Source organism: Psammomys obesus, unplaced genomic scaffold, assembly GCF_907164565.1.
Source record: "Psammomys obesus unplaced genomic scaffold, mPsaObe1.curated_primary_1811, whole genome shotgun sequence".
NCBI lineage: Eukaryota > Metazoa > Chordata > Mammalia > Rodentia > Muridae > Psammomys > Psammomys obesus.
The window spans coordinates 4,420,591-4,492,679 of NW_026591597.1; positions in this window are offsets into that span (position 1 = coordinate 4,420,591).

Sequence of the window (72,089 nt, forward strand, 5' to 3'; positions counted from 1 at the left end):
CAGGGCCAAGGATCTCAGACCTCAGGCACAGACTGAGACAAAGCCTAAATGTTCCCATCCTTGAGAGATGCACGGACGCTACAATGCTCAAGAATCCCTGTCCCCAGGACTTGAGGCTAGATCAGGACTGCAATACTGAGCAAAAGAATGGGAGTTCCATCCCATCCACCTGTCCACTGCTTGCGCTCACTACTGTTAACCGCCGGCAAAAACACAACATCCTGAAGAGGAGCATTTGAGGAACGTCAGACCTACCCATGTTTTCTGCGCAGGTACAGGAAAGGAGCCCTCAGTTAGCTCACCAATGACTGGAGGACACGATGTGATTGTTCTGAGATGAAGAGTTTCAGTCTATCCAGCATTATTCTATAGCTCCCTCAAAGGAAAGGAGGGCAGTGTGTGTACAGGAGTAATGAACACATCACTGTCTCTTTGGTTGTACCTGTCCACTTGCCCATCTGGTCTTGGCTCTGTTTGCTCCTCTCAGGAGGAACTTACACATCACTTAACTTCCTATGGAACTATCCTTTTCTATCATAACCATAACTGTGTCTATTGACTTGATTTTCATTTTCTTGCAATATGAACTAAACATTTGTTTCTTGGGAACTTCTTCCCTATGACTTCCTATGTCATAATATGCATGTTATCTTCAGAGGACATACATACATATATATATATATATATGTGTGTGTGTCCTCAAAGGACTTATATATTCCTCTTGTGAGATAGACAAGTCTAAGTCAAAACTTCTTTTTGTGTTTAGGAAGATTAGATTTATAGATATAGATGTGTGTGTGTGTGTGTGTGTGTGTGTGTGTGTGTGTGTGTGTGTGATGTTGTCATACAGGCAATTCAACTGGCCTGCCTTCAGGGGCCTTTAGGGTTCTGACAACATTTATGTTACCACCTGTGCCAGGTGCTCAGTATATAACCCATCTGCCACCCTGTCATCTTCCTCTTTCTCTCTTCTTCTCTCTCTCCTCCTCTTTTCTCTGCCTGTTCCTCTGTCTGTCCTTCTGGTTCTCAGTGGGTTTCCCTCCCTACTCTGTATTCTCCCCTCTCACCTAAGTCTTCCACTGTCTCAGTTTTGCCTTTCCCACAATAAACCACTTTGTAACCACAACCTGTTGCACAACGTATAATTTATATCATAACAATATATATTTTCCTATAAACTGTATATAAGGATATATGTATAATATGTACATACCTTTAAAAATTATACATATATATGTACATAAATTTCTAAAAACAAGTTTTGACCTAGACTTGCCTATCTCACTACAAGGTAAACTGAAGAAAATCATATAGGTCACCACTGCATGTTTAGGATATAACTGAATAATTGTTATGTAATATGAGTATTTGTCAAGTGAATTAAATAATGATAAGGAAGTACTTGATGTTCAGAGAATAATATTTATAATGTATAAACAAAGGCTCAGTTTACTAAAGACAAAGCTAGGGTTTGCAAACTGATTTTCTGTATCTAAATCTGCTTTTATTTTTATTTTTTTCTTTCACTGATCTTCAAAGGTCAAGTTTGGATAGGCCATTGGGATGAGGGTACTGGAGGGTCCTTACAGAAAGATTTTTTAACTCTTTCTGTGTGTGTTTGGGGGGGGAGAGGTAGAGAGAGGGAGACATGGAGAGGAGAGTTTGAATGGCTTTACCAGAGCCCACCATTTTCTGAGGGCAGAGATCTTAGGGTGTGTAAGCGAATTGCAGAGCCACTTCTGTGAACTCAAAAAAGAAAGAGAGACTATTGTAAATGCTGCCAAGAGAGCTTTCAAAGTTTCAAGACAAAAGTGTTTGCTTCCTGGCATCTATTGTCCCTCCACGTTTATTTTCAGGCCACGGGGACAGACAAGTCACATTGTTTTTATAATGAGTCACCCTTTCTAAAAACAGAACCCTATTTGCATGAACAATAGTTACAGGCCCAGCTTGATAGTCAACAAGGCTGAAAACTAGCCTCAAGTGAAAGAATGCCTCTCTTCTGTCCCCACTGGAGCACCTGAAAAGAGAGAATGTTTTACTCTAAGCCAGTCCATTGAAAAGCGCTGCTCCCTAAATATAGATGTATATTCATCAGAAATAAAAAGACAAACAAAAACTAAACGAGCAGAAACAATACACATCATCTGAAGGTCTACTTCCCAAACACCCTCACAGTGAATATTTACCCAAATATTCTTCTGAAGGCAGATATCGCTTAGTACCTGTATCTTCACAAATTGGCCATTTTCGAATGAAAAGTCCAAGGTAAAATTGTAAGGCTGGGGAAAAGACTTCTGAGTTTGAGTAGTTAACAATGCTATCCATCAGCTTGACCTTGGCCAGTTCTTTAACTCTGGACTTTCTCCATTTGAAACTGTGTCAATATGTGCTTTTCAACAGTTACAAAAAAAAAAAAAAAAATTCTAAATTAGATAAAAACTGTGAAATGACAGATACTATGCCAGAAACCCTCAAGCATTTATGAAATGTGAACACAGTGGGATAGAGAGTTATTACCTGTGAGAGCTCGTTGGCACACACAACAGATAGGAAAGAGATCTTCTTAAGAAGAGCCCTGCAGAGAGAATTCTCAAGGGCCAAGACCTCAGCTGCCTTTTGATCACTGCTGATGGTACTGATGCTAAGTTGGTTTTTAGACAACTCTGACTGTTGAGCTTTCTGAAAGTATCTGAAAGTAACTCTTCAATGATAATAATAATAATAATAATAATAATAATAATGTACAAGAGTTACATCTCTGGTATAATGTATTAGGTAGGTGTAATGGCAGGTCTCCTGTGCTATATGAAATCCTCTGAACCATAGCAGAAACGAGACAGCATCAGTAGCTACATTTTACAGATGGAGATGGAGGAAATTAAAATTTTGTTTACCTGGCCTGTGCAAGGATCTCCGTGTTCTCAGGTATCAGATAGGATTCTTGATCCGATGATTCAACTTCGAAACCCTCATTCATCAGGTTGCACATTTTCATGAGGCATCTGGATCATCCGGGATAAAAATACTTTACTTGTATATGCGTGTGTGTCTGTGTGCATCTCTTTTTGTGTGTATCTCTGTGTACATCTGTGTGTATTTATATGAGCGTGTGTATCTGTGTATGTTTATCCCTGTGTGTTTATTTGTGTGTGTGTATCTGTGTGTGTCTTCAGTATTTCTGTTTGTCTGTCTGTCTGTCTGTCTGCCTATGCCTGTTGCTGTTTGCGTAAGTACATGGGAGGGATGCAAATGCCAGGCAATATCATCAATTATTATTTTTCAGGAACACCATTTTCCTTGTGTTTTGAGACGAGGTCTAACACATGCCTGGTACTCAGAGAGGTTAGATGGGCAAACCTGCAGTCTATATGTACAGGGATCTGCCTGTATCTGCTCCCACACCACAGCTGACTCTATAAGCAGCTGCCACCATGACTGACTTCTTTATCTTCTAGTGTAGATTCTGAGATTGAAACTTACGTCCTCCCACAGTCATCCGAGTACTTTACCAGTTGAGATAGCTCTTTGGCCTTGCATTTGCTTTTATTCTTGTAAAAAGTAGAGAACTGTGATAACGATAACAATTAAAAATACGTTGCGATGCCTGTTTGATAGGCAGGGAGCTTGTGATTTAGTGATCCGGAAGGATGTAACCTGTTTGCAGTCAGATGAAACACATCTCGGTCTGTTTGATGCTTTGAAGATAACTTCAGAGACACTAAAATGAGTCAGTGTCACAACAAGCAAACAAAGCACTTCCTCTTGCGTTGGTTTTACCAGAAACAAACATAATTTTAAATGCCCTGCTGTTTGTTACCATGTCTTACATCTGTTTGCACTTTCTGGTTTCTGGCTTGTCTATTCTATATCTACCCATACCTACCTGTTTTCTGATTGTCTGGGTCCCTAACAAAGGGCTTTTTCTCTGAATTTATTGAACAGCACAGAAAGCATTAAATAAAGAGTGACAGATGATGCTTTATAGAAATCTTTTTTGTTTGTCTGCTTTAGTTTTGGTTATATTTTGTTAAATTTTGTATATTTTTTAGTTTAGTAATTTAATCACTTTACAGTCTGTTCCAGCATCCTCCACCTCTCTTCCCAGCATCACCCTCATGCCCCTTCCTCTCATTACCTTCTTCTCAGAGAAGAGGAGGCTCCCGAGGGGTACCAACCCTTCCTGGGGTACCAACCCTTCCTGGGGTACCAACCCTTCCTGGGGTACCAACCCTTCCTGGCACTTCAAGTCACAGCAGAACTAAGCACATCCTCTCCCACTGGGGCTTAACAAGGAACCCCAGCCAGGGGAAAGTGGTCCAGTGGTAGGCCAACAGGCTGACAGACATCACCCACTCCCATTGTTAGCAGCCCACATGATGACCAAGCTGCACATCCGCTACATACGTGTATGGGGTCTAGATCCAGCCCATGCACACTCTGGTTGGTTGACTACAAGTGATCCAAATAACTAACAGTACCGCAAGCATACCATTTATCTAACAATAGCTGTATGACGTTTCTAGCATGTATGGTAGATAGTTACTGTACAAAGTCTATTTTGACTTGTTTTCTGTTTTTTTGAAAATCATTATTGTATCATACACTCAGACGAATTACTCTGGGTGAGGGTAATGAGATAGGACAAAACATAAAATCACAGATACACATTAGCTTCAGTAGTAAAAGCTGGTTACACAGGGAATCCAGGGCAAGCAAGGTTGGTTGTTATATTCTATTCTTAAAGGCAGATTAAAACAAACAAGCAAAGACAAACAAACAAACAAACAAACAAAAACCAGGCTGAGTGTAAAGAAGGTTCTTGTTCTGTATATTAGACCAAGCCTTAATTGACCTCCAAGTATATTATTAGCTTGGCCATGAGGTCCAGTAAAAACTGTCACCTCTAAAAATGTAAGAGATTTTTACATAACAACACATCACCTGAGTCAGATGATAAAGCTCTGAATGATTTAGTGCTTTTAAGTTGCTGCAAATAAAACTGATTTAAGAACTATTGCCAAGAAAAATCCTGACAGTTAACACCATGCACCTAAACAGCACATTCTTTTGAAGATCACATGATTTTTGTAGTGTTTCAAATCTGAAAGCAGACATGCCACTTTTACCTATTGAAAAATTAATTTAAAATCACAGAATCAAATGACACAGAAAAAATAATCAAGTACTCACTTAACAGTATCCATTTTTCTCTTTTCTGACAATAAGTATTTTTTTAAATCTTTCTCCTCCATTCTCATACTCCAATTCAATAATTTGAAGAATATGTATGTGTGTGTATATATATACATATATATATATATATATATATATCTTGTATTTATACTTTATCCATGTTAAACCCCTAGTTTTGAACACTAATATATGTACCTCAAAAAAGCTTTTCCTTAGAGTTAGAGCTTAAGATCTTGAGTGAGACCTGTGACAGCCTGTCTCCAACACATCTACTTCCTTGCTGAGTAAAAAGCTTCTCCTGCTCATTTTGAAAGCCCTGTACTTGAGATCCTTGGAGACTATTCTTGTGAGAAATTAAAATGACTGCCTTCACCACAATGAATGATTTTTGACTTAAGAAAAAAAAAAGTAATTAAGAGATTCACAGTACAATCACTCTAAATTAATCAAAGAAAGACAGACATTAATTCAGAAGGGGAAAAATCTATCAAAAGCAAACCAAGTTAAACACAGTAGAATCATTAATATCCATTTCACAAGACTGAATGCCATTAGCTCCAGTCAGTTAACAGCGCGGTACAATCATTTTGTCTTCCCTCTGCCACTGGTCCGTGGAAAAACACTGCTGACGGAGTGTGTTTTCAAGCAACTTCATCTGCCTCTTATTAAAGGGGATTGATGCCTAAAAGAAACGAGTTTATTAAAATCAAATTTGTATTGAAAAGTATTTAAGCTTAAAACAGACTGATTTCATGGACAGAATTTATTAATGGCTTGTTTTGTTTTCCTAATACCTGCATGCTTGTGGTAAGCTACTAAAAAAGTGTTTAAAGATATGCTAAGAGTGACCTACACCAGTCACCCAACAACTATGATTTAAAGAGAAGGTGTAAGATGAAATGCAAATCCTGTCATCACTTACTTGTGATTCAAGCACAGATGACTTTGCCCCTTTCCTGCCTCTCAGTCTGGGCTTTTTTTTTTTTTTTTTTTGAGTGAATATCTGCCGTACCAGAACCAGGCTTTAGAGAGGTATGTATCTGTGTGTGTGTGTCAGTCTGTCTGTATGTAATAAACTCTAAAGCTCTAAAGTAATTCTAATGTATTTATGTAGTTCTGAGGCCTAACAGTCAAAGATGCTAATGCAGGCTGCTACAATAGCATAGCTCTGTGGCACTGAGTCAAGTATGCACGTCTTCAAAATTAGGAAGTGATTGCTAAAACACTAGATTCCATACTTATGTTTTTACTACTACTTCATACCTTTAAATATTTTTAATTTTTAAAATTTTAATTATTATTATTTATTACAATTTTTTCACTCTGTATTCGAGCTGTGGCTCCCTTCCTCATCTCCTCCCAGTGCCACACTCTGTCTCTCTTCTCCCTTTAGTCCACTGATAGTGGAGGTCCTTCTCTCCTTCTATCTGACCTGGCCAATCAGGTCTCATCAGGATCTGTTGCATTGTCTTCCTCTGTGGCCTGGCAAAGCTGCACCCTGCCCTGCCAGGGGTTGGTGATCAGAGAGTGTGCCACTGAGTTCATGCCAGACACAGCCCCTGTACCCCTTACTAGGGTAGCCACTTGGAGACTGAGTCTATGGGCTACATCTGAGCAGGGGTTTTATGCCCTCTCCATGCATGGTCTTTGGTTGGGGTATCAGTCTGTGCAAGGCTCCCAAGGCCCGGTTTCTTGGGCTTTATTGATTTCCGTTTAAAGCTCCTGTCCCCTCCAGGTCTTTCTATCTCCCCCTTCTTTCATAAAATTTTATGTATTCTGCCCAAAGTTTGGCTGAATCTCAGCCTCTGCTTCGATACCTCGATTAGTAGAGCCTTTCAAAGGCCTTCTGTGGAAGGCTCTTGTCCTGTTCCCTGTCTTCTCCTGCTCCTGATGTCTTTCGTGTTTGCCCTTCTGAATTAGGATTAAGCATCTTCCATAGGGTATGTTATTTAGCTTCTTTAGGAGTATAGATTTTAAAATGTTTATCCTATATTATATGTCTAAAAACTATTTATGAATGAGTAAATATATGTGTTTCTTTATGTGTCTGGATTAACATTTAATTACTTTTATGGAGAAGTTATAGTGGGAAGAAAAAATAATATTATTCATAATCTTTGATGCATGTAGAGAGAAAAATGTACGCTTACATATGCATATATATGAATATTCATTATCCACATGCATATTAAATTTAAGAGATTATACATATATGGCATTTTAATTTAAATGTCTTACAAAACAGCAACATTTCACAAATAAAACTATGCTGATTGTGGCAGAGAAGTTGTGTGCAAATATATGGACGATATCTGATTTTTACAGAACTGATGGAAGTCTTATTTAAAGATATCTTTGATGCAATTTTAATTTTAATTCTGACAATTTTATTGTGAGGAAAGGCCCAAAGTTTTCTGTCTCCCACCCCATTTTAGCCATGCATTTGCCTTGGTAACTAGGAAAAAGACAAAGGCAGTCTCTCTGCTAAGGCCTGTCAGCATGTGTCAGAATTTCTACAGCCACTCCTACGAAGTCCTTCTGATTTATTTCTGTGGCTGCCTTGGATTGTGAGGAGGTTTTTGTTGGTTTGTTTGTTGTTTGTTTGTTTGTTTGTTTGTTTGTTTTCCCTGTGACTGTTGTCTTCAGTGAATTCAGTTCCTCTGCAGGACACTTTTGCTCTCCTAGCTGCTTGAACAGGTGTTCTTTCTGCTTGAGACATCCTATCTCCAGTTACTGGTTAGCCTGACTCTCCATCAGCAGCTCAGACAATATTTTTTCCTCTTTAAAGTCTCTAGGCCTACGCTTAAGAAGAGCTTTAGTCTTCTTTTCCTCCCTTTATGTCATGAGTTAATGCATTATAGGGGCCTCTTCACCCAACAAAAACAGGATATTGTTTTGTCTTTGATTTAATGGCCCTAGGATCAGTGGCTTTTAAGTAACAAGCACTTAACAAATAAATATGTTTGTTTCTCTTTTTTTGTAATTTTAAATTTTTTATTTTATTTTTATTTTTTTAATTTAACTTTATTTGTTATTATTAGTTACATTTTATTAACTCTATATCCCAGCTGTATCCCGCTCCCTCATTCCCTCCCAAACCTTCCCTCCCTCCCTCATCTCCTCCTTGCCCCTTTCCAAGTCCACCGATTGGGGAGGACCTCTTCCCTTTTCATCTGACCCTGTTTTATCAGGTATCTTCAGGACTGACTGCAAAGTCCTCCTCTGTGGCCTAGCAGGACTGCTCCTCCCTTGGGGGCTGGGGAGGTCAAAGAGCCTGCCCTTGAGTTCCTGTCAGAAATAGTCCCTGTTCCCCTTACTATGGGAAACCAATTGGTTACTGAGCTACCATGGGCTATATCCGAGCAGAGGTTCTATGTTATATCCATACATGGTCCTTGGTGGAGTATCAGTCTCAGAAAAGACCCCTGTGCCCAGATATATTTGGTCCTTGTGGAGCTCCTATTTCCATATCGTACTAACTCCTCTTCTTTCATATGATTCCCTGCACTCTGCCGAAGGTTTGGTTATGAGTCTTAGTATCTGCTTTGAAACACTGCTAGGTAGAGTCTTTCAGATGCCTTCTGCGGTAGGCTCCTGTCATACATCCAATGCACATCCCATTTGTCTTTCTAAGTGAGGATTGATCATCTTACCCCGTGTCTGCTTTCTTGTTTATCTTCTTTAGGTATATAGATTTCATTATGTTTATCATACCTTGTAGGTCTATATAAGCGACTATATACCATATTTGTCTTTCTCCTTCTGGGATACTTCACTCAGAATGATCTTTTCTAGATCCCACCATTTGCCTGCAAATTTCATGATTTCCTCATTTTTGATTGCTGAGTAGTATTCCATTGTGTAAAAATACCACAATTTCTGTATCCATTCCTCCGTTGATGGACATCTGGGTTGTTTCCAGGTTCTGGCTATTACAAACAAAGCTGCTATAAACATGGTTGAGCAAATATCCCTTTTGTGTACTTGAGCAAACTTTGGGTATATACCTAGCAGTGGTATAGCTGGGTCTTGAGGAAGCACTATTCCTAATTGTCTGAGAAAGCACCTGATTGACTTCCAAACTGGTTGTACCAGTTTACATTTCCACCAGCAATGGAGGAGGGTTCCTCTTTCTCCACAACCTCTCCAGCATGTGCTGTCACTTGAGTTTTTTATGTTGGCCATTCTGATGGGCATAAGGTGAAATCAGGTTGAGCATTCCTTTTTTTTTTCTTTATGCATTACACTTTATTCATTTTGTATCCCTTTTGAGGTGACCTCCTTCCTCCCATCCCAATCCCTCCCTTCCTTCACCCTCTGCATGCACATCTCTCCCAAAGACCACTGATGGGGAGGTCTTCTTTTCCTTCCTTCTGATCCTAGTCAGTTAGGTCTCATCAGGAGTGGTTGCATTGTCTTCTTCTGTGGCCTGGTAATGCTGCTTTCCCCTCAGGGGGAGGTAATTAAAGAGCAAGCTAATCAGCTCATGTCAGAGACAATTCCTGTTCCTTTTACAATGGAACCCACTTGGATACTGAACTGTCATGGGCTACATTTGTGCAAGGGTCTTAGGTTATCTCCATGCATAGTCCTTGGTTGGAGTATCAGTCTCAGGAAAGACCCCTGTGCTCAGATTTTTTTGTTCTGTTGCTCTCCTTGTGGAGTTCCTGTCCTCTCCAGATCTTAGTGTTTCCCACTTCTTTCCTAAGATTCCCTGCACTCTGCCCAAAGGTTGCTCATAAGTCTCAGCATCTGCATTGATAGTCTGCAGGGCAGAGCCTTTCAGAGGTCCTCTGTGTCAAGCTCCTGACTTGTTTCCTGTTTTCTCCTTCTTCTGATGTCCATCCTCTTTGCCTTTCTGGATAGGAATTGAGCATTTTAGCAAGAGTCCTTCCTCTCGATTAGTTTCTTTAGGTCCACAGATTTTAGTAGGTTTATTCTATATTATATGTTTATATGAGTGAGTATATACTGTGTGCATCTTTCTGCTTCTGGGATAGCTCACTCAAGATGATCTTTTCCAGATCCCACAGTTTACCTGCAAATTTCATGATTTCCTTGTTTTTTATTGCTGAGTAATATTCCATTGTGTAGATATACCACAATTTGTGCATCCATTCCTCCACTGAGGGGCATCTGGGCTGTTTCCAGTTTCTGGCTATTACAAATAAAGCTGCTTCAAACATGGCTGAGCAAATGTCCTTAGTGTGTACTTGAGACTCTTTTGGGTATATACCTAGGAGTAATATAGCTGGATCTTGAGGAAGCGCTATTCCTAGTTGTCTGAGAAAGCACCAGATTGAATTCCAGAGTGGTTGTACAAGTTTATATTCCCACCAGCAATTGAGGATGATTCCCCTTTCTCCACAACCTCTCAAGCATGTGTTGTCTCTGAGCATTTCTTTAAGTGTTTCTCTGCCATTTGATATTCCTCTATCGAGAATTCTCTGTTTAGCTCTGTTCCCCATTTTTTAATTGGATTACTTGGTTTGTTGCTTTTCAGCTTCTTTAGTTCTTTATATATACTGGATGTGAGTCCTCTGTCAGATATAGGGTTGGTGAAGATTCTTTCCCAATCCTTAGGCATTTGTTTTGTTTTGATGATGTTGTCCTTTGCTTTACAGCAGCTTTTCAGTTTCATGAGGTCCCATTTATTGATTGTTGCTCTTAGAGCCTGTGCTGTTGGTGTTCTATTCAGGAAGTTGTCTCCTGTGCCAATGAGTTCTAGGCTGTTCTGCAATTTTATTTCTAACCGATTTAGAGTATCTGGTTTTATGTTGAAGTCTTTGATCCACTTGGACTTTAGTTTTGTGTAGAGTGATAAATATGGATCTATTTGCATTTTTCTGCATGTAGACATCCAGTTGGACCAGCACCATTTGTTGAAGATGCTGTCTTTTTTCCATTGAATGGTTTTGGCTTCTTTGTCAAAGATCAAGTATTCATAAGTGTATGGGTTTATTTCTGGGTCTTCTGTTCAGTTCCATTGATCCTCCTTTCTGTTTCTATGCCAATACCATGCAGTTTTTATTACTATTGCTCTGTAGTACAGCTTGAGATCAGGGGTGGAGATATCTCCAGATGATCTGTTGTTGTACAGGATCGTTTTGGAGATTCTGGGTTTTTTGTTTGTCCATATGAAGCTGAGAATTTTTTTTTCAAGATCTGTAAAGAACTGTATTTTGATGGGAATTGCATTGAATCTGTAGATTGTTTTTGGCAGGATGGCCATTTTCATAATGCTAATCCTACCAATCCATGAGCACGGGAGATCTTTCCGTCTTCTGAGATCTTCTTCAATTTCTTTCTTCAGAGACTTGAAGTTTTTCTCAAACAGGTCTTTCACTTGCTTGGTTAGTATCACCCCAAGGTAATTTAAGTTATTAGTGGCTATTGTGAAAGGTGTTGCTTCCCTGATTTCTTTCTTGGCCCATTTGTCTTTGGTATACAGGTGGACTTCTGATTTTTTTTATTTGATTTTGTATTCTGCCACTTTGCTGAAGGTGTTTATCAGCTGGAGGAGTTCTCTGGTTGAATTTTTAGGGTCGCTCATGTATACTATCATATCATCTGTGAACAATGACACTTTGACCTCTTCCTTTCTGATTTGTATCCCCTTGATCTCCTTTAGTTGTCTTATTGCTCTGGCTAGGACTTCAAGTACTATATTGAAGAGATATGTAGAGAGTGGGCAGCCTTGTTTTGTCCCTGATTTCAGTGGGATTGATTTAAGTTTCTCTCCATTGAGTTTGGTGTTGTAGTAAAGGCTATATATTGCCTTTACTATGTTTAGGTATGTGCCTTGTATCCCTGATCTCTCCAAGACTTTAAACATGAATGGGAGTTGGACTTTTTCAAATGCTTTTTTGATATCTAAGGAGATGATCATGTGATTTTTCTCCTTCAGTTTTTTTATGTGGTGGATTACATTGATGGATTTCTGTATGTTGAACCACCTTGGCATGCCTGAGATGAAGCCTACTTGGTCATGGTGGATGATATCTTTGATGTGCTCTTGGATTTGGTTTGCAAGTATTTTATTGAGTATTTTTGCATCAATGTTCATAAGAAAGATAGGTCTGAATTTCTCTTTATTTGTTGGGTCTTTGTGTGGTTTAGGTATCAAGGTGACGGTGGCTTCATAGAATGAGTTTGGTAATGTTTCTTCTGTTTCTATTTTGTGGAATAGTTTGGAGAGAATTGAAGTTAGCACTTCTTTGAAGGTCTGGTAGAATTTTGCACTGAATCCATCTGGCCCAGGGCTTTTTTTTGAAGGGAGATTGTTGAAGACTTCTATTTCCTTAGGGGATATAGGACTATTCAATCTTTCTACCTTATCTTGACTTAATTTTGGTAGATGAAATCTGTCAAAAAATTGTCCATTTCTTTTAGATTTTCAAATTTTTTGCATATAGGCTTTTGTAGCACGACCTAATGATTGTTTGGATTTCCTTGGTGTCTGTAGTCATGTCCCCCTTTCATTTCTGATTTTGCTGATTTAGATAGTTTCTCTCTGCCTTTTAGTTAGTTTGGCTAAAGATTTGTCTGTCTTGTTGATTTTCTCAAAGAATCAGCTCTTGGTTTCTTTGATTCTTTGAATAGTTTTATTTTTTTCTAATTGATTTTTTCAGCCCTGAGTTTGATTATTTCCAGCCATCTGCTCCTCTTGGGTGCATTTGCTTCTTTTTTTTCTGTAGGGCTTTCAGTTGGGCCATTAAGTTGCTTGTATGAGATGCCACAAATTTCTTCTTGAAGTCACATAGTACTATGATTTTTTTTTCTTAGTACTGCTTTCATTGTGTTCCATAAATTAAGGTATGTTGTACCTTCATTTTTATTGAACTCTAGGAAGTCTTTAATTTCTTTCTTTATTTTTTCCTTAACCCATCTATCATTGAGCAGCAAGTTGTTCAGTTTCCATGTGTTTGTAGGCATTTTTCTAATTCCATTGTTGTTGAAGTCCAGCTTTAGTCCACGGTGGTCAGATAGAATACAAGGGATTATTTCAATCTTCTTGTATTTGTTGAGGCTTGCTTTGTGACCACCTATATGGTCTATTTTGGAGAAGGTTCCATGAGGTGCTGAAAAGAGGGTATACTCTTTTGAGTTTGGGTGGAAAGTTCTGTAGACATCTCTTAGGTCCATTTGATTTAGGACCTCTGTACGTGCCTTTATTTCCTTAATAGGCTTCTGTCTAGATGATCTGTCCCTTGGTAAAAGTGGGGTGTTGAAGTCTCCCACTATCAAGGTGTTGGGATCGATGTTTGATTTACGTTTTAGTAATGTTTCATTTATGAATATAGGCGCTCTTGTATTTGGGGCATAGATGTTCAGAATAGTGATGTCCTCCTGGTAGATTTTTCCTTTGATGAAAATGTAGTGTTCCTCCTCATCTTTTTGGATTAATTTTGCTTGAAAGTCTATTTTATTAAATATTAGGATAGCTACCACAGCTTGTTTTCTGGGTCTGTTTGCTTGAAAGACATTTTTTCAGCCCTTTACTCTGAAGTAGGGTTTATCTTTGTTGCAGAAGTGTATTTCTTGGATGTAGCAGAATGTTGGATCCTGTTTCCGCACCCATTTTGTTAGTTTATGTCTTTTTATTGGAGAGTTGAGTCCATTGATGTTGATAGATAATAGTGACCAATGAATGTTAGTTCCTTTTATATTTGAGTCAGTGGTCTTACTGTGTTGCATTGCTTGTTTACTTTTAATTTTTGTTGGTATATTATCTGTATGGTATGTTTTCTTGGGTGAAGTTGTTTTCATTGGATTGGAGTTTTCCTTCTAGTATCTTCTGTAGGGCTGGTTTGCTGTGTAGATATTGCATAAATTTAGTTTTGTCATGGAATATTTTGTTTTCTCCATCTATGTTTATTGAAAGCTTTGCAGGGTATAGTAGCCTGGGTTGACATTTGTGGTCTCTTAGAGTTTGCATGACACCTGCCGAGGCCCTTCTGGCTTTCACAGTTTTTGATGAGAAGTCCAGTGTGATTCTGATAGGTCTACCTTCATATGTTACTTGCCCTTTTTCCCTTGCTGCTTTTAATATTTTATTTTTATTAATTACAGTTTATTTACATTTTATCCCAGCTGTAGCTTCCTTCCCAAGCCCCTCCCAATTCCACCTTCCCTCCCTCTTCTTCTCCTATGCCCCTCCCCCAGTCCAATGATAGGGCAGGTCCTCCTTCCCTTCCATCTGACCCTAGCCTATCAAGTCATGACTGGCTTCATTGTCTTCTTCTGTGGTCTGGTAAGGCTGCTCCTCCCTCAGGTGGAGGTGATCAAAGAGCCAGACCATGAATTCATGTCAGAGACAGTCCCTGTTCTTATTACTGGGGAACCTGCTTCGACACTGAACTACCATGGGCAACATCTGTGTAGGAGTTCTAGGTTATCTCCATGCATGGTCCTTGTTTGAAGTATCAGTCTCAGAAAAGACCCCTGTGCCCAGAATTTTTGGTTCTGTTGCTCTCCTTGTGGAGCTCCTATCCTCTCTAGTTTTTCTATTCCCCCCTTCATTTGTAGGATTCCAGGAAATCTGCCCAAAGTTTGGCTGAGTCTCACCATATGTTTTGATACCCTGCTAGGTAAAGTCTTTCAAAGGCCCTCTGTGTTAAGCTCCTGTCCTGTTCCCTGTTTTCTCCCTCTTCTGATGCCCATCCCATTTGCCTTTCTGAATGAGGATTGAGCATTTTACCTAGGCTCCTCCTTCTTGAATAGCTTCCTTAGGTGTACGTATTTTAGTATGATTATCCTATATTATATGTCTAATATCCACTTGTAAGTGTGTTTATTTCTTTAAATGTCCATTGTCTTAATCTCTTAATACATTTGGGGAGCGGAGGTTAAAAAAGCAATGTGTGCTGAAGCATAACAAGTAATATTACTGATCATTTTTACTTTGGCAAGCATGAAAATACTATGAACCCCATTTTTTTATAAATGGTAAACAGAAGCCTGAAGTTGCAAGATGTGATGAGTGTAACTCCAGACACCTCTGTAGGGAAGGGCCAGGATTCACTCTTCTGTTTGCAAACTCGCATATTAGGTGAAGTGAGAACTGACACAGGGTTATGTACTCAACTTTCAGAATACTCAGAAAAGGGCATCAAGGAGGTAGTTCAGATCCACAAAAGCTTTGTGACATGGGAGAAAATAAAATGGGATTGAACAGGACTCCCCACATTGCTGCTCGTAGGAAATTTGCTTAACCTATCAATGAAATTGTAAATAAATTTGCTCTGTTTGATAGGGTCGAAGGAGTCTGGGTCATAGTAACAAAGCTGCTAAATTTTTTTTTTCAGAAAAGATCTAAAATAGAATTTTCAACTGAAACCACAGCTAAAATGATGCAAAGAGAATAATTATTTTTGTTAAATGTCACTAGTAATTAATGAGGACATTTTCAACTTTTGCTAACCATAGGGATAATGTGACTAATATCTAAGTGACAAAGACACTTACTCACCACTTGACTGATGACTTTTAATCCACAGATGTGTGTCTTTTATGATTATTTTAAGAAGGAGCATGTACTTAAAAATAAGACAACACTTTTCATGAACAACAATGAAAGAACCAAATAGCTGGGTGAGACTATTCTAGAGTGGGTAGAAGAACAAGCTCTCTAAGATCATTAAAGGTAGAAATGGGACCACTCCCCTTTTCTTTTTGCTTCTCCTCTTCTTCCCACACAAGGAGAGTGATATGTCAAGTCATTCTCAGAAGCTGTGCTTGGCAATCTCAGTCACCTGCAAGCATTAAAAGGTTGTTCACTACTTTGAAACACTGTAGAAAAAGCAATAGCCTGTGCTTATGAGAAGTTCTTTAAATGAGGTCAGTATCTACTCATATGGACAAATGCCCTTTGGAATACATATATGTATATATCAATTATACATATGTCTATTTTATATATATATATATGTATCAGTTAGCGTTCTAGAATTCTTAATTAGTCCACCATAATTTTATAATATTACTTCAACTGAGCTCTTCAGGAGGATCAGTCTTGTTATTTAGAGCTCTGGCTATATGCTTATAAATCTAGATGCTCATGACTTCAAAGATACAGACATAAATTTGACATCTAGGTTCACATTAAAAGAATATGGAAATAATACAGATCATCTGCCTACCAGGAAATTTATTATAAGAAATGTAAATCTTGAAAATAAGCAGAAACAATAGAAAAGCAATAGCATTAGTTGATCAAGGTTAATAAATGTTGAAAGGGAGAACAGAGTAAATGGTTGACCCAGACGAGACCAATACATATTGTAAAGCTGTAGCCAAAAGGGGAAAAATAGATTGAGAACAAGAGGCTTCCATTTAACTTTCTCTGAAACTAGCAAATTAGGACCTTATTTTCTATATACTAACTAGATTTTGATTTTGCTGTCTACATTAAGGAAAATATTTCTGGAAGAGATGCACAGAAGAAGGAATGTGCAACTTTGGAAGCATAGAGTCTGGAAATGTGTGGTTTCTCAGAATTTGCATTTCCAGTCAACAAGGTAAGAAGTAAGATGGTTTTGAGTAATGAAGATGCAGTAAAATTCAGTACCTCAGAGAACAGATCAGAAGAGGAACTGTGCCTGCTCATGGAAACACAATAATTTCACAGAGCACTGAGAGAGGCCACTAAAGCCCAGACACAAACAGGGAAAGAATTATCATTAGGAATACTCTCTTTCCGTGCTTATCATATAAGTTTGATAGATTTAATCGTGTCAGACTCCACTGAATTATTGATGGGATTATAAAGAAAACCATATGGCTGGAACTGTTTGGTGCATAAACATTCTTTATCATAAACCCTCCTACATCCATTCTGTTACTGGAGGCAAGCCACGTAAAATTTCCATGGAAGAATCACTTTCTGATTTCATTTATTACTCTGCTTGTGAATGGAAAAGAATATTTTGTTTACTTGGGTACCACCTTGCTGTGACATAATAAAATATATTGGAATGGAACATTGATTTTTGTTTTTGTCTAATTGGTGATTATACCTCAAGCTATTGCATTCATAGTACAAGGAAAATGTGGGACATCACCACCCAGGATTGGAATAGAATTGGGGATGTCGTCCTTGTGAAGAGTCAGTGTATCTTAGATGTGTAAGAAATTCATTGCTGAGCATAATGGGTGGGGATTATGACAGAACAACTCATTTTGGACACACAGAGCCCAAGTTATTATGAATTTTGTCAGCTGAGACATATCCTGGATTTCCAGAAGACAAAATGTGGACGTAAACTATTTGTCACATTTTTCACATGCTCATGACAAATTCTTTCTGTGTCACTGCCTCCTGCCATTAGGCCTGCTACTTCTGCACCGAAAAAACCAATGTAAAATGAAAGTCAAAGGCTGCAGATATCTAGGATTCTGAAGTAAATGTTGGGAATTAAAAAATTGGGATGTATGCCGGCCTTATATTAACAATAAGTATGCTTCCACTGTGTCATGCTGATAGGATCTCAGAGTTTACAAACTGTTTGCCAGATCAATTCAAAAGACTGTATAACACAACGTTTGAACAATAACTGATTCTCACAATATTTGATCTGGAGATGAAAGTAATTTCAACTCGGCATTGCTAGTCATGCCTTTGCTTTCCTGAGTTTCATATCTCATTTGAAGATTAAACAGATCTGTAACACAAAGAAGCTATGTAGGTAGCAAGGTGTATGGACATTTATGGGCATTTCTATTGGGGAGAGGAATGTTCTTTACAATTGTTGTGTAACATCTTATATGATCAAAACCAGACCAATGCCAAGGTAGGTGTAGTATGTAAGCTAGAGCAATATCGGAGTACACATATGAATTAGGCCATACCTCTCAAAATAAACGTGATTTTTTTAGTGAGGAAGGAGAATATATACATTATTGTGAATTTTCACCAGAAATGGGGAATTCCCAGGACTGTAGGTTTACAGTCTTTCAGTCACAGAGGGAGAGCTCAGCTGCCTTGCAGAAGAGGGTTACTAAGAGGTAGAATAAGCTACTTGTGAAGTTTTGAACTTTCATATCCCTTGGGGACTGAACTGTATTTACATGTCTCTTCTTCCATTCTCATTGATTAATCTCGAACATGGCTTTATGTCACCACCTTACAAACAAATGCACATGCTTGTCCTGTGAGAGTGCAGGACAGCATTATTGTCTAACTGACTTAAATCACTTAATGTTCTGTTTGCCAGATCAATTCAAGAGACTGTGTCACACAACGTTTGAACAATAACTGTTTCTCACAATATTTGATCTGGAGATGAATACACTTTTAAAGTGTGTTTGAGATGGTTCATTCTGAGCTTCAATCTTACATATTCTAAAACAGATCTTATTGCAACTATATAATAGCAGGCAATGGAGCTCTAATATTCCTCTTCAATTGCCCTATCTTTATTTAACAAACTTCTGTTCATATTAAATAAGACTACTTGCATAGTGATATGGAAAGAGCAGAAATTGGGAATTCAACATAAGAGGAAGCAAGAAAGAAGCAAGAAGCCATATCATGAGCTTGACATCATCTTGAGATAAAAACAGTGCCCATGACTCTAGTGGAACTACAAAAAGCAAAGATACCCAATTAAAATTTGTTTTAATTGTCCTAGAAAAAATAAAAAAAACACATAAACTGTTTATTTATGAAGTCATCGTAATGTAGAAGTTATAAACTTGTAGATATAGGACATGGAATTCAAAGCAAAATAGACAAAAAATACAACTTCTAGCTGCTTCTATCATCTAACTTTCTATCATCTATGCAACTATCTATCATCTATGTATTCATTTATTATATTTATCTGTTATCTGTCTATCATCTATATCTATCTGTAGCTATCAATCCATTAGCTATCATCATCTCTATCCATCATCTACCACCTAACTATCAATATCTCTCTATTATCCATCTATCTATCTTCTTTCTATCTAACCTATCATCTTTCTATCATTCATCATCTATCTTCCTTATCTACCTATCAAGAGCTACTTATGAAGCTCTCTCTCTCTCTTTCTCTCTCTCTCTTCCTTCTCTCCTCCAGCTTCTATCTTCTCTACTTCTCCATCCTACTCTTTCTTCTCCTCTATTTATGTTTCTCTTATCTACATCCATTTCTTTTGTATCTTTAAACTATCAGGAAAAAATAGATACCCGAGTTACAGACAAGGAGAGAACACACGTAGGAGGCTCCGAGGAACCATTGAGGGTGTCAGAAGGCCAGACCGTCTCCATCTGGTGCAGCCGCTCTCTGTTCTCATCAGAAGTACTGTCTGATGACACCTGCATTAGTAGAGCTATTCTGAACCAACTACAACTGATAAACTGTACAAAGAATAACACGGAAACAATGTTGTTCACAGTCTAAAAGTCAAAATTAACATATAGCTTAATGATGGCAAACATTAATGTAATTCACTGGAAAGTTTTAAAGCAAATCTAGTAAAACTCCCTTAAGTTGGATATAGGAACCTGGTAGACAGCATAGTGATAAATACACATGAAAAACCTTAATGTACACAGAAGATAAGGTTGGGAATGACAGACTAGATAGGTGGACCTGAGGTGACACAGAGGAGCAAACCAAAAATCAATCCCACGTTTGAATTGAAACTATGAATTCTTACACAAAAGCAGAAATTGGAAAGAAAAAAAATACAATTTGTATTTTGAAACCTATTTATTGTGGTGCTGAAAAGGCCCACAAAGCCTTATCGGTCAACAGATGACTGTTAATCTGTATAAATCTTATTTGACAAAATCTTTTAAAGTCCATTCAGATACCAGGAGGAAATGCAGTAGTCATTTTTATTCAGTTTGAGTGTAGATATGAATCATTACAAAATAAAAGGTATCTCAGCATGAGATTAACATGAGGTCATGTCAAGGGAAAAATATTATTTTTATGCATGTAAAGGAAGTATCAGGTAAAATTTAACACTACTGAACAAAACAATTCTAAAGAAGAATGAAGAGTTTCTTTTAAATTGTAATATAGAGGCAGGAAAAGTCTTAAGTCTCTTACCAGTTAGCTCTGATCCACACTGTGACATAAGCACCAACATCACAACATTTTGATAAGCTCTTATAACTGCACCCTCCTGGAGAGAAGATAAAACCAGGCCTAGGATGGTGAATCAGTGGATAAAGCCCTTTCTGTACACACTAGTCAGTGTGTGTACCCTGCGATCCCAGGGTACACAGAAGGCAGCAATCAGAGTTTCTTAGTGGAAAATGGCTGCCTGGGACAGCTGTTTCTGGGGGCTCTGGGTTCAGTGAGAACACGAGTCAGTAAATAAAATGGAGATAACTGAGGTAAGTACTCACCATCCCTGCATTCCACATGCATGTGTATATACATGCCTCCACCTGCGTGAACCCACACATTGAACAGAGACACGTGCAAGTGTGAAATACACACGCACATGCTGCACAGTAAACTTAAAAAGCAAGATGCCAATAAACATCTCATATGGCTTTTCTTCCATAGTTCCCTGGTACTACTGATATGCAACCAGAATTTGTAAACGGCGTTTATTTCCTTGTATTCTATTAGAGTTCACATTTACTCTAAATTTAAAGTCAATGTTGAAACAGAATAATAATACTTATTTTTTTGAGGTGAGAGAAATTCCTAATTATGATCAACAAAATCAATAGGAGGAAAGGCAATTTTGTCTGTCAAGCACATCTTTTTATATGTAATTTTACTGTGTAGTTTATGTTGAAATATTAAAACTTTTACCTTATTCAAACTGTTTTTATTTCAGTTTTATTGATAGATAGAAAGTTAGAGCCCAACAGAGGATATACAAGTATTTATCAAACAAAACATTTTTGTAATCAAAGACATACATGGCAACAGAGCATCTCATTTATCTGTGGCTCTTAAGAGGTCTCTCATTCCTATCATGACTAGGATAAAATAAAGGGCTGAACCTTACCCAACCTTTAAAAACCTGACTTTGTCAATCTTATGTAGCCAGCACATACCTTGCCTAAAGAAACCCACTAAGATTAGCACATTGATGTAACTTGTATATACATATATTCACAATATACAAAGTCTGTGAAATTTCAGTTCTAGTAATTTGGGCATAGAAAATAGAAACAAAATTTGAAATACAATGAAAATTTTGTCAAAATTTAATATTTTTTTTACACTTTTTATCTATTTTTTTTAATCTTTGCATAGTTCAAAACCCAAAACTATATTGAATCATTTCTGTTCATTAGGTTTCCTTTCTTTTGGAGTCAGGTAATATGACATTTTATGACATTTATCTAAAGCAGAGTCGGGTATTTCAGATATTCACCCCCAATATTCTGAAAAATGTCATTTTCGGGTGCTTTTTTAAGACAGATATTCTCTGTGTCATCCTAGCTGTCCTAGACTCACTTTGTAGATCAGGCTGGCCTTGAACTCATAGAGATCCACCTGCCTCAGCCTCTTCAGTGCTGGGATTAAAGGCCTGAGCCACCGTGCCTAACATCCCATTTTTTTTTCTTAGCTGCTTTCAGTCTGATTGTGTGGGGCAGGGGAACCCAAGTCATATTACTCCCCACTAAGAATTTCTTCCCAGAATGTTGGTTTTTTGACACGAAATTTAAAAACTAATAATTATTTTCTAAGTATGTGATAACACATGGTTCTTACATAATGCACACAAAGTAAAACATATATGAGCCCAATCATTATCATTTGGGAAGGAAGAGTTGGACAAACACAATTTTGAAAAGAAATAGAATTATAGATAAATGTATTTGTCAAATCTTATTATTGTGAAAATCCTAAGTAATGGTAACACTGTAGATTTTTAAAGGATATATAAATGACAGGTGGATGGATAGATAGATGATATAGGTGATAGCTAGCTAGCTAGATCCCAAAATTAATTGTAATCACCACATCTCTATCAGTGGATACAGAGAAAAATATTCTGCAAAGAGCCTTTTTTTGTGCTAATAAATTTGACTAGAGTCAGATTTCTGTATCTGAAAGATATGTTCATCACACTCTACATTACATTTTGAATCAAATATCATGCTAGATTTGGTGAAAGCTAAAATTGCCTTGATTAAATACAAGACCAATAGCCAAGTAGCTATTGAGATGGTTTTTTAATATCTTTCATATCTTGAAAGTAAGTGAATTAAGACAATAATTGCATGTGGATTTATGAATACATAAATACCATTTTATGTGCTTCTTTTATTTTATGACTTCCATTCATTATATTCTACTCCAATAAAATATTAAATGTTCTTATACTTCTTATTCTTTCTAAGTACAGGTTACCATTCTGACTCGCATATCTGAATCAACAAAAGCAAGTGTGAGTGTCGTAGGACAGATGAGAATATGAAGAGATGAGGTATGCTTATAAAAATCTGAGAGGCCTGTGACAGTTTAGTATTTTCTTTTTTCTATAATAGAAATTCTGCCATCCAAGAACAACTTCAACTTATCAACATGTTGTCATGGAACTCAGGAAGAAATATATACAATTGACTTTTACATATAACAAGGAGAAAAGTTTTTATTTTTTATTTTATTTTATTTTTATTTTTTGGAGAAAAGTTTTTTAAACTGTTAAATTGAAATGTCATTTTCTAACAAACTGTTTTTAAAATTGGGGAAAACCAAAGGTGTGCGCATGTATATTTAAATATAAGTGGACAAATTAAAGTTATATATTAAATTATTAATGGTAAGTATTGGAAATCAAAGGTTAAAAAGGGACCATGAGATTGGAAAATGAGATTTTAAGGATGTGAAGACAAAGCGGTAGAACGCATATGAAATAAAAGTAGGAAGAGGGTGATAGAGGCGGGAGGGTAACGGTGGTAGGGGCAGGAGGATACGGAAAAGTGTGGAGGAGGAGGAACCTGGAAGCATGCATTCCTCCGTGGTTTCTGCTTCATGCTTCTGCATGAGTTCCTGTCTTGACTTCTCTCAATGATTATCTGGGACATTGACATGTAAGTAAAATAAACCTTTTCTTCCCCTTGGGAAAAAAAAAAAGTCACAGTAAAATCTTGTGCTGTGTATGCTAACTAATAACCAACAAACCAAAGAAATGAAGGCAATAATAATAGTAGTTATTGTTCAATGTGGGGTGATAAATGGTTTTCATTGTCTCTGAGTTCCACAGTTATTAAGTAGGATAAATATACTTATTACACAAAATTGTTATGAGAATTATAAAACAAGTTCTGACAAAGGAATGTAATCAATAAACAGTTAACTGAGCTGATGTTAAAACTTGAACATAGTAGATTCTGAGCTCTCTAACATTAAGCAAGACAGCTTTTCTGTAAGCTCTGTAGGAAAATGAGAAACATTTTCTCCCAGGAGACTTGAAGTTTCTGAAACTTGGTGTACAGTTAATAAATTTCATTTGTTAACTCACTAGTATTCTTTGCCATGTCTCCTGGCTTATAAATATTGCATTATGACTAAATTATAGATAAATTATATGACAAAATTTTGTACATGACAAAAGTTATAGATACAGTTTTTCAGGAATAGGATTGCCCATCCTGCTACTCTTTAGACAAAGGCATGACCTTGTCCTTCAAGTTGAAGGAAGAATAGTTACAACATGCCTCCTTGGAGAACAGGCATCCGTATAGGAAAAGGAATAGCTTTTTTTTTGACATGGGGAGGATACATTTATGACAAAGTACATTTGCAAATAAAACAAGAATACCACATAATAATCATTATCATAGTTTACATCTGAATTTGAAATGGTGCTCTTCTGTCAGTAATGATGAATAAGCTATCAACAGCAAGAAAAACCAATTCAGTTTTTAAGATGGTCTTTTACAAGTTACTTTTCACAATAAAGAGATCATTTAGAAAGGCATTGGATAATCCTATTAAACTGCTTTGTGGAATTATTAGGAGTTTTAATATATTAATGTGTCATTTGTACCTCCAAGTCTATCCTAGGGTATGGTGCATCAATCAACTTTATTTGACAGCTGAGTTTTCCTTTCTCCCTGCTCCCTACACCAGAAGAGACAAATAAAAATTATTGTTCTGAGGACTTAGAATTATCAAGGATGTATTATTAAATTGAATGGTGAACAACACCTATTGGCATAATACTGACATTAACTTTAGTAATGTAACTGGTAATTAAGTAGGTGATTGGGATACTCAAACTCCTGAAATTATATCAAAATATATGCTATTGAAACAAGAAGCAAAGAAGAGATCTGCTAAACTATAATAGTGGAAGAGTAAGGTCCAAGGTAGAGTGATGTTTCCAGGGTTTTTGTCAAGAGGCACATATCCATGATACCAAGGTTCCTGCTACAATGAAGGGAGCTTTTTCTGAGATTCTTCCCCCTTGTGTACAAGTCTGTTAGCCACACTCCCAAATGCATAGTTTTGGAAATACAAAGCTTTACCTACCATAATTCTTCAAAGCCCCTGCCTATACCACTGCATTGTCAGCACAAACCCACAAACCATAGGATACTTTAAAAAGAAAGTGAAAGTTATGTCTTTTATGCAGAACAGGTGTAGAAGAAAAGAAATCTCTCTCTCTGCCCCTCCCTTACACACAAACACACACTTCTCCCACACACCTACTACATTTTGGATACATTGACAGGTATTTGAAAACCAAACTTTAATTAGAGATTTAGGAAGTTGATGCTAGCTCTGAGTAGCAGCTGGATAATTAAAGTACGTATCAAACAAATTGATAATTAAAGTGTAAAAAATCAATAGTATTTATTTGCAAGCAAAAAATAAATAAATAAAATAAAAACAGATCTCCAATTAATCTGAGATAGCTCACTTTACCCCTTCCTTGTTACCAAAAACTGTACTTGCAAGGAAGAAAAATACAACTTGCCAGAAAATGGGACTCTAGAGTCTTTAGATAGACCACCTAAGACAGAGAAAAGAATACAGTGACTTCCCGAATTTAAGAATATACTGAAGTCAAACAAAGGACTCAATAACAGAAAGATTGCTGTTTCCAAACTCAAAAAGAATCTCATATCCAGCAAGTGATGTTATGGTGTTTATTCGGATGTGCACACTGTGGATGGACAGTTTTGAATACTTTAGTTCGACACCAACCTCAGTGAAGTCAAGGCAGATATAGCTTTTCTAAATCGTATGTCAAGACTGAAAATAGTTTACCAGCACAGCTAAGTGTGATAAAAAGAAAGAAAACCCCACTCATGACTGACATGAATGGGCGCAGTACAACTAACCTCTGACGTTATCCATTGTGATTGCAGGGACAATATAGAAGCCAGGTCAGATAAGCGCAATAATGTCCCTGACAGTCACTATTTATTGTTAATTTGTTTGCCTACACTTCACCGTATCCATTCTTGTCCCTCGTCCACAATCTCTCCTTTCTCTGCTGTATCCCATCACAAAGCAAGCTTGTAGCGTGCCATAAGCATTATCTTCAAGACATCTTTCTGTGGATGTCTACCTTAGACTACATTTTACTCTTGAAAAATATGTAGGGGTATCTCCTGTCTTCTGTTATAAATGTGCTGTGTTAACTTGTATCATTCTTTGGAAGGTATAGTCTTTCTCTCTTTGTTTGTATCAGCCCCATGCTAACTTCCACTCTGTAGCATTGAAAAATGCACATATGTATATATAATTATGGATGGGCATTTAAATATAATCACATCCATGTATAATTTATATAACATAAAATTTTGGTTCATTCAGCTTTGTTTTCTATATTAAAGTGTTTCTTTTTATTTTTTTTAATTATTTCTTTTCCTTTTTCAGATTACAATTTAGTTGTCTCATTAGACTGGTCTCTCCATGCCAAACATAAAGATTATATTGACAAAGAAGCTCCAAGATTTCTTTGTTCACAGTATGAGAATTTTATAGAAATGTGAATCACTTTCTTTTATAAAAGATAATTAGATTAGTGAAATAAGAGCTTTCATTGGTGTAGTAAAGATTATGAGAGAACTATACATAAAGATGAATTAGGACAGACTTTGAGAGTTAGAAAAGAACTCCCCCAATATTAATAAATTAAGAATTGCAATAGGAACTTGAATTCCTTGGGTTTTGTGTTAGTCAGCTTTCTGTCTTGGTAACAAATCACCTGAATCAAGAAACTTACAAGGAGGAACTTTTATTCTGGCTCAGTTTTAGGAGTGTCAGCTCATGGAGGCTTAGTCTCATTGCTTTGTGCCTGTGATCCAATGGACTTCACTTGGACCATGTGGTACAGTAGGCCTGATGCTTCTCCTGGCAATCAGGAAGCTTTCTGACTGGAGTTCAGGGATCACAGTGACCTCAAGTTTCTCATGCCACAAGTGCCTCACCTTCTAAAGATTCCTTTACTTTCCAGTACTACAAGGCTTTCAACACATAAGTCTTTGTGAGACATTCAAGAGCCACACTCTAATGAGTGATTTATTTAGACTCCTATACTCACAGTTGCTAATTCAATTACTTATTGCTCTAGTATTACTCTAGACAGTTCCATTTCAAATAAACTGAGAATTTGAAAGAAAAAAAATATAAGTTATTATAAGATGTCATGTATTTAGCTCAGTGATTTTAACTCTCATATTTGTGATTTTGAAAGGTTTTCCTCCCTTTGTACTTAACTTTATTTCTTATATTCTACATCCAAACATATAGATTTAGCAGTCATTTTCTTTCATTAACATATATATATATATATTTAACCTCTCATATCCTGAATTCAGAATGATAAGATTTCTGAAAACAACTACTTTTATATCATAATGTAATTACAATAAATATTCTGTGTTCATAGAAAAGGATGCCCTTGTTTGATATCACCTTTGTCCTTGAATTGTCATTTTGATGATGAAGTTTCACACTGAGCTTTTCTGTGCTTGGGCTATTGGCATTTAAGAGATTTATCAGTGGCCTCAAAAGAGGCAGTGGCCAGAGGCACAGACAAAGGTGAATCACAAACTGGAAGGAGACAGAAATGTCCCATTAGCTGTGTGTGAATAACAGTCAAATATTGAATGGGCATTTGAAGATTCTCCTGTCAGCATCATTCCCCTTACAGAAGAAATACCTGTCCCCTGAGTTCATTTTATATCCCATCTTTCTTACAGAACATAGCCAGGAGGACTCACACTGAGGGTGTTATTTTATTACATTGGGAGAAAGAAGTAAACTTACATTATTAAAGAGAGAAGTACGTGGCAGGATAAAAGAGAAAAACTCATTTTTAACACTACTAAATCCTTTTGTTTTCTCTCTTCTGAGACAATTATAATGGACAACAGTCAATGTTTACGCTGGCTTCAATTCTGGGACACACAAGAATCAACAGAAGATCAGCTCCCAGATATGTCTGTGTCCTCATTTCCAGAACTGTGAAGATGGTAGATTACTTTGCAAAGAGAAACATTTCAAATGGAAATAAGATTCCTAATCATTCAAAGTAAAATAGAGAGATCACTGGAAAACATGGATGGGTTGAAAATCATCCTGGGTGCCTCAAATTAGCACCATATTCTGGCCAGGTTATCTCACTATCTAGATTAATTAAAGTCTTTGAAATAGGAAGAGCGTGTTGCACACACCATACACACATGCACACACACAAACACACCACACCACAGTGAAAGGGATGAAGAGCAATTATGAAAACAGAGTTAAAAAGGCATGTGCTTAAGAAATTCTTGGTCTGATTTATTTTCTGGTTTTGAATAATGAATAAACGACCACAAACCAATGTGAAAAGGTGCCCCTGAGAAGAGAAGACAGAAAAAAAAAAATCTTAAGAGAGGGAATAAGTTCTCTTTTTCATCTTACTTTTAAAATTTATTTATTTATTTGTATTTATTACAATTTATTCAGTTTGTATTCCAGCTGTAGCTCCCTCCCTCAGCCCCTCCCAATCCCATCTTCCCTTCCTCTTTTCCTTCCTATGCCTCTCCCCTAGTCAACTGATACGGAGGTCTTCCTCCCCTTCCATCTGACCCTAGCCTATAGGGTCTCATCAGAACTGGCTGCATTGTCTTCCTCTGTGGCCTGGTAGGGCTGCCCCAGGCCCCACTCAGTGGGAGGTGATCAAAGAGCCAGCCACTGAGTTCATGTCAGAGACAGCCCCTGTTCCCATTATTAGGGAACCCACTTGGACACTGAGCTGCCATAAGTTACATCTGTGCAGGGTTTCTAGGTTATCTCTATGCATGATCATTGGTTGAAGTATCAGTCTCAGAAATGACCCCTGAGCCCAGATTTTTTGGTTTTGTTGCCCTTCTTGTGAAGCTCCTGTTCCCTCCAGGTCCTCCTATCTCCCCCTTCTTTCATAAGATTCCCTACACATCATCTTACTCTTAAACCCAGAAAAGTCTTGATCAGAATTTGAGTTACAGATCCATAGTATAATAAATTGGTAATTTTTTTTTCTTTTAATCATGATCTTTTCATGTTGCTCAGATTGGCCCTACACTGTAAGCTCTTGCTTCTTCCTTGCTCTCTGGACTGTTATGTGTTAGCTCAATATGTTCCTGTAATGTTCTATGATTTCAAAGAATTTATTACAGCAGAAGTAGAAACTTAATAGACTTGGGAAAAGTTTTAAATAATCAGGTTCCAGGCCATATCAGCTCTATTAAACCCAAAAGATTTGAGAGAGATCCAGGTAAATGACCTAAAATATTTTAGGTCCATCCACATGTAGGATTTACCATCCTGACGCTTCATGAGGCACAAAACTGGTTAGGAATGGACCCTTTGTTAATGAACCCAAAGCCCATTCATCTAATAAGATCCTACACAAACTCTAGGAAATTTTCATCATAGAGACAGAAGGGATATGATTTTTCTGGTGAATTGGAGGGGTCATTGTTGACACTTTCCTATCAAAAGGTAGCTCAACAAGATAAAAATACTACAAATATATTTACTTCTTTCACCAAAAATATTCTGGTAAAAGCTTCATTTTGGTGCTTAGGTTCAAAAACAAACAAACAAACAAAAAAACAAACAAACAAACCAAAAAAAAAAAAAACGGAAATCAAGCAGAAATATGATGGCAAAGAAATGGAATGGAATGGAACAGAACAGAATGAATGGAAAACCCTGAATGCCTTTGGGCTTCCTCCTTTCTGCCTGGGGATAAGCTAACACCCATCTAGAATGCTGGTTTTCAAGGGACCATGAAGATGAGAGATAAAGTAACTTTTCCAGATTCTAGGGTTTGTTTTATGAAAGACTTGAACAGAGGAAAAATAAATTCTAGTTTCCATTACTTTCTGAGGAGAGAAGTAGTGTCAGAAGACAGAAGGTCTGACAAAAGCCAGAGGAAGACACTGACTACCTACAATGTGCTTCTGAGAAGTTCTAAGCATCTCTAATTGAACGTTCGCAGCACCACAGTGGCAAACATTACTGACTTTTAACACAAATTATTACACTGATGATTGTCTATAATTTAGTATAAACTAATACAATTATTTTCAAATTTTATAAGGATAATTTTTAAGTTTGTTTTCAAGGCATTAATTCTGTAGTGAAAGAAACATATCTGTCCTTCCTTCCTTCCTTCTTTCCTTCCTTCCTTCTTTCTTTCCTTCCTTCTTTCTTTTCTTCTTTCCTTCCTTCTTTCCTTTCTTCTTTCCTTCTTTCCTTCCTTCCTTCTTTAGTTATTAATTCATCCCTTCTAGTCTTTCTTCTCTCTCCATCTTTTTTTTCCATCCATTAATTAAAGGATTCTCCATGCAAAAGTCACATTTTAGACACGTGAATAATGTTTTCAATTTAAGTTCACTGTAAGTGAAACAAAGGTCGACCAATGCATACTAATATGAAATAGAAACATAACAAAAGCCATGAATTTTAGTTTAAACTCAATGTTATATTACCAGATGTATTTCTAATCTTCCTTTAAGACTCCTTAATAATTCTGTATCTCCTTTGGGAAGTTTACCCCATAATCTTTGTCAGAAAGTTCTTTCTTACATCAAATTTAAATTCCTTTATTGTAACTCAACATTGATTTAAATCTAAACTCCATGAATAGAAGCCTCTTATACTGCCAGGACTATATTCTTCTGATTATGTATTTTTTTTCCTCAACCTTGAGTTTGGAAAGATCAGTAAGAACAAAATATGAAAGTGAGAAATATGATTATAAATCTCACTCTCCTTCCCACCCCACACCCTAGAAACACCTTCCGTTTATCACAGTTTTCCTGTATTTACCCAGCTGTTCCACAATGCTTCTTCATAGTACTCTTAACACCAGGTCAGTAAAGGGTTTGGTTACTTACAATTGTTTTTCTCTTATTTATTTCATCATAATCTTTTACTTGACTGTTACAAACCGGGAGGATAGATGTTATCATTCTTGTTTCCCTGATGAGAACACTACTGTCTGTGGGTGTAGATGCCCTGTTCCCTGTTGAAACGCTAGTCAATTTTTTTTTTATTTTTTATTTTTTGTGATTCCAGGAATCATGCTGTTAAAACTCTGCTGCCTGCAATGAGGTGGCCTGATTTCTTGGCTATGAGAGAGATAGAAAACCACACATTAAAGAACTTTCCCTTGAGATGTCTTAGGAAGAGACCCAGTGGACCAGATGGACCACTTGGCTCTTTCTCAAGGAGCCAAATGTTCATAATCTCATTTCATCCTAAGTCTATGAAATTCATACCACTTCTTTAGGAATTTGCTATTCCAGGTCATAGTGAAACGGCTTATAAAATCTTCAGTAAGAAACCTACCATTTGGATTTCAAACCAATAACCGTTCAGTGTGGGTTCTAGTTATTTACTAATAGTAAATAAGTAATTTCTAATCATGAAAGGCATCTTTGTGCAGCACTTTCCCAGTCAAATAGCCTTTTTCTCAGTATCTGCTTCAATAGGATGAGGTCCCATACAAATCGCTATTTTACTGTTCCATGTAACTATGTAACTTTCTTTTGTGAGATCATTACTTAGCAGAGCTCTCAAAGACTCAGCCTGTTAGCTAATTGGCAAGTCCCTCCTCCATAAAGGAGATATCTGAAGGGCTGTTCCTGCAGGAAGTGTCAGGAAGGCTTTCTGGTCTTACTTACAGCCAGTAGGTGTCATAAGTCACACCCCTGACCGTGTCCAGGCATATGTGACAATATCTGATAAGACAGAAAGATTCAGTCAGTCCAACATGCTGCTGACTCTTAAGATGACCACAGACAGAGAGAACAGAAGCTAAAGATCACTGCCAGTTACACAATAATTAATTCAAAGCAGTTTTGTCACAGGGACAGAGATTAAATTCACCAATGCCAAGCTTTTTCCAGGATTTAGGGCCACTGGATTCTGAAACTGAGCAAGTCACTAAATATATCTGTATGTCAATTTCTCCCTTCTTAGAACTAGAGAGATTTTAATTAGCAGGGTTATTGCATACAGTATTTAACATATACATTTGTATCTTATTTATGTATTTTCAAAATATATTTTATGTTAAATAACTCGAAGGAATCAAAGCACTTTGAATACTTCTTGGGGAAAAACAGACACTCATAAAACATCAATACCTTTCATCCTACTTTCTATAGAAATTAAGACTTCAGACCAGTATTTTTATAATTCCAACCAGAAGTAATTTATGACTTAAATTCAAGTTCAGGGCATGGTACTTTCACTGGATGCCCTACAGAGTACATTTTCATATTTGTTTTAAAGTATACAGTACTGTAAAGAAAAAATTCAGTGACTTCTTTCTTAAAAATTCATTTTTTTCAACGTTTGTCTCTGAGTTTACATATGCACATTAGCGCAGGTGCCTGCCAAAGACAAAGTCATAGGCTATCTGGAACGGAAATTATAGGGGGTTGTGAGATGAAAGATGTTGGTGCTGGTATTCAAACTCAGGTTCTCTCCATGAGCAGTAAGAGCTTCTAACCTCTAAGCCATCTCTCCAGCAAGCCACCCTCAGATTTATATTTTCCTTTAATGATGAATGGACAGTCACAGTCTTAAATACTATAATTGAGCATATTCATTAACTTTATACTCTATGTCAATTATTTTGTCAATCCTAAAAATAGCATATGCTTGGCTCTTGAGAAACAATCAGAAAACATTATTTTAATAAAACCATGAATCCCATAAATTTACATGAAAAAAGGTACAGAATGGTAACCTAAAAGGAGCTGTAAGGAGGTAGTAACTGGTTTCAAATTTTATTTTATTTATGTGTATGCCCATGTGTATGTGAGCACCAGTGGAGGCAAAAAGAGGGAGCTGAAGTTACAGATGGTTGCGAGCCACAGGATATGGGTGTTCATATCCAAGCTCCTGTCCTTTTTAAGAACAATAAGGGTTGTTAAGTGCTGAGAAATCTCTCGAGCCCCTTGCGTACTAATTTAAATGGGCCTCTAATGAGCAAAGTATTTAATAGTAAGATAAAAGGTTAACATGCATATCTTCGAAAGAGAAGACGAAACACGTAGAATGGCAACATTTTAGGTGTCCAGCATTTTGACTGATGGGAAGTCAATAAGGAGGGAGGTCAATAAGGATCAAAGTAGTAGAGTGATGGGAATGCATTACACTGACAGAAACAAATGATAACATTAAAAAAAAACATAGTAAGGTAACAATTCTAATATCTACTCTTTGAGAATCTTATTTAAATAGAGTTAAAGTCCCCTATCTCCTAGAATATACAGTGTCCTCCCAAGCCTGTGATCTGCTGCTTACATGATGAAGAGGGTATTACTGATGCGATTAAAGTAAGGATTTGAGGTGCTGGTTATGGCATAATGTCCAGACGAACCAAAATTGATAGGAAGAGAGTATGTTAGAGTCAGAGCAGGAAGTGGTGATGGAGTAGAGACTGGGAAAAGGAAACTGTGATCTAAAATTTCAGGCAGCCTCCTGAGTCTAGCAAAATCAAGGACTCCACCAGAGCTTTCTTGAGGAAAGTATCCTATTGATCTCACTATTTTCAGGCTTTTACCCCTTGAGAATTATAAGATGATAAATGCATGTTTTTACCACAACCACAGGATGAGGTTTATTTTTCCAATACTTTTACTTACAATATGTTTTCAACACGTGCTTTGTGTTTTATTATGAAGCATATATTTTCACCACATTTGAGAATCTTGTTTGCAGTCTTGGAGGAAATTGAGTTTAACCTTACTCTCATTGATCCATATTTGCATGGTCTCTCTAGCCTTCAACTTACTCTGTGGCTTTGGGCTGGCCTTAAACTATGAATCTCTTGCTTCAACCTTCTGAGTAGCTGAGATTACAAACCTGCCTCATTAAGCCTGATTGTGATGGTAATGTCCTCTAGAGTATTTGCTTACACAGGGCCTAGGAGCACTGGCAATTTTTCTAGAATTCTCAACTTGAGTCTGCTATGCTTGCAGACATGAGCCAAGTTCACTGTACTCTGAGAAGCTCCACATAGCAGTGGATCAAAATAGATGCTGAGACCCACAGCCAAACATTAGACTGAGATCTGGGGATCTTGTGGAAGAGTGCAAAGAAGGATAGAGGGACATGAAGGAGACAAGAACTCCCTAAGAAGACCAACATAGTCAAATAACCTAGGCCCATAGGTTATTGAACCAGCCTAAGCATGTTTGGACTGAACCTAGAGCCACCAACCTAAGCATGTTTGGACTGAACCTAGAACCCACACACTTATGGAGCTGATGAACAGCTCAATCTTCATGTGGATTCTTTAGTAACTGGAGCAGAGGCTGACACTGCCATGGATGCAGTTGCCTGATATTGGAGCATATCCTCGTAGCTAAACAGCCTTGTCTCAACTCAGTGTAAGAGGCTGAGCTTAGTCTTTATGCTATAAGAAATATCCTTTATGTTTATCATGTCTTGTAGGTCTATATAAGCGAGTATATACCAAGTTTGTCTTTCTCCTTCTGGGATACTTCACTCAGAATGATCTTTTCTAGATCCCACCACTTGCCTGCAAATTTCATGATTTCTTCCTTTTTGATTGCTGAGTAGTATTCCATTGTGTAAAAATACCACAGTTTCTGTATCCATTCCTCCGTTGATGGACATCTGGGTTGTTTCCAAGTTCTGGCTATTACAAATAAAGCTGCTATGAACATGGTTGAACAAATGTCCTTGTTGTGTACTTGAGCAAATTTTGGGTATATACCTAGGAGTGGTATAGCTGGGTCTTGAGGTAGCACCTAGTTGTCTGAGAAAGCGCCAGATTGACTTCCAGAGTGGTTGAACCAGTTTACATTCCCACCAGCAATGGAGGAGGGTTCCCTTTTCTCCACAACCTCTCCAGCATGTGCTATCACTTGAGTTTTTCATCTTGGCCATTCTGATGGGTGTAAGGTGATATCTCAGGGTCGTTTTGATTTGCATTTCCCTAATGGCTAATGAGGTTGAGCATTTCTTTAAGTGTTTCTCTGCCATTCGACGACTCGCCTACAAGACATGATAAACATAATGAAATCTACACACCTAAAGAAGATAATCAAGAAAGTGGACACAGGCGAAAGTGATTAATCCTCATTTAGAAAGACAAATGGGATGTGCATTGAACTTATGACAGGAGTCTATCACAAAAGGCATCTGAAAGACTCTACCTAGCAGTGTTTCAAAGCAGACACTAAGACTCATAACCAAACCCTCGGCAGAGTGCAGGGAATCATATGAAAGAAGGGAAGTTAGTATGATATGGAAAGGATAGGAGCTCCACAAGGACCAAATATATCTGGGCACAGGGTCTTTTCTGAGACTGACACTCAACCAAGGACCATCTATGGATATAACCTAGAACTTCTGCTCGATGTGGCCTGTGGTAGCTCAGTAACCAAGTAGTTTTCCAAAGTAAGGGGAACACGGACTATTTCTAATAGGATCTCAAGGGCAGGCTGTTTGACCCCCACCCCAGGGGAGGAGCAGTCTGTTAGGCCACAGAGGAGGACTTTGCAGCCAGCCCTGAAGATACCTGATAAAACAGGGTCAGATGAAAGGGGAGGAGGTCCTCCCCTATCAGGGGACTTGGAAAGGGGCAGGGAGGAGACCAGGGAGGGAGTGTGGGGTTGGGGAGGGAATGAGGGAGCGGGATACAGCTGGGACACAGAGTTAACAAAATGTAACTAAAAAGAAAAATAAAATAAAAAAAAATCATTTGCCTACAATGTTAAAAAAATAAAAATTAAAAAAAATAAAAATTAAATTAAAAAAAAAAAAAAAAAAAAAAAAAAGAAATATCCTAGTGGGATGGCACTGGACGTGTGCTCCCTTCTCTGGGAAGAAGAAGAAGGGTAATGGGGGAAGAGGTTAGGAAGGTGAGACTGGCAGGAGAGAAGAGAGGGGCTGATATTGGCAATACATTAAAGAGAAAAAAGTATTTTTTCCTTTTGAGATTATAATTTAATTATATCATTCCTTCTTCCTTTTCCATCTTCCATATCCTTTCACATACTCCTCCTTGCTCTTTTGCAAATTCATGACCTCTTTTTGTAATTACTATTGTTATACATAAATATGCATATCGATGTGAACATGTTTATATATATTGTATTTACATATTCATAAATAAATAAATACAGCATGTGACTGTGCTTTTTTTAGCCATGAATAAATTGTCCTGCTTACACAACTGTGTCTTCTGGGTTTTATACTGTAGGACTTTTCCCATGTCTAGTATGCTCTCACATCTGTGATTTTTTGTAAGATAAAGCAGCTGTGTAGCACTTCAGATAGATACATCAGCCTCTTGGTAAAACCCCCACAATTATAGGTCACCATCTGCTGTATGGATACTAGGAAACACTCCTCAGCAGCCTAGAGAAACACTACCTCAGAGTAATGAGCTGGGAAAAGGTCTTCCAAGGCAAGGGACCCAAGGAGCATATTACCAATATTCTTTAAACTATTCCACAAAATATAACAGAAGGAACTTTACCAACATCATCAGTCACCTTGACACCTAAGTCTCACAAAAACAAACAAACAAAAAACAAACAAAAAAAACAACAAAGAAAGAGAATTTCAGGCCAATTTTCCTTACAAACATTTTGACCCAAAAATACTTGAAAGCAGAATCCAAGGACACATCAAAGATATCATCCACCATGACCAAGTTAGGCTTCATCCCAAGCTTGGAGGGGTAGTTCATTGTACAGAAATCCATCAGTGTAATCCACCATATAAACAAACTGAAAACAAACAAACATGATTATCTCCTTAGATACAAAAAAAAAAAAAAAAAAAAACCTTTGAAAAAAAAGCCAGCACCCATTCATGTTTAAAGTCTTGGAGAAATCAGGGTTAAGAGGTGAGAGACCAAAAGATTAAAAATCAGCTATTAATTAAAGCCTGAACTAGGTGGGTGGAGAAGTCTAGTAATGCCCTGAGGGGAAGGACTGCCTTACTGCATTCTTTCCCCACCCACTAGAGATACAATTGTTAGGAAACTGGCTCATCCCCCTAGGGTGGGACACCAGGTCATTATGGTCTGGGGACCTTCCTATAGCCAATTAGTTCAAAATGTAGCATTTTGAATGAACCAACAGATGCTTGCCAGGCAGGAATTGCCCCTGCCTTGGGCATGCCAGGATGGACCAGAATCTAAATCACCCAACTAACCTGAGCATGGGGATCTCTGGTCTCACTGCTTTGGCAGTGTGGGGGTGTGGGCCCAAGCTGCAGCTTGTAATTTACAATAAAAAGAACCTCATGTATTTACAGCGGAGTTTGTTTATTCCTGGTATTTTGGGGTTCGTGAACTGGGCAGAACAGAGGCACATATATACACATAGTAAAGACAATATACAGCAGTCCTATAGCCAACATCGAATAAAATGGAGAAAATGGAGAGAAACTTAAATAAATTCCACTGAAATCAGGGACAAGGCAAGGCTGCCCATGCTCTCTCTGTCTCTTCGACACGTACTTGAAGGCCTAGCTAGAGCAATAAGAAAACTTAAATACACATAAGGGTAGAGTCTTTCAGAGGCATTCAGTGGATGGCTTCTGTCCTCTTTCCTGTTTTCTCCTACTTCAGATGTCTATCCTCTTTGTCTTTCTGAAGGAGGATTAAGCCTCTTCCCTCTGGCCCTCCTTTTTTGGACTCAAGGGTCCTGCAAATGCTGATGAATCAACCAAGAACCATGCATGGAGAGGACCAAGACCTCTAAGGAGAATAGGGGCTGTCTCTGACATGGACTCAGTGGCTGGCTGAGACACCTCCCCCTGGCGAGGTGGCCTAACTAGCCCACAGAGAAAGAGGAACCAGACAGTCCTGAAGAGACCTGATAGGCTAGGGTCAGATAGCAGGGGAGGAGGACCACCCCTATCAGTGGACTAGGGGAGGGACATAGGGGGGGAAGAGGGAGGGAAAGCGCAACTGGGAGGAGATGAGGGAGGGGGCTACAGCTGAGATAAAAAGTGAGTACACTGTAATAAATAATGATAATAAATTAAAATAACAAAGAAGAGTTGTCACTTATACCTACTGGTAGAGGGGAAATTGTTTTTCTCCGTGGGGTGACCTATGAGGTATGTAATGCACTCCAGATCAGGCCTCATGTTCACGAGTACCTGACCAACAAATAACTGGATTCCACAGGCTTTTGTACGTGTTTATTGGTTACAGTGTGGTGGTTTTATCTATTCATTTATTTTTTTGTTTTCTTTTCTTTTTGGATGTGGCTTTATATTGCTTTCTTGGTTCTGGGGGGGGATGGTTATTATTGTATTGATTCTTGTTTCTATTTTGAGAAGGAACTTAAAGTTGGGTGGGTAGGGAGGGCAGAGGATTTGAAGGGACTTGCCAGAGGTAAAGAATATAATCAAAATATATTTGAATTTCAAAATTGTTTTAAATAATTAAAATATAATGTAAAATTTAAAGAAAATGTTTCATAATTAATATTGTCCTTTTAATGCATCTATTTGCATATGCCTAAGGTATATGTAGTTCCGGATTCTTTTCCTATCAACTTCCATCACAGGATCAAGAAAATTGATTCTAATCAAAATGCAAACAACTTTTAATCTTTTAATGTACATTTCAGTGTATGTGGGTGGAGGGGGAGTACACGTTCTCACCTTTTCACCTACCTGCTAGTCACAATGATTTGAATATTACTTTCCCTTACTCTAATTAAGTCCTGTATTACTCTAACAAAGTTAAAACCTCCACTAAAGTTTCATTGATGTTAGTTTGTTGTCCTGTCTAAATTCTGGTCTCTTTCGCTAAGTGAGCAACATAAAGAGTTAAAAATAAAGTTGTATGTTGGCCAAGATTGCCATCTTTAGGGGCAACTACTGTCTTCATCTCACATCTCCAGAGATATACCCTGCTCCTGGATTTGTATAAATCCTCCTTCATAGTCCCAATGTTAAAAAAAAAAAAAAAAAACAGTTTTGCCATGTACAAAAAACAAAAAAAAAATTTGTGCATATGTGGCATTAGAGAAGAAACCCAGGACCAGCTCCTCCCCTATATATATTTTGCATAACAAAACTGATAACCTAAAGAATAAAATAATACTTTATTGCCTACTGGAATTGTACTAGGATCTGTAAAGTGAGATTAGGTAAGGTTTTTCAATCCTGGCATGTATCAAATGCTTTTCATGGCATCCACCATACAGCAGCATCTCACTAAGATGGGAATTGCTCTTGTTGATATTACAGAAACTACCCTTATGATTTAAAATAGGACTCAAAAGACTGCTTAGGAAAGCATGCGCAGAGCAACCAGCAATATCAGCTTCAACACAAAACATGTGCATGTGCGTTTGGACACGGGGTTAAGGTATGCCGTGTTACACTTTTGTAGAGAGTAAAGCAAAGAAGCTTTTGAAAGCAAATTAGCAATATTAAGTTCGTAGCCAATAGAACAAAGAGAGGAAAAACGTTTAACGTTTAAAATTGTCGATCAGGCGCTTTGAAATGGGAGGGGACGAAGCCCTTTGCCTTAGTTTGGATTAGCAATGTGTTTAATCACTTGCAGCAGTTGTCTTTCAGTGATATAATGGCCCCCGCATGAGGCGTAGACAAAGATTTCACACACACAAGGCTATGTATCAGAGTGGAATGGGGCCATCATTTCCTTTGGGTGAAATTCATTTCTCTTGCATGAAAACTGCCAGTGCATTTTGTTTTCAATCCAACATTTCTAGTGGAAATAATTTATGGTAATACAGGCAGATAACACAGGGCATGTAAGAAACAGCAATAAATTTGTTTCTCAAATGAGAAACATTGGAGCGTTGACAACAGCAAGATGGTCCTTTGGAAACAGAGCAAGCAGGTCTCATTATTTTTCTACACTGATCAACAAGGGATTTGGCTGAAAGGGGTGGTTAAATGACTAAAGTTTTAGCTTTGACTTTCTTTGCCTCCACTGAGACAGTCACTGCCAGGGTCAATTAGTCTTCCCAAAATCAGATATAAAATCATATGCAGCTTAATTTTAAGACATTGTTAGACTAAGTCTGAAGCACAGGAGACTGCTGGCTCTGTGACAGCAAAGAAATGTCTGGTGATTTGTTTATTTATTTATTTATCTTTTTATTCTGTTCTGGGTTTGGGGTTACCCAAATTAAAGAGTTTATAAAAGACATCTGCAAATTTCTTTTTGTGAGGTACACACTATTAACAAGGCTTATACCCTAAGAAGGTAAGTTATAATACTTTAGACATTTAGATAGTGATATGTTTTGGCACAATAAGTTCAGTTTTCAATTAAACAATTAACTTTTATGAAACTAACTGATTACCTTGAAATAGAAAAGTTGAAAACTATGATTCTAAGACTATAGTGAGTGTATAATGATTTGCCTAATAAACATTATTCATTTCCATATTAAAGAGCTGGGTCTAGTATCTCCCAATAAGACTTATATACCACAAACATATTTATATCAGCCAAAGCATCCATCATTATTTGTTTCTGAATAAATTTTATTGACTCTAGCCAGACTCAGTCCTAGAAAACTATTTTTACCCCAGACTCAAATCTCTTTTAAAGCTCAAGCCCTGACACCTTTTGCCATGCTCTGCTCTTACAAAAACAATCTTTGAATAGGAGAAAAAAAAATAAATGTACATTTTTTTTATTTTTATTTTTTAATTAATTACACTTTGTATCCCCCCCATGAGCCCCTCCTTTCTCTCGATCCCACCCTTCCATTCCCATCTTTACGCATGCCCCTCCCCAAGTCCACTAATAGGGGAGGTCCTCTTCTCCTTCCTTCTGATCTTAGTCTATCAGATCTCATCAGGAGTGGTTGCATTGTCATCTTCTGTGGCCTGTTAAGGCTGCTCCCCACTCAGGTGATCAAAGAGCAGGCCAATCAGATTATGTCAGAGGCAGTCCCTCTTCCCATTACTAATATGAAACCCACTTGGACACTGAACTGCCATGGGCTACATCTGTGCAGGGGTTCTAGGTTATCTCCATGCTTGGTACCTGGTTGGAACATGAGTCTCTGGGAAGACCCCTGTGTTCAAATTTCTGATTCTGTTGCTCTCCTTATGGAGTTCCTGTCCACTGCAGATCTTACTATTTTCCACTTCTTACATAAGATTCCATGCATATTGCCCAAGAGTTGGGCATAAGTTTCAGCATCTGCTTTGATAGTCGGCAGGGCAGAGCCTTTCAGAGGCTCTCCGTGGTGGGTTTCTAGCTTGTTTCCTGTTTTCTTCTTCTTCTGATGTCCATCCTCTTTGCCTTTCAGGATGGGGATTGAGCATTTTATTCAGGGTCATCTCTCTTGATTAGTATCTTTAGATGTACAGATTTTAGTAGGTTTATCCTATATTATATGTCTATGTGAGTGAGTATATACCGTGTGTTTCTTTCTGCTTCTGGGACAGCTCACTCAGGATGATCCTTTCCAGGTCCCACCATGTACCTACAAATTTCATGATTCCCTTATTTTTCATTGCTGAGTAATATTCCATTGTGTAGATGTACCACAATTTCTGCATCCATTCTTCAGTTGAGGGGCATCTGGGCCGTTTCCAGCTTCTGGCTATTACAAATAAAGCTGCTACAAACATGGTTGAGCAAATGTCCTTATTGTGTACTTGAGCCTCTTTTGGATATATGTGTAGGAGTGGTACAGCTGGGTCTTGACGTAGCACTATTCCTATTTGTCTGAGAAAGCTCCAGATTGCTTTCCAAAGTGGTTGTACAAGTTTACATTCCCACCAGCAGTGGAGGAGGGTTCCCGTTTCTCCACATCTTCTCCAGCATGTGTTGTCACATGTTTTTCATCTTGGCCATTCTGATGGGTGTAAGGTGAAATCCCAGGATCGTTTTGATTTGCATTTCCCTGATGGCTAGTGACGTTGAGCATTTCTTTAAAAAAAGAAAACCAAACAAACCATAAATGTACATTTTTAAGAGTACTCAAGCCCTCAAACTTGTGAACAAGCAAATTAAGTGAATTTGAACATAATGCATATCCTCAGGCCACAGCTGGACATTTGTTTTTATGGAGATCATCTTGCAAATGCTTCTCACAATTAAGCATGTGATATCACTGCTCTGTAAGGAGGAAATAATGTGACTCCACAGTGTTTTATGATGCTCATTATCAACAACTCAGCATGCACCTAAATAACCCCTAAGAAAAACAAATGTCGTGCTCGACTGGTGTTTCTGTGTCAAGTATTAAATACACTAAGGGTGTTGAATGTCTCTGAGGGAAAATAATCTAGAATGCTCCATGGGTTTAATAGAAAATCTTCCTGCATGTACTTTCTTCCTGTATTCCTTAGAGCATATCACCATCATTAGCAGAAACACACTGACCCATGACCAGGAGTAAATGACTGCCATCATCTCTGCCATATAGTTACTTTCTAAAATACTGTTAAAGATGAAGATGATAACGTCTGAAGGAAGAAAATGTCAGCTCTTCCATCACTACTTGGAGAATCCCGTGAAGATATGGTGGATTCAGGAGGAATCCTGGTGAAAATGGCATCATTTGGTTTGTACTATGCTCCTCTGTAGGAAGAGGCTTCCAGAATCTTTTTACATTGCAGAAGAACCAACTATGAAAAGAACATGTCAACATGGTCAAGGCCAGGAGTTGAGAACTATTAACAAAGATACATAATAATTTATGAGGCAATACAATGTGTGTTAATCGACAAGATTTGGTGCATTCCGAGTGATACCGACAGAGGAAGAAAACATTCTTATAGTATGTTATACATATAGAATATTTTTAAAGAAATAAGAAAGAACAGACTTTGTATTGAGTTCTATAGACATTCATGGACTCAAAAGGTGTTAGTAACCAGGTTGTCTATATATATTCATATATTTTATTTATACTTAATATATATGATATATACTCAGCAGTACTATGTCATAATTGTCCTTTGTTTAGCCCAATGATGTATTATGTATGTGTCCAAAGTTTGCACTGGTCCCAAACAAGATAAAATCATTATTCCCTGGGGAACTGAACCCTTTTGCATGACTGCCTGTATTTCTAATTTTGTTTCTGATAAACTTCCCCCTTTAATGTAACTTTTCAAACATCATTTTAGTTATTAGTTTTCTGTTCCATTCCTTCTTCAAATTTTACATCAATACTGACTTTTTCTTTTAAGTGAATCTCTGAGAAGCAATGTGGAGTTTGATTTTTACTCCTGTGCCATTAGTTTTGTCTTTTGTTAATGAAATTTGATCTTGTAACTACTATGATATGGCTCAGCAGGTAGAGGTACATGCCAATAACTTGATTTTAATACCCAAGAGTCACATGGTGGAAGTATAGAACAGCCTTCAGCATGTTGTCTTCTGACCTTCCAAATGAACACTCAGACATATAAGCATGTATACACACATGTATGCAATAAGTAAAAGGTGGAGAAAATGATAAAGAATATCTTCTGAATGCATTTCTAATATCATTGTTGAAAAAAAAAACATACTGTTTGTTAATCTTTCTTGAAAATTCTCCTTTGTTCTTTTATTGACAATTTTTTTTAAAAATTCTTTATTCATTACAGTTTATTCACTTTGTATCCCCCCTGTGGTTCCCTCCCTCCTCCCATCCCAATCCCTCCCTTTCTCCACCCTCTGCATGCATGCCCCTCCCCAAGTCCACTGATAGGGGAGGTCTTCTTTTCCTTCCTTCTGATCTTAGTCAATTAGGTCTCATCAGGAGTGGCTGCATTGTCTTCTGTGGCCTGGTAATGCTGCTTCCTCCTCAGGGGGAGGTTATTAAAAAGCAGGCCAATCAGTTCATGTCAGAGACAGTCCCTGTTCCTATTACAATAGAACCCACTTGGATACTGAACTGCCATGGGCTACATCTGTGCAGGGGTCTTAAGTTATCTCCATGCATAGTCCTTGGTTGGAGTATCAGTCTCGGGAAAGACCCCTGTGCTCAGAATTTTTGGTTCTGTTGCTCTCCTTGTGGAGTCTCTTTCCTCTCCAGATCTTACTGTTTCCCACTTCTTTCCTAAGATTCCCTGCACTCTGCCCAAAGGTTGCCCATAAGTCTCAGCATCGACATTGATAGTCTGCAGGGCAGAGCTTTTCAGAGGTCCTCTTGTCAGGCTCCTGCCTTGTTCCCTCTTTTCTCCTTCTGATGTCTATCCTCTTTGCCTTTCTGGATAGGAATTGAGCATTTTAGCAAGAGTCCTCCCTCTTGATTAGTTTCTTTAGGTGTACAGATTTTAGTAGGTTTATCCTATATTATATGTCTATATGAGTGAGTATATACCGTGTGTGTCTTTCTGCTTCTGGAATACCTCACTCAGGATGATCTTTTCCAGATCCCACCATTCACCTGCAAATTTGATAAAATGGATCCAATTTTTAATTTGCTGTAACCATCTTTATGCTTACACAAGTCACAAATATAGCTCTTTAAGTATTTCATTTTATATCTTACATTTATTTTTATATGTAATTTTTAAAGTCAATCAATGATGAAAGGTGAGAGAGAAGATGAAAGGAGAAGGGAGAAGAGAGAAAAAAAGAAATGTTGGGTTTTAATACTATACATTAAGTATTGTTTTAAGAGAGGATTTTGTTCCCAATTACTCATGTTTAACACTGTCCTCCTGGAATCTTGGACTTTCACTCATTTTTTTTTCTTGCTTTTGAATGAGGATGTGAGGTTGCCAATCATTCCCAAGTTTTGTTACTTTGTATGTTGCTTTTCTCTTTTTGTTAGAGACAGCTCTGTGGTACAAGTTTCTGGACTGGCAGATCCTTTCTTTGGAGACTCTGAAGGTAGGAGTTAGGAGTTTGATTCCTCCCATTATTGTCAGCTAGATGTCAAGCCTGCTGCACTGCCAGAAGCAAAATTATTTTACTTTATAATTTACTTTTTCATGCAGTGTTTTCTCCAGAGAACTCGGGGGTAGATGACGGCCATGTCGTTTTGTTTCAGGGTTTTATTCCTCCGTGTTCAATGATTTAATTTTATTAAGTGGCTATCTACTGGCTCCCAGGTCCCCATAAAGCACTTATAATATGATTGCTGATTTTCCTAAGGAATTCTTAGGTAGTTTGAATGTTTTAAAAGCTTACTGTGTGTTTGCATCCATACAGAGTAGAGACAGCCTGACTTTGGGAAAGAAAGGGAGATGGGAAATGATTGCTGAATTAATTTTTCCCTCAATTAAAAACAATACCACACATTTACCCAGAGTTCCTCACTGAATGCAGACAGTACACAAGATTGAACTGCCATTGTTGTTTCTGTCTTATGGGTGGGGACCATGGGTTTCTTAAGTGGAGTTACATTTGATTCTCAGGAGCTTTTTGAAGAAAGGGTCACTCTTTTCTTCAGCCCTTGGCTTTCTGCCTTTAATGAGGGCCAACATGTCTGTCTTTCAAGGTCAAGAAAGTTCAGTTGTTGGTATGCTTATGGATTTCCTCTACTACTTTCTTTACCTTCACCAGAGGAATTGGAGTAGCCCGCATTACTAAATGCGGAAAGTATATGCTAGCCGTTCTTGTCCACCTTCTTTTTCTGATACGGACATGAACTACTGACCACAGAGCTTATGGGTGCTTGTCTCCATGGATCTGTGGTGTTAAAAAGTAATGCCACCTGCTTTACAATATACAGTAGTAATCATGTTTTATCAGAGCTAAATTTTTCCATAATACACACACACAACTTTTGGGGATTTGATTTTTACTTTTTTTTTCCCTAGTGGAATATAAGGGATGCCTCAATATTTTGTTCCAATGACTGCAGATCCTGACAAAGCTTCTCATACCATTGATGCAGAAAACACATCTTGGTGGTCTTTTATATAAATACAACTACATAGAAAGAAAGAGACACATGTATATTAAATTTTGGAAAATTTTAGGTCTGTTGTCAACTTTGGAAAGAAATTGTCTCAATTTACCACATTGAGATGACATTGTACAAAAATAAAAAAAAATAGTCTTTAAATTTTTTTTCTATGTTGGACTGTAACTAATGAACTGTATTAAATATGTAAATTGTATATATCTATCTCAATTTCATTACAGAAACTAATATAATGCTTTGTACATAAGAAACCGTGCCTAATCTAAAATGTGTTTTGAATTTTCAGGCCATATTATATTACTTAATGGGTTATTCTTCTCTTTACAATTGCCCTTTTCACTTTGTTGTTGGTTATTTGTTTGGTTTTCTTTTGGGTTTGTGGTAGGACTAAAAGTGCATGTCTTTTTTTTTCTTTACTTTTGTTTTTATTGTCTTTTTCTTCATTTCTCTGTTTGTGTTGATACAGGATCTTGGAAATTAACTTACGGTAAGTTCAGAGGCAGTCCTGCATTTGTGCTGGACCCAAAGGTAGACTTCACAACACTCAGTTGCTAATGCCTTATTAATAACGACATTGTAGGCCTTTGGGGATGGGAGTGGGTAAGATATTTTAGCAGAACTAAAGCCATTCAACTTAGATTACCATTTTTCCTGCATGTATACAGGTTTGTTGTCCTTTCACACCTAAATCTTCTCTGCCTTCATTACTTTCTGACATTTGAATTACAGGAATGCCTAGATATGGAGGAAGGATAAACCTATCTGTACCAACACAACACTCATTCAAACGTAAACCATTGTTTGTTCTTTGTTTGTTAAACATAAAGTGGCACCGAGCATATTTTCAGTTAATATTTCATGAGTAATGGATGAACAAAGCCCCTGGATAAAATCTATTTCATTGACCCAGGAACTTCCAGACATGTCAGATAAAATGTAGTTTTCTTTTTTTTTTTTTTTTTTTTTTGATTAAGTACAACATTCAAAGGGAGCTGAATGTCCTCTCTTCCAGGTCATTCTAGAGCCTTCCATCGCCTACTACTGGACAGAATCAGTCTTAGGTCAAAGCAGAAAGTCCTTCCTGTAGCCAAATGTAGGGCCCTAACTGTCAAGGTCCCTTGTTGAAATCATTTTTTCATCCTAGTCCAGTGCTGTGCTCTTTCACCATAGTGCTCTAAGGCATTTTCAGTAAACCCCTCTAGCACATTTTAGTCAGGGTAACTGGTTACATATATATTATTAAAATGACATTGCAAATGACTGAAGAAACTTTAAATCTTCCCCTGCAAAACATTTTGTTCATTTATAATTCTCAGCTAGCTAAGTTAGAATAATACCTAAAAAAAATCTCCAGACCCAAGACCCCATCAAAGCTGATGATGAACAATAATATGAAGATTGAAAAGTGCCTTTTCTCCCTGTACTCTGTGTAAACTCTAGTGTCAGAGTGATTTTCTATTTGGATGGGGATAGTTAAGCAGCCTGGCCTTGGGCTATTGAATATTTAAGAAAAAGAAAATGGGAAGTTTTCAAGAAAATAATACTTACATGCAGTCAAAAACTGACTTTCTTTCATAATTTCTCATTTACTAAATCATTTTTTTCTATTCTCATATCAAAGATATATATTGCCACAGGACTTTGTTTAGAAAGACATAGTGTATGGTTGGGTATGGCAGATTTAATATACAAGTGTCATTTTAGAATTTGTGAAAATACCATAAATGCCTTTAATTTTCCATTATACATAAACCACATGAAATTGAATAGATCGTTTGAGCCACAAAACTCTTCAGATTATTTTTCTCAACAAATAACAATTGTCTTAAATCAAGTCCTCTAGATATGAGGCACTTTTAATTATAGAGGAAATATTTTAAGACTGTAACTATCAAACACTTCTGATACAAGCAATAACATGTGGATTCCTCTGGCAACATGAGAAGATATTCAGAATGTTTCTGAGACTAAATTGTTAACATGGACCTTACATACTGGGGGGAACAGGATATATTTTCATGCAAGTTGAAAAAAACTACATTTTGATCGTCATACTACTCCCATTCTTCCCCAGTTACAGCATAATTCTAACTTCTTTTATTAAAAAGTAGATACATGAAAAATCTGTGTCCAAGGTTCTTTGCAGAGACTGATACTCCAACCAAGGACCATGCATGGAGATAACCTAGACCCCCTGCTCAGATGTAACCCATGGCAGCTCAGTCTCCAATTGGGTTCTCTAGTATGGGGAGCAAGGGCTCTCTCTGACATGAACTCAGTGGCCAGTTCTTTGATCACCTCCCCTTGGAGGGTCCATCCTTACCAGTCCACAAAGGAAGACAATCAGGTGAGACCTGATAAGCTAGGGTCAGATAGAAGAGGAGGAGATCTTCCTCTATCAGTGGACTAGGAAAAGGGCATAGGAGGAGAAGAGGTAGGTGGGATTGCAAGGAGATTAGAGAGGGGTTTACAGCTGGGATAAAAAGTGAATAAATGGCAATAAATAAAAACCAAAATAAAATAAAAATAGATACATGGCATGGAATAAGCTCAATTGAAATAAAGTTGATGTTCTGGTGGACAGATTAAGAATAAAATTTGCCTGACAATTTTCTATGTCTCCAGAGTTAGGTACTAAAATCCACTACCCAACAGCATCCTGGATTGGTACCATTTTCTTCCTGATCCATCAACATTTAGAAATCTTATCTGTTTTTTTCCATGATGGTTAATGGAAAATTTTAAAATAATGAACTGAATGTGAGATCAGTGAGGACTCAATTACCATTTGAACATGTTTTACCCTTTGTCTTTCAATTTTTCCCCCAGTGCCCGCACTTGCTTTGAAGCGTGCAGAGTTCCATGAAGCAGATCAGTTTGACAAATGAGAGTGATACTTCTCATGAATACTTGGTCCCTCTCTAATCAGTGTCCAAGATGAATACTGTAATATATAAATCCCACCTTTCAAATCAGAGGTAGGAGAAATTAAAACACTCTCTACTCTACAATGTGAAACAGTTATTACTATGATTAACACATTAAAGAAGAAGGATGTCTAAATGTCCCATGTAGTCTTACTAGACTCTAAATATAAAAGGAAAATTATTAGTCAAAACTGGCTGACATTCACTAGTATGCCTTGAGTGTTATTATGCAGAATATCTACCTCTACTGGGAACAGTATCTACTGCTTATCTTTTCTCACCGATTTTTGTGGTATCTTGCTCTTAGAGGTGGCACTATTCTACTTACAACTGTCTTTGCCTGTAGTCTGATTTGTATTTAGTAAAGCCACATAATGGATTCCTTGAATGTAGTAAACAATGACTTTTTGAGTTTAATACATATATTACTACATAAAACAGGTAAATGTTCACAAAATGAGTGTAAGATATTACTCCCGTACTCACATGGACTTACAACATTAAGAAAATAATCTGTCAGCTGAGTTCATGATAGAGGAAGTCCCTGATCCCCCTCATTCAGAGATCCACATGGAGACTGAGCTGCCAATCTGCCACATCTGAGCAGGAGGTCTAGGTCCTTTCAATGCAGAGTACTCTGTTGGTGCATCAGTCTCTGCAGGACCCCCTAGGCTCAGAACTTTTAGTTTTGTTGGTCTCCTTGTGGGGCTGCTGTCCCCTCCATGTCCCTCTATTCCTACCTCTCCTTTCTTCCATAAGACTCCCTGAGCTCTGCCCAGAGTTTGGCCATGAGTCTTAGCATCTGCTTCAAGGCACTGTTGGGTGGATCCTTTCAGAGGACCTATATAGTAGGCCCCCATTCTGTTTCCTCTCTTCCACTGCTTATGTTATCTATCCTGTTTGCCATTCTGAATGATCACTCTCCACTGATGCGGCCTTGCCAGGCCACAGGGGAAGAGGATCCAAGCAATCCTAATGAGACTTACCAAGCAATGGGCAGATGGCAATAGTGGAGAACTCTCCTATTCAGCGGACTGGGATGGGGATGGGGGAGAGGGAGGGAGAGTGGTACTGGGGAGAGCTGAGGGAGGGGGCTTCAGTCTGGATATATAATGAACAAATTGTGAAGAAAAAATTAAAATTAAAAAAATAATCTGTACATTTAGCAAAACATTCAAAGCTAAGAGTAAACAGACAGCGTCTACTATCCTTTGCCTACAGAAATTTTGGAATGAGAACAAGGCTCTGATTTAACCTTGTTAATGACACACACTTTGATTTTCTCTTGCTCTGATTTTGCTTTCTTTGTATCAAGAATGATTTTGTTTTCTAAATTACTCACATGATAGATTTCACTTAGCAACCCATGGCTATGTAGTGACTCTGTAGATAAGGGTGACCACATTTCTCTTGGCGCTTTTAATAGGACTCTTAGGAAATAAATTTTAGATATCAATTCAGCACTAACTACATATGATGAAGGTTTTAAGGTAAAGGATCAGTGAGAACAATGAACATTTAGTGGGAAAAAATTTTTGCCAACTTTTTTTCTCTCCTGTGAAATTTCTTTTATTTTAGGAATTCTCTGCAACCTTGAACCCCTCTCCACCATTGATGTTTCCTAGGAATTTTCTCAACTATAGAATTATTCTGTCTGATTATAATATTTTCATGAACATGTGGCATCAATCTCAAATTGTTGTGCCAATTTGAGCAGATAAATTTACCTTAACAATATGATTTATACGGAATACTTTTTCTTCTGGGAAACAGTCTGAGTAGTAGGTTTGGTCATCAACAAACTGAAGGTTCTGAAGCCTGGCTACTCATGAAAACCTTGGGGTTCTGGATATGCACAGGAAATGCTGAAACACTGTAACACAAGTGAGGACCTGGCTTTGGGTTCACACACTTGTATGAAGCCAGGGTAGTGCTATGTGCATCTGTGATGCCAGTGCATTTGACATACAGATGTTATTGGTTTCATTGTGCCATCTTTATATGTACATACAACATACACTGATCATATGATGACTTTCCGATAGTCTCTTTATCACCCTCCCAGTGATCCACTTCAGTCTCCCAAATAGTCTCACTTCTACTTTTGTTTCTTTTAGAATCTAGATTATACACATGAGAAGAAGTCAGTGAAGTTTACCTTTTTGAATATGACTCATTTCTCTTAGCACTGTGATCTCTAGTTTCATCCATTTTCCTGCAAATGAAATAGTTTCTTTATGTATACATCACATTTTCATGCTCTGTCCATCTGTCGATGGACACCTAAGATAATTCTATAGTAGGCAGTCTGATTACTCTCACAATAAACATAAGTATGTCAATAGCCCTGTCGATGGTGACATAGGTCCCTTTGGGTATATTCTCAATAGTCGCACAACAGGAGTATATTATAATTCTGTTTAATTTGTTTTATTTTTCTAGTGTCTGTACTAATTTATATCTTTTTCTCCTGATTTGTACTATCAAGTGGTGTTTGTTTTCATTTTAAGTCTTTCTAGATCAGGAAAAATAGATTCTTTTTTATTTTAATTTTTATTAATCACAATTTATTCACTTTGTATCTCCCCTGTAGCTCACTCCCTCCTCCCTTCCCAATCCAACCGTCCTTCCCCCTTCTCCACCCATGCCCCTCCCTAAGTCCACTGATAGGAGAGGTCTTTCTCCCCTTCCTTCTGATTCTAGGCTATCAGGTCTCATCAGTAGTGGCTGCATTGACTTCCGCTGTGGCCTGGTAATGCTGCTTCCTCCTCAGGGGGAGGTGATCAAAGAGCAAGCCAATCAGTTCATGTCAGAGACAGTCCCTGTCCCTATTTCAGTGGAACCCACTTGGACACTGAACTGCCATGGGCTACATCTGTGCAGGAGTTCTAGGTTATCTCCATGAATGGTCCTTGGTTGGAGCATCAGTCTCAGAAAAGACCCCTGTGCCCAGATATTTGGTTCCGTTGCCTTCCATGTGGAGCTCCTGTCCTCTCCAGGTCTTACTATTTTCCACTTCTTTCATAAGATTCCCTGCACTCTGCCCAAAGGTTGGCAATTAAGCCCCAGCATCTGCCTTGATACCCTGCAGGGTAGAGCGTTTCAGAGGCCCTCTGTGGCAGGCTCCTGTCCTATTCCCTGTTTTCTCCCTCCTCCCATGTCCATCTTCTTTGCCTTTCTGAATGGAGATTGAACATTTCAGCCAGAGTCCTCCTTCTTGATTAGTTTTTTAGGTGTAGAGATTTTAGTAGATTTATCCTCTATTATTTGTCTAATATCCACTTATGAGTGAGTATATACCCTGTGTATCTTTCTGTTTCAGGGACAACTTACTCAGGGTGATCTTTTCCAGTTCCCACCATTTACCTGCAAATTTCATGATTTCCTTGTTTTTTATTGCTGAGTAATATTCTATTATGTAGATGTACCACAATTTCTGTATCCATTCCTCAGTTGAAGGGCATCTTGGGTTGTTTCCAGCTTCTGGCTATTACAAATAAAGCAGCTACAAATGCAGTTGAGATAATGTCTTTGTTGTGTATTTGAGCATCTTTTGTATATATGCCTAGGAGTGGTATAGCTGGATCTTGAGGTAGCACTATTCCTAATTATCTGAGAAAGCACCAGATTGATTTCCGGATGTTGTTAGCACAGAATTCTACCAGACCGTCAAAGATCTAACACCAATAGTCTTCAAACTATTCCACAAAATAGAAGCAGAAGGAACACTACTAAACTCATTCTATGAAGCCATGGTCACCTTGGTACCTAAATATTACAAAGACCCAACAAAGAAAGAGAATTTCAGGGCAATCTCCCTTATGAACATTGATGCAAAAATATTCAACAAAATACTTGTAAACCAAATCCAAGAACACATCAAAGATATCATTCACTATGACCAAGTAGGCTTCATCCCAGGTATGCAGGAGTGGTTCAATATACAGAAAAATAGATTCTTAATATAATTTTTATTTAATACATTTTTCCCATTTATTTATTATTTATTTAATTATTCTTTTGAGAACTATTTATTTCATCAGACTACTTATTGGTTGTTAGTTTGTTCTTTAGATATTTTTAAAATTAATTTTCTAAGTTTTCTATATATTCTTATGTCAACTAAATAAAAGGGAAAGATTTTCAAAAGTTTTATGGCTGTCTCTTCACTTTAATGATTGTTAGTTTTGATGTGCAGAAACTATTAAATTTGATAAAATTCCATTTGTTAGTGTTTTCTATTATTTCTTGAACTATTGAATTTTTATCAGAAAGCTATTGACTGTACATATATTGTGAAGTTATTTTTCTCTGCCCCATCCCAACTAATCTATTTATGAACACTTCTTTCATAAGCATTTTCAAATAGTTTTGAGTTTATGTTTATGTAGGAATCTTGTCTCAGCATTCTACTCTTGTATAGGCAGTTTTATTTTTTCATTTTGCTAAATATTTCTGTGTTAGTTATTGTCTCCTGCCACAGTCATTTAATGCTGAGATGAACTCTTTGACAGCCTCCTGGAAGTTTCTGACATATCCTAAGTGTTTCAGTTTCCAGTATTCTTCGCTGACATTAACTTATACATTTGCTTCAAATCTCACTTTAAGCTCAGTACAGTGGAACATGTGTGTAGTTTAGTACTAGGAGGCTTGGGCTACAGAGCAAGACTTATCACACACACAGTCACACACTTATATTAGGAAACACACACACATATATGTAAAAAGATGTGTGTGTGTGTGTGAGAGAGAGAGAGAGAGAGAGAGAGAGAGAGAGAGAAGAATTACATTCCAGGACCTTCCATGAAAGTTCAAATCATCCCAGAAAATAGTGATTTTAAGAGAAAAAAAATCCCAAATATTCAAGCAGACTATTTTGAGCTGCTGTATAGTTAATTAAAGTTTGTGTTTTATTTTATACTAAAATAACTGTGTATTTTAGCCTTATCTTCCATGTGTAGATAATTAAATTAATAAAAGACCATACCATACATTCATTCCTCTCTTACAGATCCTAGAGATTCGCTGACTTACATTAGTAAACAGATTTAATTTATCTAGAGAGGGTAATACATTTTAGATGTTTCGCTAATCCTTTTATCTCAATATTCAGGCTGACTAAAGATTTTAGGCACAAAAATAAATGGCTTTCAGCCAGAGCAATGCAGTATCCCCATTCACTCTATAATTCTTCCTAAGCACTGAGCAACTTTAAACCTCCCAACAAAATAAGAAATTCAGTTATTTAACTCTACTTTTAACAATACTAGAAATGAAGCAAAAAGTAAACAAATGTTATTTTCTGTTATTCCTTTCATCTTTTTTTCAGTTAGCAAACAATTCCCATTTTTTGCTTTTTCTTTTGAATAGAAAATAAGTGTGATCACTCCTTATTACCACAATATAGGATAATGATAGATATTTTTCAAACACAAGGATATAGAGGGCAGGTAAACATCATCCAAGAGCAAGAGCTAAGCATGTTTAATGTGTGTGTACGTTCATTATTTGTTGTAAAACCAAGCGTAAATATATGATTATATGAAGATTTTACTTAAAAATTAAATTTTTATATATGAATATTGAAGTATGTTTTAGATTTAAGAGGTTGTTTTTGTATAATGGTAGACATTGAGATATAAATATGCTGGACTGTATTTACTTACTTTATTAAATTATCAGAGAACTGAGACTTGAACATGCATTATGATAATCCTACTTGGTTTCATTTGGGCCTTTACAGGGTGTGTTTAAATCAAATGCAGCTAAGCCACTATCACACTTTGAAGGAAATAAAATAAAAATGATTTCTTTTCAACCAAGCAGCCCAGGTCCAACAAAACATCTGCACATTGAAAAAAAAAATACTTTGCATTTCTCATCATCTGTAGAAAGATACTTTATTTGCTGAGTATTATTAACTTTTTGGCACTGATGTTTCTGCAATTAGGACCCAAATCATTCTCTTAGTTTCTATAAAATCCACCACAGTCTCTTGAAAGCCAATGCTAAGGTTTCTTACCTGAGCCTAAGTACAGCAGAGCTAAGGTGCTGAGAAATGTTCTCACCATTGTGATCATTTTTGATAATCGCTATGGCTTCAGATCATGTTTACTCTGGCACATAACCATTATAAACTTATTGTAAGACCAAACAAATAATGGAAGCATAAAAAAAATTACCTTCATTACAATTTCACAAATGTCAGCATCTGTAGAAATTGTAGAGTTATCAAAATAAATCTTACATTATCTTTTCCAAAGCATTTTCTACTAAACAAATACAAAATGAGATATGAATCATTACATAAGTAGGAAAAGAATGAATACAATGAATGTTTGCATTAACAAACAAATCACAGAAAATAAGGTCAAGGTCATACATTGGGACCGATAGTGATGGTTTCATCAGCAAGCACAAAAGGCAATTCTCTGTGGCAAAGACACTGTCCACACCTAAGGAGTTTGGTAGTGATGGAAGAGAAACAGCGGGTAGGGTAAGATACTCAATCCTCCTTCAGAAAGGCAAAATGGATAGACCTTGGAAGAAGGAGAAAAAGGAAACAGGACAGTAGCCTATCATAGAGGGTCTTTGAAAGACTCTACCCTGCAGGGTATCAAAGCAGATGCTGAGACTCATAACCAAACTTTGGGCAGAGTGTAGGGGATCTTATGAAAGAAGGGGAAGATAGAAAGACCTGGAGGGGACAGGAGCTCCACAAGGAGAGCAACAGAACCAAAATATTGGTGCTCAGGGTTCATTTCTGAGACTGATAATCCTAACCAGGACCATGCATGGAAATAACCTAGAACCCCTCCACAGATGTAGCCCATGGCAGCCAATGTTCAAGTGCGTACCCTAGTAAGGGGAAGAGGGACTGTCTCTGACATGAACTCGGTGGCTGACACTTTAATCACCTCCCCCAGAAGTGGGGGCAGCCTTACCAGGCCACAGAGAAAGACAATGCAGCCAGTCCTGATGAGGCCCAATAGGCTAAGATTAAATGGAAGGGAAGGAGGACCTCCCCTATCAGTGGACTGGGGAAGAGACATGGGAGGAGAAGAGGGAGGGAGGACAGGACTGGGAGAGAATGAGTGAGGAAGCTACAGTTGGGATACAAAGTGAATAAATTATAATAAATGTAAAAATTAAAAATTAGAAAGTATGTAATGTCCTGGTTTTCATCTCGTCTGCCCTCAGTAGCAGGATCATTTATCTTTGTGTTATTTGGTTTTGGAAAAACGTTAATTTTTAAAACTTTAAGACTGTGGTTTTCTTGGGAAAAAAAAATCTTTCATTACTTTATTAGAAAGACTAGCAAATCTCCAGCCAGTATTTAAAGAAAAAGATCTTTGATTTCATTGAACAGAATGTTGAGTACAGCTTTTCTATTTTCTGGACAGAAACAAGAAAAGAAAAGGTGAACTATCAAAGTAGAAGTAAATAGTTTCTGAAAGATTAGTCACAGCACATGAAAACTCAATTAGAAGACAGAAATTTTTTCTATCATGTTTCATAACCAGTGATGTGTATTGTGTTCCTTTGGTAAACAGGAAACAAAAATATATTTTATTGATTTCTCCCATTTACATGCTGTAAGGAAAGAGGAGAATTCACATAAATTAGTAATAGAAGAAAAATACACATTTGGCATCCTTGAAGGTGCCTGCTTGGTTTTCTCCTTCATGTGAATTGAATTTTCAGTTGGATTTTATATCATATATAAAATTCCATATTCATAAATTATACATTCTTGGAAATAATTTTAGAATTTCTGTATTGTTGTTGTTCCCAGTTATGTTGGATAATACAAGGAAAGTTCAGCATTAAAAAATAAAAGCAAGATAGCTTGTTAGCTAAGTACTATTATTATAAACTTATTAAATAGGAAGCATATATTGTAGGCAAATTAATAGTTTCTGAGAAGAAGAAGCAACATTCATGGCAAATATATAATATTTATTGCTCTTAAATTGATAATTACATAGCTTTTCTCCTAAAAATGTGTCTGTGTGTGTTGTCTCTGGATTAATATGTCTTCAAACAAGGTTTATAAAGAGTCCCCAGGTAAGTTCATACAGAAAAAGAATTGTATTTTAAAAATTTAAGATATAGGACTGGAGAGTTGCCTCAACCATTGAAGTCTAGGCACACAATGAAAAGACAAAAATGCTGCATATACCGTTAAGATAGGTGTAACACCTGTCAGCATAATTAAGATCAGGACGGCAAATGACAGGTCATGTGGTGGAGGTTGTGGCACAAGGGGAACACTCCTTCGTTGATGCTGTACACCCACTGTGGAAATCAATATGGTGGTTCGTCAGAAAACTAGGAATTGATCTGCCTTGAGACCCAGCAATATCCCCCTCTTGGGCATATACCAACAATGTCCTACTGTGAGGACATTTGCTCAACTATGTTCATAGCAGCCTTATTCATAATAATCAGAAACAAACTAGATATCCCTCAACTGAAGAATGGATACAGAAATTGTGGTACATTTACACAATGGAATACCACTCAGCCATTAAAAACAAGGAAATCATGAAATTTGTAGGCAAATGGATGGTATTAGAAAAGATCATCCTGAGTGAGGTAACCTCCAAAATTTCTTATATGCTCCCCTAGAGACATGTCATGTTATATATCCAATTCTGCTATTTACACAACACCAAGAATAAACACTAATGTAACTTGTGAGTAATGTGCTTTGATGGTATGCTAAAATGTAGATCCACTCATTTAAATAAGTGTTTCACCCTGTGTTATTTACAGTCATAGAAAAGGTAGGTGGGTGTGCAAAAAATATGCTTGTAAACTTTGTGCTTTCCTCTGCACTTTTCTCTCTAATTAAAATTTCATTGAATCAAATAAATATTTCAAAATTCTAGAACTGATGAACAATATTCAACTATAAATTCTGGATTATTGATAAATCAAAATAGACTAAGATAATCATACCTAGACACACTGCAGAGAATTTTGAGAAATATTGCGTTTTGAAAAGTTCTTCTAAGAAACTAAAAAGAAATGAATATGCTTGAGAACAAAAGCAACAGTATCACCTTATGAATGATTTTTAGTAGCATCAATAAAATCAAAAGAGAAAATTTACATTATGCCATGTTCAGAAAAAAAATAGCTAGCTACCAGTACTCTATTCAGTTTGGGAGAACTTGGGAGTAATGACAAAAAGAGGTTTTTTAGATTAGTAAAGAGAGTTTTCCATAAATAAGTAATTGGTTTATTAAGTGACTGTCTTGATAAAAACATACACCAGAAGTTGCAAAGTAATGGGAACAAAAAAGAAATTATGAAACATAAAATAATGTTTGTGGGGAAGGAAATAGAAGATCAATACAAATTAAAATGTAACCTATCCTAATTGGTCAACAGACATATCTGGCAGAAGTAGCATTTGACTGAGGTACAGATCTGACGAAACTAGTGCCTATTACATGACAGATGAAGGTAGAAACTGTTTCATTTTTCTTATGGTATGAGATAAGGATATTCACGACCTATTGCCCAATGACTGTATGAATAAGAGTGAAATCATGGGCACAGTTCTCCTTAAAATCCAAAGGAAAGTTCAAGGATTCAAATTCAGCTGTCTTGATCAGCTTCTAATTTGAAAGGAAATATTTGCCAAGTCTTTAATAACTGCAACTTCTATGGAGAAAAAAAATATATGTATATGTAAAGAGCCATTGTATTGAATGTCAATATATACTTGTTAAAATATATATACTGTCAAAATATATATTTTCACATATATGGAAAGTACTTGTCTGTGAACCAATCTTAAAATGCAGTAAGATTTGTAACATTTTCAACAACGTAACCTCCGTTGATACAAATGACTGAGTGGACAAAGAACACATGACAGGGGAGCTTAATCACAATTAGGATCAAAAGAACTAAACTTCTCTGAATAATTCAAACATGAGAGATATTAGATCTACTTCTCTCTTTCTGGTTTTAAGGCACATTTTGCATAATCGCAACTCACATATGTGAAAGAGGTGAAATGTTTGTAGTTTCTTAGTAGTATCTAAGATAGCTTGATAGTCTCACTCAAGCTGAAGCGCAGAGGCATCCACTGCTATTACTCACACAGTATGCCATGGCAAGCTCATAAATTAGCAGGGCTATTTCGAAAGTGAAGAGCCCAGCACTGAAAAAAGAGCTTACAAGTTGTTACGTTCCTCCATTCCCACCGCCCGAAGTACTTAGTGTGTTTATCTAACTAAGATTAGAAATAAAGTTGAGGGTTTTTTTTTTATAATTTCATATCATAAAACATACTCTATGCTTTTGAGAATTTAAGAAGCTTAAAATTAATGTGTTTGAGGAGGATGGGAAGATATGGTGCTTTAATACCTAACATGCTGCACAGCTCTGAAAGGCATTAAAATTACACAATGCTCCTACCATCTGCTAGTTTACATAATGTGAAGTGGTGTCTATTTTTTCCATATTTGAAATTTTGTTTCAACCTCAGTGAGTTCTTCAAGCAAATGAAAAGCATTTATTTTAATTTTAATGAATCAAGTTCATCCATGCAATTTGAATTGCTCTAAAATAATTTTACACATAAAGATATTAATTGAGCCATCTCATGTAACAGAAAAAGTAAATAAAGAGTTTTAAAATCCACAAAAATAAAATAAAAATATAAAATGCCTTAAATATATTTTAAAGGAATGGAATGAATTCAGTCATATAATGAAAGACCCTGGATATTTTGTTTACTTTTTGTTTGTGGTGGTATGTACTGATATCAGGGCCTCGTACTCATTGATCAAATACCCTACAACTCAGCTGTATCCCAGTCAAATATAAAGTTTTGCAGAAGAGTCAAATAAGGCCATACATTGAGGTGTGGTTTTAATGAGATAGCATAACAAATATTGCATCAAAACTATGGCTATTTTATGAAAAGGCACTTCAAAGTGGACTTCAAAAATTTAAGCATAGATATATTAATTACTTCTTTGTGCTTATTTACCTTCAACTTGCAAAGGTATTTTAAATTATCTTTAAAGAAGTGGAAGGGAATAAATGACATAAATACTTTAGTTCATTTTTTATAGACATTTCAAAAAAAAGCAAAACAAACAACAACAACAACAAAAAAAAACAAAACAGGAAAATGTTCACCTCAGACAAGATATCTCAAGAATATCACTCTTAACTGCTGAGCCATCTCTAGAGGAAAACAATGCAACCAGTCCTGATGAGACTAGGGTTAAACAGAAGGGGAGGAGGTTCTTCCCTATCAGTGAACTAGGGGAGGGGCATAAGGGGAGAAGAGGGAGGTACGGTGGTATTGAGAGGTGACAAAGCAGGGGGTCATAACCAGAATACAAATTAAATAAATTGTAGTAAATGATAATATTAATAATATATGTTTAAAAAAGAATATTGTACACCAAGATTTTTCTTAGAAATACAGTAGGATTTTTGTCTATGTGTGTGAATAGCCCTCAGGAGCTGATCATAGCTATTTCAACTCACAATGTGAAATCCTGCAAAGAACAGCACTAAAGGAGAACAAAGTCAGGAAATGGAAGGCAAAAGGGGAAATCCTGTCAACTCACTTGTCCTCTAATTAGCCTGTTTCCGTTGACACCCTAGCAGTAGAAAACAGTACATTATTACATGTAGAGAAGATGTTGGTAGTTTTCTTTCCATTGCTGTAACAAATACCATGTTCAAAATAACTTGGAAAGTAGTGTTTATTTTTAGCATACAAGTTATAGTCCAATCATTCAAGGAAGCGAAGACAAGAATTCAAGTCAAGGGCTTGATGAAGAAATCAACAGAGGAGCACTGCCAACTGGCTTAATCTGAGGCTCACATTCTGCACCACTCCTATGGAGCCCAGCCCATCAGCCTAGGGATGATACCACCCACAGTGGGCTGGGCTCTTTTACTTAAATTAGCCACCAAGAAAATGCCCCTTCCCACACACATCCAAAGGGCAATATGATGGACAAAATCCTTTAACTGGGGTTTCCTTTATCCAGGTATCTCAAGTTGACAACCAAGATAGGGCGTCACATATATCATGTCAAGGAGTCAATAACAAATTCACCTCACTGTAGGGGAGTGAGAGGAATAAGAAGAGACCAAGAACCCATAATCCCTTTTGAGCACTTGCCTCCATGACCTGAACTATCTCACAAAGAATAACCTCTTGAAGACTCCCATCCAACCTCACAGTTTCAAGTAGGGGGTTAATGAGTTTTCAGTTTGTTTGTTTGTTGTTTTAACACATGGGCCCTTGGAGAGCAACCATTTCAGATCCCAACCACAATATAGAAGAAAGAAGCTCTTTAGTGATGGACTAGAGTGACAGTCCAGATATCCCTTGTCCTCCTCAACACAGGGTAGGGTAAGAGCTGCTGGTCCTCATTTGAGGTATTTAGTTATTGATTCATTCATTCATTTAAATTTTATTTTTCTCTTATATATTATATTCTGACTACAGTTTCCCACACCTCCTCCCAGTCTTTCCCTCAACATCTCTTCTCTCCCCAAGATCTACACTTCCTTAATTTCCAATCAGAAAAGACCAAGCCTTCCAAACATGACATAACAACCAAACATGACATAAAACAAGTTACAGTTACACTAAGCACATACTCTCCTATCAAGGCTGGATGATTTGTGTTTTCTGTGGAATCATTCAGGTATGAGGAAAAGCAATAGTATATAGACTAGAAAGTCTGTGGCTAAGCTTGACTTCACCATTAATGGGTGTGCAAATGAGGCTGTGGGTTTTTCTGTAACATATGCTATGAAATATAATTGTCTAATATTTTCTGATCTGGTAAATTATCTCTTTTCTGATCTCTGGATAGAAGAAAGATTTTCCTAATATCCTTTGTCTTTATCTATTGGTATTTCTTAGTTGCTGGATTTTTCCAATACCAAATATAGAAACAAAGAAAGAGAATTTACCTTGTGGCATCCAATACTGGAACCCAGTCTACCATCTGTCCTCTTTCTAAAGTGCAATCTTCTAACAAAGTTTTCTACATTATGTTCGTTCTTTTTGTGAAAAGTTTTCTGAAATAGGGTTTCACTTTGTTGCTCAGCCTGGTTTCACAATCACAGTCCTGGCTGATTCTCCCAAGGACTGAGACTACCTTGTGTGGAGTACCATGACCAGCTCAGCCTTTTAAACTGTGCTTAGCAATGAGATCAGGAAAAACAAAGATGTTGGTCCCCTGAACTGAGAAGTTGTTTGTATGCTTTTACATTTTGTAAACACACTGGGATTTCCAGTTACTCAGAAATGATCTGATTTACTTTTTTCCATGTGATTTTTAGTGGAATAAGAACTTTTCAGCAGTCACCTGAGTAATTATACTCATATCAACTAGACTAATTTTTCTTATTGTGTTTAGATTACTTTATTCTTATAATATTGTGTGAAAATATGAGCAGGCATTTCAATACAACTTAAGATGCTCTCTCTTAAAAAAGGACAAAAGCAAAAAAGTCTGAAGCTTATGACATCTGATGTTGACTTTTGTCTAATGGCATTATCTCTGTTACTATCTGTAGACAGTTCATTTAATTTTTACCATAGTTATATCTAAGGAAAAATACAAGCTTAAAGTATAAGAGAGAGAAATGATAAACAACAACAAAGAACTTTGCAACCATAAACTTTGAAATCTCCCAAAACTATTAGAGAAAACTACTCAGATAAAAGCCTGTGGTTTAAAATTCATGACAAAAAAAAAAAAAAAATGGCAGCTCAGAGGGCAGAATCAGTTTCCTATTCAAAAAAGCCATAGCTCTGAGGGTGGAATTGAGCAGTTTGAAGAGTCATTTTCACAACACAACAGGACTGAGTCCTATTTCAGGAACTTCCCACATTTGCCTGGATGAATTTCAAAGCGACTATAGATCTGTAACCCATTCTCTCCCTCTTGAATTAGAATGTGTTCAATCCTCAGTTAATGCATGTATTTTCCTTCCACAAGCTGGAAGATTGAAAGAATGCTACTGAATGTACAACAAACAAGGAACAGCTGGTGAGACAATTTTTTTTTTCTGCTTCTAGAGTTCATTCACTTGAAAAGATCCTAGACTCTTCTGTGATGTTCTATGGGATAAGATGCATAGGTGGAAAATTCAGTTTATTTGACGCTATTGATCCATCCGAGCTTCTCACAGAACTTCTAAATCTAGTCTCTGTATCATGTGAGAAGTTATATCATGAGCAGCCACTCCTTACATAACGAAGAATTTAAACGTCTGATCAACACTAGGATCAGAAAAGGCTACTCTAAGTAAGATGGCAGCTTCTACCAACAATATGCCTTCCATGTCTCGTGAGGGATCCTAGAATGCATGTACTCATCTAAGTTTGTCCCTGAATAGGGAGTCTAGGAGACAGTAGAAAACATTTTTAAGAAAAGTAATTATATTGGTTTATTTTATTTTCTGTGTAAGTGTATGTGTTTGTGTGCATGTGTGTGTGCAGGAACCTTAAGAAATGAGAAGAAATGTAAGATGTCTCAGAAATGCAGTTATAGGTGATTCTGAGCTGACACGTGGGTGCTGGCACCCGAACGCAGGTCTCCTGCAAGAGACACCAACAATCGTAACTGTTGATCGGTCTTTTCAGCCCTTTGTTTTTATTTTCTGTGTTTATTAAATTTTGAGTGCTTTATTACATACAAGTATATGAGTAATTTTTAAAATGTTCTTTTTTATTTATTTTTAATTTTTTTCTTATCAGTTACATGGGAAATAACAAAATGATCTACAAAGACTTCTGGCCATGCAGTTACCTTTATGATACTGTACCTGTAGCTGTCTTCACACAAGATTTATCAATCAGCCTCCCAACCCCACTAGTAAGTTCTGTCTGTATTCATGCATCTTGAAAAGGGCTGGCTTCTGCTAATTTTGTGGCATGATATTTCAGTTGGGAGAGAACTTTATCAGCTCTCTGTGGTATTGAAATGTATGTACCCAAAAATAGTTCTGTGCTTTGTCGTGCCTTTGGAGAAACTGATTACTGACCAGAGTGAAGGAGGATTTTAGATTCATGGTTGCCATGCAACGCATAGTGTGCATTGCATCATTCATTTCTTTTTATGCTGGCCAAGTGCCAACTGTCAGTTTAAACTCCTCTAGAGAAGTCAGAAACACTCATATCTAAACATTTGTCTGCATTTCTTGACAAATAATAATTTGGGGTTCATGCAAGTTTACTAAATTAAGGTAGCCCCTGTCGAATATCATTTAAATGGGTTGGCTGGAAAAGGATGTTTGGTGTCTTTGCTGTGGAAATCTGACTAGGTTTATGGCCATTCTCCCTTTTTTATTTGTTCCTCATTTTCTTGTGTTTAATCATAAAATTTACTAGGGTGTATATCATAGTTTATAAATAATTCTGATATCTTTAACGCATTTTAGAGTGAAACTTTACTTTTTCTTCTTTTACACTAATCAAGATTGTTGCTGTTATTCTTCAGTCAAACATATTAAAACATAAGGCCTACAGTAAATTATATTCTGGCAGATATTTCAAAGACTCTGTTAAACGTTTGGCTTGGCAATTTTATATGTATACACTGCCCTCTGTGAAGATGTTCTATGTGTGCTTGCAAGAGCAGAGGAAAAGAAAGTTTTTTCTTATGCATTCAGCCACCTATTGAAAGGCCAAAATCGATTGTCATGTAGTTATAGATTTTTGTTCTTGTTTGAGCTTTTATTGTGTGTGTACAACTGTTTTTTTTTTTTAATAGCAACAGTTTGTCTTCCACTTTGTGTCTTTTTCTACCTTGGCGCTTGGCCATTTCTGTTCAGAGTAAATGTAAGATGAATTTATACCTCACTTAGTCTCTCCTCTACTGTCCTACCCTAGTTATTGTTTATTGCCTTATGCTATACCAAGAGGTTTTTGTAATGACAGTGCAGAAATGAACTTTTAAATTTATCTTTAGAAAGAAAAATAGCTAACACTTTTACAATATAGGAATATGAAATGAGTTCTAGAATATATCTATGTAATTATATTACCAAAATATTTTGTAATTTAAGGAGATATTTTATACTACTGTAATAAATCTGTTTTTCTCTCTCCTACTGCTGCTAACATTCCTGAGGAATATGTCTGTATTATTCTATGGCAAAGAGTGCACACTCAAAATGGAAAGTTGGCAGGTATGACTCTGAGTGTCAAAAGCAGAAAGCATTCTATTATGGCACAGGTTCATTGTTGTTTCCAAGGAACACTGCCAGGTGAAAATCAGGACCAGAGGGAGAGGTACACATGGATAGAGCAGATTTCATGGAATGTTGGCAGGTTCATCCTGCATGAGATTTTTCACAAGCCATATAAAAGTAACCATACTAGACATACATTTAGAGATGAAAATATTTTATAGAACATATTTTTATTGTTAAAAATGATCTAGTGATACAAGTCTATGGATGTTCTATGTGATAAAAATCATAGTTACTAGGAGAATTTGGAACAACAAAAATGTCTTAGCAATATATACACTTTCATTTACATATCTAACCACTTATGGCAAAAATTCAAATCTTCCTTTGTATTTTTTAACTGAAATTCATTTACTATTGATTAAATTATGGCTCACAATCTAAAAAGTATTTAGTAAAATAAAATATAAACAATAATAATTTATAACTTTCTTTTTCAGTGATTTAAATTGCAACATATGTCAAATTTACCTGAAGTTTCTGATCATTTTTTAAAATTTTGTATATACAGCAAATTCTTAATACATGGTTTATGTGTTGGCAGTGGCCCACAGAGGAAACTTTAAGGGATATGAAAATCACTGCTCTAAAAAAAAAAAACTATATAACTAGAGCCCAATTCACTTTTTAACAAAAACATTTTTTTTTCTCAGCCTTGATCATAGCGTGGTACACTTAAAGTTATAACTTCCCCTGAGTATACTGGTTTACTTCAGCAACGACAGTCAAGATCTTTCAGGAGTGCGTGCGGAGTCTACCAAAGCTCTCATTGCATTATTGGCCTTTCTCCTTCTCCTGCCTTATCCGTATACAGTAAGAGACATAAAGAAACAATTTGTCATTCACACTGGCTGAACTTTGCTCTAAGTGAGGCTGCTAAAAACAGATAAGAGCATTGGTGATGAAAGACATGGTTATGACACATATGATCATACCAAGTAGCACAACAGTTTACGAAAAGCAGCCTTGTACATTGGATGGTATACGTGGATTTAGTGCCAGACAGTTAAATATCACATTTACCATGCTTCCTTGATTCTCAACCTTAGGTTTTTCAGTCTCATATAGAGAGTTATAATTAGAATTTAATTACATTTTTTGAGAAAAATTCTCCTCAAATTCATGGCTTCTTTAGTTTTAAAATGTGTGTGTGTGTGTGTGTATGTGTGTGTGTGCGCGCGCACGCGCGCACATGAGCATGCAACCTACTGAGTCAATTTTGTATTGCACACACATACATGTGTTAAGGGATGATGACAGCTAAGGTCAGATAACATTCCAGGTTCTTATCCCTAAATAAACTCGATTCTTCCTCTCTCAGCAGACATTTGTTGCCTGTAGTGCTTCATTTAGGTGTGAAGCTTTATTAAATTTCCCTATGTCACCTGGTATGTTATTATGCAAGGCTTAAGTGATCATAAGTTTTAGTGATCACGGATGGAACTTCCTTGTCATGTCTACGAGACACTATCTCACAGTGAGCCTTCTGATCCCGTAGCTCTTTCAGTCTTAACTACAGCTTTAATACAAATAAATTTTCACAGCAGAATAAGGAAAGTAGTATAAAATTTATCCTGTAAACAGTAATTCAAATGACTAAATTATTTTATTAGTGTACAGCATAATTTGTAGTTTTGTTTTAAATCATTTAATGACTACACAGAGATATAATAACTAACCTCATTGTAAGAGCTTGTGCTCTTTTCTCAAATATAAAAATTGATGAACAAAAAGTCATAAATATTATTAGAGATAAAAATGAAATGTGCATAATGCAAATGAAACAGAACACGGCACATAGTATGTTTCTGGTATACCATATGTATAGAGAACTCTATTTGATAAACATACTAAAATCTGTACACCTAAAGAAGCTAAGGAAGAAGGAGGATCCTGTGTAAGATGATAAATCTTCACTCAGAAAGACAAATTGGGAAGGACATTGAAAAAGGGAGAAAACATGCAACAGGACAGGAGCCAACCACAGAGGGCCTTTGAAAGACTACCAAGCAAAGTATCAAAGCAGATGCTGAGACTCGTAGCCAAACTTTGGGCAGAGTGCAGGGAATCTTTTGAAAGAAGGAGGAGATAGGAAGACATTTAGGGGACAGGAGCTCCAGAAGGAGAGCAACAGATCCAAAAAAATCTGAGCCCAGGGGTCTTTTCTGAGACTGATACTCCAACCAAGAATAATGCACAGAGAAAACCTAGAATTCCTAGTACCCCTGCACAGATGTAGTCCATGGCAGCTCAGTCTCCAAGTAGGTGCCCTAGTAATGGGAACAGGGACTGTTTCTGACATGAACTCAGTGTCTGGCTCTTTGATCACCTACCCCTGACGGGGGAACAGCCTTACCAGGCCACAGAGGAAGACAATGCAGCCAGTACTGATAAGTCCTGATAGGCTAGGGTCAGAGAAAAGGGGAGGAGGATGTCCTCTATCAGTGGACTTGGAGAGGGGCGTGGGAGAAGATAAAGGAGGGAGAGGGATTGGGAGAGAATGAGGGATGGGGCTCAAGCAGGGATACAAAATTTGAAAACCATAATTTATTAAAATTAATTAATTAAGTTTAACTTGTTGGAACAAATAATTTTATATCCATATATGTTTTAAAACAGGTGAGAAACATAGCTGAAATTATGTGAATATTTTATAAAAACGACGTTTTTATTTCCCATTTTTGTTTGCTCATCTGGGGCTGGAGAAATATCTCAGGCGATGTGCTCCCCAGAAATCACATAAAAAGCCAAGCAAGGTGTGTACATTATTGAGAAGTCAGTATTAGGAAGGAAGAGAGACAGCTGGACCTCTGTGTCTTACACACCAGCCAGCCTAGCGAACTGAGGAGCTTGATGCCAGTGAGAGACTGTTTCAGAAAACAAAGTGATCAGTGATGTGGAAAGATGTTCGAGGTTATTTTCCATCAGTTTAGTTGACTACACTCGCATGTTCATCCGCATATATGCCCCCTCCCCTTGCAAGCTTACCCTTTTAAGTATTCTTGCATTGTTCAAATAGGCAACTATCGCATCAAATTAAAAATACTGGCCAAGTGCTGTATGGTAGTGCATGCACCTGGGAGACAGAGACAGGTGGATCTCTATGAGCTAGATGCCAGGCTGGTCCACAGAAGGAGTTTCAAGACAGTAGGACTACACAGAGAAACTCTGTCTCAATAAACAACAACAACCACAAAAATAACAAAGAATTAAAAAATGCCACGAGCTACTAACAGACTGAGATACAAACTAAAGAAGAAAACAAAACTCAGGAAATTTAATAAAGGCAATGGCAAATAGTTTTCTCTCTAAAACCACATGTATCTTTTTACATGTTTTATACAATTCTATCAACTTTCCAGAGAAAAGAAAAAAAAATCAAGGGGTATAATAGAAGAAGAAAGATTATAGTTTGGACCTGTGATATCGGAAATAACTTCCTCATTTATTCCAGAATATATTCTATACAAATCAATGAGAGTTCAGTAGGGAATCTGTTCAATATTCAAAATTTGGCACAGCTGTCTCTTTTGGTTGTTATGCAGAAAATCAACATCTGCTTATTAGTGAAAAAAAAAAACAAGAAAAAAATGAGCAGCATTTATTATAAAAACTTGATGAGGTGTTTCTTTTATTATTCTTTTATTTATTTTTCTTTTCTTTTTTTCTTTTAGAGGACATAGATTTAGATTGCTAGGAAAGGTGGTGGATCTGGGAGGTATTAGAGGAGGACTAAATATAGTCACACACAGTGCATAAAATTTTTAAAGAACTAGAATGAGGAGCTTCAGTTTTATCTTAAAATAAAACTTGATTTAAAGTAGAAAATCTTTTGGAATCTTTAGGCAAATTAACCAAACATGTCAAAGTTACAGGTGACTGTTGCATTTGATATGGATATCTGGGTAACATTTAGATTGTGTTCACATGGATATATTTTAAAAACTGATTTTCTTTTTTCCTCTGAGACAAGGAATACGAGAAACCTATAAACGAAGAAGAAGGCACAAAGATGATGTCAAGAATAAGGTGTCAGAATTGAAAAAAAAAAAGCTATAAAATGGGATTTGGGTTTGGATGTTTACAAAGAAGCTGGCAATCTCCTTGAACCAAGTGCATCTAGTATCTACCTGGTAGCACTTCAAAGAGCTACTTGAGGGAATACTTCCAACACTGATCACCACAACAGTGACAGCTGCAAATGTAAATTGACAACTTCATGTAATGAAGTTTGAATACCCAATCATATTGAGGGTTCCTCTAGTCCCCTACTTTTATTCTTAACACTTAAGAAGATTTTTTTTTTCAATCTTAAATGATTCTATGGCCAGAATCATATAGTGGAGCCCAGTTATTCAGTAAGTTATTCCTAAGATTTAATTCTATAGATTATTTAAACATAAATCACGATTTTACCCCACTTTCTCCTGTCCCCTGTCTTCTCATTATACTTAATGCTTACTTTTATTATTAGGGACTTGGTTTGGGAGTCAACCCTTTGATCATAGTTTAGAAAAAAAAAAGTAAATGAAATATTTAAGAACATAGAGCTAGGGGAGGTTCTCCTCTTCTTTCTGATCTTAGTCTATCAGTTCTCATCAAAAGTGGCTGCATTGTCCTCTACTGTGGCCTGATAAGGCTGCTCCCCCCTCAGGGGGAAGTGATCAACGAGCAGGCCAATCAGATTATGTCAGAGGCAGTCCCTCTTCCCATTACTATGTAACCCACTTGGACTTGGGGAGTGGCATGCATGCAGAAAGGGGAGGGAGGGTTGGATCGGGAGGGGAGGAGGGAGAGGCTTATGGGGGGATACAAAATGAATAAAGTATAATTAATAAAAAAAATTAAAAAAAAGAACATAGAGCTAGCCATATTTTCGTGCTGAGACTTTAATTCTCGTCTCCAAATCATTGGTCATTTGTGTTCATTTCCTCACTGTAACTGCTTAATACACAAGTAATTTCAATGGGTTAATCTGCACAATCTTAAATGTATAATTGGCATTGAGAGTATCTTAGGAGTAATTCTTGAAGTTGTCCAGAAAATACGGAATTTAGACTTTGTACTTCTTAGTAAAATATATATGAGCTTGATGTTTATATGCTTATGTGCATATTTAGATATTTTATATAGAAATCTTAGAAACCACTGAAAGACATATTTAAATGGTTATTTTTATTTCTTAAAAAATGCTTATATGTACAGCTGAGATACAAAGTAAATAAATTATAATAAATAATAAAATAATTTTTAAAATTACTTATATGTGTATGTGTATAAATGTACACATTTGTGTGGTACACGCAGAGGTCAGACAAGAAGGATTATCCCTTAATGTATTGGAGTTACAGGAAGTTCTGAGCCACTGAAGTAAGTGCTGGGAGTTGAACTCAGAAACTCTCAAAGAAAATTAAATGTTCTTAACCACTGAGCCATTTCTTCAGCCCCTTTAAAACCTCTCTATATTTATCATGTCTTGTAGGTCTATATAAGCGAGTATATACCAAGTTTGTCTTTCTCCTTCTGGGATACTTCACTCAGAATGATCTTTTCTAGATCCCATCACTTGCCTGCAAATTTCATGATTTCCTCCTTTTTGATTGCTGAGTAGTATTCCATTGTGTAAAAATACCACAATTTCTGTTTCCATTCCTCCGTTGATGGACATCTGGGTTGTTTCCAAGTTCTGGCTATTACAACCTCCCCTATCAGGGGACTTGGAAAGGGGCAGGGAGGAGACCAGGGAGGGAGTGTGGGGTTGGGGAGGGAATGAGGGAGCAGGATACAGCTGGGACAGAGTTAACAAAATGTAACTAAAAAGAAAAATAAAAAAAATAAAAAAAAAAGAAATCCAAAAAAAAAAAAAAAAAAAACCTCTCTATAGTCTGCAGGATAGAGCCTTTCAGAGGCCCTCTGTGGCAGGTTCCTAGATTGTTTCCTGTTTTCTTTTCCTTCTGATGTCCATCCTCTTTGCCTTTCAGGATGGGGATTGAGCATTTTAGTCAGGGTCCTCTCTCTTGATTAGTTTCTTTAGATGTACATATTTTAGTAGGTATATTCTATGTTATATATCTATAAGAGTGAGTATTTACTGTGTGTGTCTTTCTGCTTCTGGGACAGCTCACTCATGATGATCCTTTCTAGGCCCCACCATTTACCTGCAAATTTCATGATTTCCTTATTTTTTATTGCTGAGCAATACTCCCTTGTGTTTCTGCATCCATTCTTCAGTTGAGGGGCATCTGGGCTGTTTCCAGCTTCTGGCTATTACAAATAAAGCTGCAAATGGCTATTATAAAAAATGGTTGAGCAAATGTCCTTGTTGTGTACTTGAGCCTCTTTTGGATATGCATCGGAATGGTATGTCTGGATCTTGAGGAAGCGCTATTCCTAGTTGTCTGAGAAAGCACCAGATTGATTTCCAGAGTGGTTGTATGTGTTTGTGTTCCCACTAGCAGTGGAGGAGGGTTCCCCTTTCTCCACAACCTCTCCAGCATGGGTTGTCACTTGAGTTTTTGATCTTGGCCATTCTGATGGGTTCAAGGTGAAATCTCAGGGTCATTTTGACTTGCATCTATCTGAAGGCTAAGTATGTTGAGCATTTCTTTAAGTGTTTCTATGCCATTCAATATTCCTCTACAGAGAATTCTCTGTTTAGCTCTGTTCCCTATTTTTTAAGTGGATTACTTGGTTTGCTGCTTTTCAACTTCTTTAGTTCTTTATATATACTGGATATTAGTCCTCTGTCAGATAAAGGGTTGGTGAAGATTCTTTCCCAATCTGTAGGTAGTTGTTTTGATGATGGCATCCTTTGCTTTACAGAAGATTTTCAGTTTCATGAGGTCCCATTTATTGATTGTTGCTCTTAGAGCCTATGCTGTTGGTGTTCTGTTCAGGAAGTTGTCTCCTGTGCCAATGAGTTCAAGGGTATCCCCCCCCCTTTTTTTTTCTAACCGATTTAATGTGTCTGGTTTTATGTTGAGGTCTTTCATCCACTTGGACTTTAGTTTTGTGCAGGGTGAAAAGTATGGATCTATTTTCGTTTTTCTACATGTAGACATCCAGTTGGACCAGCACCATTTGTTGAAGATGCTATCTTTTCTCCATTGTATGGTTTTGGCATCTTTCTCAAATATCAGGTGTCCATAAGTGTATGGGTTTATTTCTGGGTCCTCTGTTTGGTTCCATTGATCCACCATTCTGTTTCTATGCCAGTACCATGCAGTTTTTATAACTGTTGCTCTATAGTACAGCTTAAGATGAGGGATGGAGATACCTCCAGAGGATCTTTTATTGTAGAGGATTGTTTTAGCAATTCTGGGTTGCGTGTTATTCCATATGAAGTTGAGAATTTTTCTGTTCAGGTCTGTAAAGAATTGTGTTGGTAATTTGATTTAATTTCATTAAATCTGTAGATT